The sequence below is a fragment of the Schistocerca cancellata genome, chromosome 12 (genome assembly GCF_023864275.1).
Source record: "Schistocerca cancellata isolate TAMUIC-IGC-003103 chromosome 12, iqSchCanc2.1, whole genome shotgun sequence".
Taxonomy (NCBI): domain Eukaryota; kingdom Metazoa; phylum Arthropoda; class Insecta; order Orthoptera; family Acrididae; genus Schistocerca; species Schistocerca cancellata.
In genome coordinates this window covers 16,452,308-16,524,396 of record NC_064637.1, presented here as the reverse complement: position 1 = coordinate 16,524,396, position 72,089 = coordinate 16,452,308, and positions in this window count along the sequence as shown.

Below are 72,089 nucleotides of genomic sequence, written 5' to 3'. Positions count from 1 at the left end.
ACTGAAGACCAGAACAACAACTATCACAAAGCGAAAAAAGTGGTCCAAGAAAACATTCATATTTCTTTATGTACTACACGAATATGTAATAAAACGGGGGTTTCTATTTTAAAAAAACGCAGTTTATATCCGTTTAAGAAATGGCAGCGCCATCTAGCTGGCCAACCATAGCGCAATCTGGTTTCCCCCTCCAAGCTATACGAGTTTCGTTCTTTGTAATTTTTTCGTTTGATGCTTATTTCGTGAGATATTTGGCCCAGTCACGATCAATGGACCACCCTGTAGAGCCATGAAGAGGCGCTGCCATACATAATCGTGTTGTAAGCGCCCGAAGCAGCTATGCCTATACATTCGTACACTATGCATATTTCTTTGTACCACTGTTTCATTGTTACATATATATTCACGAATACATGGAAATGAAATTTTTTCGGTATTAACTAGAAACGCACATCAATATTTCTATTCGTTTCTAATAAACAAATTGGTAAAATGCCTGATTTGTCAGCTAGTAGATGATATAGGGCTGCGTAAGACGGCGATAAATTATCATTTGATAAATTCAATGCAGCTGTATGAAAGGAATATGAGAATTTGCAGAAACCAGCTGATAAAAATGGGAAGGGACGGGTTATGAAAGGAACTTAAATACCGTTACAAGGTGTGTAAATGTTTGTGCCTACAAGATACCTGGTTGTATCTGACTAATTATCGGAACAGAGCTCGTACTGAAAAGAAGCATTGACCGACGAAGATTTCATCGTTAATACACACATCAAAAAAAGTTTTGCATCACCTCGGTTCCGAGAGTTCCGGAACCTGTACAGAAAATTAGAACAGACATAAACATAAACTTCGTTTCCGCCCTTTTCATTGGTCATGAAAACCACACACTGCATGTTCTACCACCATACAGCGAGACCTTCAGAGGTGCTGGTCCAGATTGCTGTACACCTATAATACCGAGTACACGTCCTCCTGCATTGATGCATGCCTGTATTCGTCGTGGCATACTATCCACAATTTCATTATGGGACGGTTGGGCCAGATTGTCCCACTCCTCAACGGAGATTCGGCGTAAATCCTTCAGAGTGGTTGGTGGGTCACGCCGTCCACAAACAGCACTTTTCCACCTATCCCAGGCATGAGCAATAGGGTTCACGTCTGAAGAACAAGCTGGACACTCTAGTTGAGCGATGTCGTCGTGAAGGAAGTTATTCACAAGATGTGCACGATGGGGGTGCGAAATGTCATCCATGAAGACGAATGGCTCGCCAATATGCTGCCGATATGGTTGCGCTATCGGTCGGAGGATGGCATTCACGTATCGCCCAGCCGCTACGGCGCCTTGCGTGACCACCAGCGGCGTACGTCGGCCTCACATAATGCCACCCCAAAACAGCAGGGAACCTCCACCTTGCTGCACTCGCTGGGCATTGTGTCTGTTGCGTTCAGCCTGACCGGGTTGCCAGTCCTGAGCGGTCCATTCGACATGTTGTTGGGCCGATCTGTACTGCGCTGCACGGTGTCGTGGTTGCAAAGATGGACCTCGCCAATGACGTTGGGAGTGAAGTTGCGCATCATGCAGCCTATTGTGCACAATTGGAGCCGTAACACGACGTCCTGTGGCTGCACGAAAAGCAGGGTTCCTCCGAGCCATAATCCGCAGGTAGCGGTCATCCACTGCAGTAGTAGCCCTTGGGCGGCCTGAGCGACGCATGTCATCGACAGTTCTAGCATCTCTGTATCTCCTCCATGTCCGAACAACATCGCTTTGGTTCACTCCGAGACGCCTGGACACTTCCCTTGTTGAGAGCCCTTCCTGGCACAAAGTAACAATAGGGACTCGATTGAACCGCGGTATTGATCGTGTAGGCATGGTTGAACTACAGACAACACGAGCCGTGCAGCTCCTTCGTGGTGGAATGACTGGAACTGATCGGCTGTCGCATCCCTCCGTGCAATAGGTGCTGCTCACGCACAGCTGTTTACAAGTTTGGGTGGATTTAGTGACATCCGAACAGTCAAAGGGGGCTGTGTCTGTGATACAATATCCACAGTCGACGTCTCTTTTCAGGAGTTCTGCTAATCGGGGTGATGCAAAACTTTTTTCAATGTTTGTAGTTTGCGTTGTAAGAAACAATTTCGTAGTGAGTTACATATTACATAGTTCCTTTGCAACTTTTCTATTGAAGCGCCAGCTTACAGTCTGTGTATACGTCGTACTTTTGTGTGTATCGTTGCATACTGGTCATTTAGAGATTAATAAATGACAGTGGCTGAAACTGAATAAAAAACCATTCAAGTGCCAATAGAACTCACGCACTGAGAGTCTGTACAAACTTATGTATGTGTACAGATAACTCATGCGCGGTTTTTGATAAGTGTGTTTTCCAGTCTCAAAATATGTGGCATAAATTGCCGTATCTTTTGACTACATTGATTTAGAAGCCAAATATTTTCACACCGCCAAGAGACGTAGAACTTACCAGTAGACATAAAGTCCAGCTTTATACGTCCGCCCATTTCTGACAAAAAGAGGTCTTAACAAAGCGATAGACGGACGACAAAGTGACCGTATGACGGTTCCCTCTTTACCGGTTAATGTGCGTTACCCGAAAAATGAACGAATTACAAGTAAACATATTTGTCTATACATGTTACCAATGTATAGTAAATATTCGTGTGTGGATTAGAAGTTGTCCACAAAAAAACGATTGCAAATTAGATTAAAATTTGTTCTCCTTTTTACCGCATATTTTTTTTGTTTTTAAGCAGTTGATTTAAGAGTTATAGTATTGTCATTACTCGCTTGTGTGCAATCAATTTTACTCTCCTAAGTTTTGAGCAGCGCCAAAAAAATTGCAATATATGAAATTGATGAAAGAAAAAAGGCACAATGTATGTTGATTCGTTACGCAGTTACACGAGATGTAGGCCTATTTAATGGAAAAGTAAATATTTTTTGTTAAACATAATACGCGGTGAACATTAATAAAACCGACAAGCTGCAGGGGCAGATTCCTGACTGGAAAAGTAGGGAAAATGAAAAAGGTCCTATGAACAAGTGTCGGGAAATGCATTGTTGCCACGGCAGATGGCGCTGACAAATGACTGTTCTTCTGACAAAGCGCAGTGTATTCTCTGTGCGCTGCAAATGTGCTGTTGGCAAGCAGGTCACACATAATCTTACTCTGGCACAGACCATGCTGGGCCGGCCGGAATGGCCGTGCTGTACTAGGCGCTACAGTCTGGAACCGCGCGACTGCTACGGTCGTAGGTTCGAAGCCTGCCTCGGGCATGGATGTGTGTGATGTCCTTAGGTTAGTTCGGTTTAATTAGTTCTAAGTGCTAGGCGACTGATGACCTCAGAAGTTAAGTCGCATAGTGCTCAGAGCCAGCCAGACCATGCTGCTGGGCCACTTGCCTGGAGCTCGTGCAAGGATTGGTCTCAGGATCCTCTCGAAGCCGGTCCTCGAGGTCTGGCGTACACAGTCCGCCGGCTCCCTGCACGTTCGTCCGTCTGGAAGCAGCCATGGCCACACAAACGCCCAAAAATGGCGTTGAAATGTTGAGTGACGTGGCTGGTGTCTGCGAGCGTACTTGTTTTGGTAAAGCCGTGCTGCCTCTCGACCGTTTGCATCTGCTTGCCGTAGACAAACACCGACTCGGTTTGTTCCAGACATGAATACCGGACCATTCAGCTGCTTACATTACAATACGCTGTGTCAATCACACAGCCTGCAGCACACAAGGAACACAAAGCACGTGGTCAGAGGAACTGTCATTCGTCAGCTGTGTCTGCCGTGGCGATGATGCATTTCCGGACACGTGTTCGTGGGGCCTTTCTTCCTCCAGTTCCGGTCAGTAATCCGCCCCTGCTGTTTGTCTGTTTCTTTCTTTCTATTTTTATCTGCGAATAGGCTATCTGAAGACCACGTTACACTTTCATTTCTTCATTCTTTGTTGTTTGCCTTTCTTCCAGTATGCTTTCATCTGTTTACTTTTTCACTTTGTTGGCTGAGCTTCTGTCTTCAGACCATTTTGAACCAGTCTTTTTAGCTGCCCTGCCTTGGAATCCTCCATTTTCAGTACGTTTTCCCGAAAGGCTTCTCTGTCGTTTATACCTTGTGTTTTTATATTGTTTCTTTCCAAATTGTTTTTCACTCCGTTGACCCAGCTTCTTGCGGGCTATATATTTGAATATCTTATTTGTTGAACTATTGTCTTGCGCTCGAAAAAAATGTCTAAAAGACATGACTTCTTTTTCTTATTAAATTAGAAATATTTTCCATGTTTTGGTATATTTCAGCATTACCTCGTAATTTCCAACCTTCCGCTGTGTTTTGTGGTCGTAATATTTTCCTTATAATTCGCCTTTCTAGTACTTCGTATTTATCTCAAATATAGTTTAATGCCAGGCATTTGGTTGCCCTATTTTTGCAGTTCTGGATAGGCACTTTTTATTGTTGAGGTCATTGGTGGTAGCATATGTTCTCCCCAGTTTATGCAACCTATCCTCTTTTATAGGCTTTTCAAAAGCATTTTCTTGGATTAAATCACCCGCAGAGATCTGAATTTCTTTACCCTCTCTATTCGGCCAGTATTTATTTTCAGGAATTTTGAAGCATCCTTATCTTTCGTTAAAAATTATGTTTCTCTGCAGAAATTGTAAATCCAGTTCTGCTCGCTGTTTCTTCCACAAGAGATTTATTTGTGTCATAGCACATACCGCATTTTCGGAAAGTGTAGCAAAGTCATTTGCAAATGCAAGACAGTTGATTTCCCCTTTCTAGCCTTATCGGTGAAATGTTGAGTTCAACAAATTTTTAGTTCAAAATTTTCCTTGTTTTCTCTAACACACTATGTAAAAGAATTAGAGATAGGCCATCAGCTTGTCATACACCTTTTTTATTTGGAAGTCTGTGAAATTTCTCCCATATATCTTACTTTACGGACTGTGTCTGTAAGTATTTCACGGTTTAGGTTTGACAGTTTAGATTTTACGCCAAATTCTCGAATTACTTTATCCATAGTTTCTCTGTCAACAGAATGAAAAACTTTTTTGAAATCGACAAACATAGCTACAAAGTCCTTTGAATTAAGTAATCTGTGGAGGTCGGTTTTTTTATGCATAGCCCTGGGATCTAGTTAGCTCTAATATAACAATGCAGAATGCACTAAGCAGATGAATCGTTTCAGAGTGAAACAAAGTGGGCAGAATGCTACATTACGAAGCCTGTGATACTAGCTTTAGTGATCACAGAATGTTTAAACAGAATGTCCGTGATAGTTCTTCTTGCGAGTTTGTCGAGAACAACGGCAAAATACGAGATTTACTGTTGTGCTCAGGTCGAAGCACTCTCGCAATTGGCTGCAAAAAGCGATTCGACTATAATCTGGCAGGGCCGTTACGCGGAAGCGCCGCGCTAGCAGAATAGTCGGGCGATACACGCGGCGTAGTTAGTTAGTGATAGTGCGTGAATATGGTTATTAGGGAAATAAAATTAAATTTTACGGCCGCGTCGTCGATGCCGGCCGTTGTTCTGGGAATTACCGGAGATGGACCGGCACAAAAAGTGGGCACTGGGGGTGGCTATCGGAGCGCATAGGGCGCTAACTTACCGCGGATTTTCATTTTGAATGACGCAGCTTCTACCGTGTCCTGCGCGCTGCATAAAGGGACGAGGGAGCTAATTAAAGCGTGGACATTGATTAAGCAGATAAGCTGGTCGGGCTGAAAATAAAAAAAGAAAAGCAGCCGTGGAGCGAGCCACTCACAGGTCTAGTTAGGTTTGATCTACAGTGAACAGCTATTATTTGCTGGCTGCGTGTCAGATATAGAACGGCCCAACTGTACATCCGCACTGTGCAGACCAGCTCGTGGCGCGTGGCAGCGGGTTTTTCTGCCGCCAGCACCAGCCCTGCCCCATTTTCCGTTTTATCAGCAAATTTTGCGACGGAAGCACGAAGAACATGCGTCGGTAGCTTCCGTGGCGAGATCCGCCAGCTCTGACCCCACACTCAGGGTGCATTTATTGCGAATCTCTCGGCAATTGCAAAGCGGCAGGCGACTAAGAAAAATCGCAGGCGACTCCTCTACATAGGAATGGGGTTCAGATACGTAACATTACAAATCAACATCCGCAAGGATACGTTGATGAAAAACACGCACTGTTTAAAATATGTAACAAATCCACAATTTAAAAAACACGACAATGAAATTTTGTACCAAGTTTTACTTGAAATTAACATATTTACTGTTAAGTTCCTTGAATTATATACAATTTTAAAAAAAATTGTTTTCAGAAAATAACATATGTGTCTTTCTCTTTAACCTCTTTGCACATATCTTCTCTCATGCAGTTTTTATGAATATATTGAATAGGAGAATTTTAATAATTTTAATTCTGCAACTTCAATATAAAATTCGAGAAAAATTCACAGCACTTTCCGCCATATCTCAGCTTACACAGAATATTTCAAAATTTACACTTTATACAACATTTATTGAGTTTATAGAAATAAGTGCACAAAAGTTCATCATTCTAACCTTCATAAAATCGGAGAAAAGAGTACATTAACTTTAAAAACGTAATATTCATGAAATGCAATTTAAAGTTCTGCCCAACGTGTTTTTTTTCTCATGTCACCACTTCAGAAGACTCCAGAGTTTTACTATTTCCCTTCAAGGCATCTCTTCTACTTTCTTGTGTTCTGCCATCTTTCCTTCATGAAGTCTTCAACTGAATTTTTAGCTGCAGATAGGAGCTGTAAAACTATTTAACTCAACCTCTCTTAAGTGAAATTACCTCTCTTAAATCTCAGTCTCTCTAATAACTTTGTCCCCATCCCCTCCCCCGCCTCCCGCTAAATTATCATTAAATACAAGAATTGCATCAAAGTTGCCGTTCTGAAAACTTCAGTAATGCAAATGTGGCAAAACACGTATTGCTTCTTCATAATGTAAGCAGATGGTTTGTATTTGTTTCTAAGACATGGAACAGAGAGTCACAGATGATCTATAAAACCGAACAGTGTATGTCACAGTCTTCGATATGTCCCATCTGCAAGTTTGACTGATAGTAATCCACGGAATAGTTGTTCACCGAGCTAGTATTGCAGCGTTACTTCAAAAAGTGGGCGTGGCAGGAAGGTCGCTTCAGACATGTGATTATTTTCACGCACTTCGGATGCGATTTCATCGTTGAAACGTGCTAACGTATTGTTCATGAGTTGCACTAACAAATAAACAATGAACTGAAAATTGGTATTTTCAGTCAGTTTCATGAAAGCCCCCGTTAGCACTGGTTTGACACACAATTCACGAGTGTATTCTAATATAAGAAACTAGATGACAGACCCGGCGTGACACGTGTATTCGTTCTGCCAACTACCTGTCACAAAGAGAAACAGAAAATGAATTGTGTTTGTCACTTAATATGAAAGAAATTCATTTCCGTGTATTCGTGAAAACACCTTTGACATTGTGAAAAATACTAAACGTATAAACGTATAAGTAGAGTATCAAAGTTAAGCAGCACGATCCCTCGCAATTTCTGTACGCGAGGCACAACTGCTATGCGTGTCTACAACGCGATTTTGTAAACGTCTCCATGGTAACACCTCTGCACAGCTCTGTAGACGGCTATCGTTTTTGCCAACAGCTATTTGCGTTTCGCAGTTGAAAGCTGTCAAAAGCACTGCCAGGTGTCCGCGGATTTCCTTAAGTTGACTCGACTGTAGGAGTGTCTTACCAGCGAGGAATAAATGTCTTAAAACTTTACACGTGATACGGTATCTTTTCACACACGTCAGAGTTTGTGACGTCTTATCTGTTGAAATATGTGCCGTACAATGACACATTTGTGTAGGTACATTCAGCGGCATATGTGAATGCTGTCAGCGAAATATGCTGCGATAGAGTTAGTAGGAAAGAAGCAATAAATTTAAAAGTCAAGCTTGATGCGGTGTTTTCTTGCGTATCTCATTGTTTATGGGATCGTATGCACTCCACTTGACGAGTTGGTGGTTTCCAATCCCACAGCTATTGTTGCCTGATATGGAAGTATATGTGTACCAAGTTTGGTTGGAATCGGCTCATTGCTTTAGGAGGAGATGGGGAGCATACACGCGTACACACACATATACAGGGTGTTTCAAAAATGACCGGTATATTTGAAACGGCAATAAAAACTAAACGAGCAGCGATAGAAATACACCGTTTGTTGCAATATGCTTGGGACAACAGTACATTTTCAGGCGGACAAACTTTCGAAATTACAGTAGTTACAATTTTCAACAACAGATGGCGCTGCAAGTGATGTGAAAGATATAGAAGACAACGCAGTCTGTGGGTGCGCCATTCTGTACGTCATCTTTCTGCTGTAAGCTTGTGCTGTTCACAACGTGCAAGTGTGCTGTAGACAACATGGTTTATTCCTTAGAACAGAGGATTTTTCTGGTGTTGGAATTCCACCGCCTAGAACACAGTGTTGTTGCAACAAGACGAAGTTTTCAACGGAGGTTTAATGTAACCAAAGGACCGAAAAGCGATACAATAAAGGATCTGTTTGAAAAATTTCAACGGACTGGGAACGTGACGGATGAACGTGCCGGAAAGGTAGGGCGACCGCGTACGGCAAACACAGAGGGCAACGCGCAGCTTGTGCAGCAGGTGATCCGACAGCGGCCTCGGGTTTCCGTTCGCCGTGTTGCAGCTGCGGTCCAAATGACGCCAACGTCCACGTATCGTCTCATGCACCAGAGTTTACACCTCTATCCGTACAAAATTCAAATGCGGCAACCCCTCAGCGCCGCTACCATTGCTGCACGAGAGACATTCGCTAACGATATAGTGCACAGGATTGATGACGGCGATATGCATGTGGGCAGCATTTGGTTTACTGACGAAGCTTATTTTTACCTGGACGGCTTCGTCAATAAACAGAACTGGCGCATATGGGGAACCGAAAAACCCCATGTTGCAGTCCCATCGTCCCTGCATCCTCAAAAAGTACTGGTCTGGGCCGCCATTTCTTCCAAAGGAATCATTGGCCCATTTTTCAGATCCGAAACGATTACTGCATCACGCTATCTGGACATTCTTCGTGAATTTGTGGCGGTACAAACTGCCTTAGACGACACTGCGAACACCTCGTGGTTTATGCAAGATGGTGCCCGGCCACATCGCACAGCCGACGTCTTTAATTTCCTGAATGAATGTTTCGATGATCGTGTAATTGCTTTGGGCTATCCGGAACATACAGGAGGCGGCGTGGATTGGCCTCCCTATTCGCCAGACATGAACCCCTGTGACTGACTTCTTTCTGTGGGGACACTTGAAAGACCAGGTGTACCGCCAGAATCCAGAAACAATTGAACAGCTGAAGCAGTACATCTCATCTGCATGTGAAGCCATTCCGCCAGACACGTTGTCAAAGGTTTCGGGTAATTTCATTCAGAGACTACGCCATATTATTGCTACGCATGGTGGATATGTGGAAAATATCGTACTATAGAGTTTCCCAGACCGCAGCGCCATCTGTTGTTGAACATTGTAACTACTGTAATTTCGAAAGTTTGTCTGCCTGAAAATGTACTGTTGTCCCAAGCATATTGCAACAAACGGTGTATTTCTATCGCTGCTCGTTTAGTTTTTATTGCCGTTTCAAATATACCGGTCATTTTTGAAACACCCTGTACATTCATCCATATTTTCACTGAAGAGCCAAAGAAACTGCCACACCTGCCTAATATCGTGTAAGGCCCACGTGAGCACGCAGGAGTGCCACGCCACAGCACGACGTGGCGTGGACTCCACAGAATGTCTGAAGCAGCACTGGAGGGAGTTCTCACCAGGAATCGTGCAGGGCTGTCCATAAATCCGTAAGATTATCAGGGGCTCGAGATCTCTTCTGAAAAGCACATTAAAGGCATCCTAGATATGCCCAGTAATCTTAATGTCTGTGGAGTTTGATGGCCAGCGTAAGTGTTCCTGGAGCCAGTCTGTAGCAATTCTGGAGGTGTGAGGTGTCGCATTGTCCTGCTGGAATTGCCCAAGAGCGTCGGAATGCGCAATGGACACGAATGGATGCAGGTGATCAAACAGGATACTTATGTACGTGTCACCTGTCAGACTGGTATCTAAAGGTCTCAGGGGTCCCATATCACTCCAACTGCATTCGCCCCGCACCATTACAGAGCCTCCACCAGACTGAAAAGTCCCATGCTGACGTGTAGGCTCCATACCCGTACTCTTCCATCCGCTCAATTTGAACCGAGACTCGTCCGACCAGGAAACATGTTTCCACTCCACAACAGTCCAATGTCAGTGTTGAACCGGGCTCAGGCGAGGCGTACAGCTTTGTGTCGTGCAGTCATCAACAGCACACAAGCGGGCCTTCGGCTCCGAAAGCCCACATCGATGATGTTTGTTGAATGGTTCGCATGCTGATGCTTACTGATGGCCCAGCATTGAAAGCTGCAGCAATTTTCGGCAGGGTTGCACTATTAGGCTCCAGGAAGCTATTCCCAGGGCAGTGGAGATGCAAGAAGCATGATGACGCAATGTGGGACGAGGTACCGGTGACAGATGTTATATTCGGTACCATTCCCGTGAGAAAGACCGCGTGCATGATGCTGCTGCTCTGTGATTGGCTGCTGTGTTCGGCTGTAGGGCGCCAAAACGTTCAACTTCAGTTGCTATTATTAATTAAACCTGTCATCCAAATTACTTCATTTTTTTAAGTAAACATCTCTCAACAGCCAGCTATCAATCAGTCATTTCAAAATTATTAAAATCAAAGTATTACTAAAACAAAAGACTGACGAATTACTGACGATGCACTTCGGTGGCGTTCGGGTCACGCCTTCCTGGCTTGCCGCGCGAAGTGTCTCGGGCAGTCCGGCTGTCCAGTTCTGACCGTTCCAGTAGACAGACATGTGGTCTGTTATAGCAGCATTTGTTTCATGCAATTCTATTTACTACAGTTCCGACCGTCGCTAGGTACAGACATGTTGTCTGTAATAGTAGTATTTGATTCGTGTAATTTTATTCTCCAGTTCTAACCGTTCCAGTAGACAGTTGTCTGTGGCAGGATGTATTTCATGTTATTGTAGCCAGATAAATTTGACTCTGGAAAGATATGTTCAATACGCTGCGATCAAGAATATTTTTTCGTGTCTATATCAATAAAAACGCGAGTGGCATTCCAAATGAGTTATAGTTTATTCGTAGTAGCAGTTCCTTGCGACGTTAATTTCCGCATCAAGAAAAAGAATCCACGACCCGCGTGCTGTTTTCTGCGCTGGGGACATCATCATCATGAAGACAGAAGGTTAGTGAAGTATTCAACACAGGGCAGTGGAGACAACCAGGCACCTCACGTATACTGCATGCACAGTACAAATGTGCTCAGTGACACAGTCATCTGCAGTAATGCAGAGGAGGTAAAGAAGGATGAAAGTATTAACACTACCTCACTTTTATTCCTTTTTTTCTTGCCGTAACTTCTGTCACGTTGAATAGTTCTCTTCAGTCGTCGTTGGTTCTGTTCTTGCAGTATCTTGCGTTGTCGGAGATCTGATGTTTACTGGATTCCTGATATTCACGGTACACTCGTGAAATGGTCGTATGGGAACATCTCCACTTCATCGCTACCTCGGAGATGCTGTGTCCCATCGCTCGTGCAGTGAGTACAACAGCACGTTCAAACTCACTTAAATCTTGATAGCCTGGCATTCTAGCAGCAGACACAATTGCGCCAGACACTTGTTGTCTTACGAAGGCGTTGCCGACCGAGGTGCCGTATTTTGCCTGTTTACATATCTCTGTATTTGAATACGGATGCCTATACCAGTTTATTTGCCGCTTCAGTGCATAATATTTGTGGATTGCGGCGAAACTGAAAAGTTTGTGTCCACAAACCAGCACGTAATTAGAAAGCATCGGTCGTGGAAACACAGGTTGACCTTTTCCCCCACGACATTTTGCTAACCAAGGATGAAGGGCAACAGGCTGATTGCATGTTCCTAGATTTCCGAAAAGCGTCCCACATAGTGGCTCAATGGAGACAGTTAACGAAGGTACGAGCATACGGAATGGGTTGCCAGACAGTCTGCGTGAGTAACTCGTGGACTACTTAAATGACTGCATGGCGGGTGTTCTTCGGAGCATCGCCAGGAGTGCCCTAGGTGTATGTGATGGAACTGGTATTGCTCTCTGTATGCAGGATGGTCAGACATAGTCTGGAAAGCTTGTAAGCCTGTAGGTTGTGCTGAGTAATAATTGTTAAGAAAAATATTCGACAGGTTGCGCCATTTCCGAGTTCATTAGCATTGAAGTTAGCCTGTCAGGCTTTTGCGCATACAGATTCAAGTGTACCACCAGGGACGTCGCCGCCAAACGTGTCTTCGTTTGGTTTCCTGAAACTGAACAAGGGAGCGAAACAAAATTTGGACATAGGACACAAAGGCTGATCAGTCTTATGTGCTATCATCTACGCTATGAGAACAACTAAAACTAATTGTACCTGGCACGCTGCTTGAATTTGCGTGCACAACGGCCAAATTCGCCAACTTCAATCCTAATTCACTCCGAAATGGCGCTACCTATAGAATTTTTTTCTTAACAGTTATTTCTCAGCACACTGCACCCTGGAATGCCCCTGCAAGCTTTTCTGAATATTTCTGGCCCACCTGCATATAACCGACATCATACATAGGGTGAGCAGCAATCTGTGACTGTTTGCTGATGATCTCATAATGTAGGGGTAAGTGTCGTCGGTCAGTGACTGAAGAGTTATACAATATTACTGACATGTGTACTCGGAGTCTTTTGCGGTGGCGTGTCGCAATAAAATACTCTCGGTTTTCAAGCTGCATCAATTCGAATTGCTATTGCGTTGTCAGGAGTGAAAATACTGATATGCCGGGACAGTTTTTTTTAAATTGTGATTTCATTGCCCTGCCCCATATGGGTAAGGGGGGGGGGGGGGACTGCCAGCGGCACAATCCACTGCTCTTCATCCGAGTGGCACGAGAATTAATAAAAGGATAAAACTATACATTTAAAGACGATAAAAGGGGGACATAAAACTACAATATGTGGAGATAATTGGGGTTAAAATGTTCACTGACACGGCGACATTAATTGTGCGACTGGTCCCTGTGCCAGAATGAGATTTTCACTCTGCAGTGGAGTGTGTGCTGATATGAAACTTCCCGGCACATTAAAACTGTGTGCCGTCCGAGACTCGAACTCTGGACCTTTGCCTTTTGCGGGCAAGTGCTCTACCCGAGTTCGAGTCCAGCACACAGTTTTAATCTGCCGGGAAGTTTCATATCAGCGCACACTCTGCTGTAGAGTGAAAATCTCATTCTAAGGTATGGATTGTTGCCACACCCGCCTTATTCACCTGATACGGGTCCGTCAGACTTCCATCTCTTAGCAAAACTGAAATTTTTTTTTTGTGGTCGAATATTTAAACGAAAAATTGATAGCTGGAGTTGACAACTATTTTCGAGGCTTGGAGGAAACTCATTTTCGAGATGGGACCAAGGGACTAGAACATCGTTGGACCAAGTGCATTAATCTGCAAGGAGACTACATTGAAAAAATAAACGTTTTAGTGATGTAAGTAGCCTACTATTTTTGTATTCCGTTCTGAGAACTTTACAAACCATCCTCGTATATGGCACCGATGGTTGGATATCGCCATTCAGTTTCCATAGTGGCTACTTACAATTTGTACAGAAAGCAGATGGCAGTTATAAGAGTCGAGGGACATGAAAGGGAAGCAGCGGTTGGGATGGGAGTGAGAAAGGGTTGTAGCTCCTCCCGATTGTTATTCAATCTGTATATTGAGGAAGCAGTAAAGGAAACAAAATAAAAATTCGGAGTAGGTATTAAAATCTGTGGAGAAGAAATAAAAACTTTGAAGTTCTCCGATGACATAGTAATTCTCTCAGAGACAGCAAAGGACTTGGAAGAGCAGTTGAACGGAATGGACAGTGTCATGAAAGAAGGGTATAAGATGAACATCAACAAAAGCAAAACGAGGATAATGGAATGAAGTCGAATTAAGTCGGGTGATGCTGAGGGAATTAGATTAGGAAATGAGACACTTAAAGTAGTAAATGAGTTTTGCTATTTGGGGAGCAAAATATCTGATGATGGTCGAAGTAGAGAGGATATAAAATGTAGACTGGCAATGGCAAGGAAAGCATTTCTGATGAAGAGAAATTTGTTAACATCGAGTATAGATTTAAGTGTCAGGAAGTCGTTTCTGAAAGTATTTGTATGGAGTGTAGCCATGTATGGAAGTGAAACATGGACAATAAATAGTTTGGACAAGAAGAGAATAGAAGCTTTCGAAATGTGGTGCTACAGAAGAATGTTGAAGATTAGCTGGGTAGATCACGTAACTAATGAGGAGGTATTGAATAGGATTGGGGGGAAGAGAAGTTTGTGGCACAACTTGACTAGAAGAAGGGATCGGTTGGTGGGACATGACCTGAGGCATCAAGGGATCACAAATTTAGCATTGGAGGGCAGCGTGGAGGGTAAAAATCGTAGAGGGAGACCAAGAGATGAATACACTAAGCAGATTCTGAAGGATGTAGGTTGCAGTAAGTACTGGGAGATGAAGGAGCTTGCACAGGATAGATTAGCATGGAGAGCTGGATCAAACCAGTCTCAGGACTGAAGACCACAACAACAACAGTGGCCTGGAGGTAACACTAATGTCGCGTCGAAACTGGTCGTGTAAGTGACATATTTTACAAAAACTACCTCTGTTGCTATCCTTTATTTCTACAATTCAGGACTGCATCTATAGTGCCCTTACCTTTCCGGAAGGCAAGTCTACAGGAGTTCCCAATCAACTAGTGTGTCCTTTTATGGGGGTGACTAATACGTTGTCCTGTAAGCTTCTGTAGACACAGAAGTTGACGCAGACTGGTGTTGGTTGTCTCGTGAGTCTGCAGAGTCGTCTCCGCTGGACTGTGGTCGAACCCCGCCAGGGGGCCGTACTGTGGTGAGAGGCAGCTGCGCGTCACTCACGGCGGTCCCGCTACCAGCCGGGCCACGCGCCGCTCCAGCTGCCAGCCGCTTCCAAACACCGGTGTTGCGCAACCGCTCCCGGATACGCGTGGGGCGTCGCCTCCCGCGTACGGTAGAGTGCGCCGGCCACACCGGCGATCGTGTCTGGTGAAAGGCGCGGGTGGGGGGACGCCGGGGAGCGCCGGCGGCGGCGGCGGCGGCGGCGGCCGGTCCGCACTTCACACGTCTCACGGCCGCACAAACAATTCCAGCCGCCGCTGGGGCCCCCGTCTCAAGGCCTATCAACAGCACGTGCCTCCCCTCCACCGCCGCATCGTCTAGGAGGTTTCGCAGAAAAGTGCTAAAACACGCTGTTGTCCAATTAAAATTTAAGCACCACCTCGAATAAATAACTATACGTACTTGAGTCTTACGAGGGTACCCGTGCTCTAGGGGTAGCGTCTTTGATTCATAATCAAAACGTCTTGGGTCGCGGGTTCGATCCCCGCCACTGCCTAAATTTTGATAAATAATCAGCATTGGCGGCCGAAGACTTCCGGCCTCATTCTGCCAACGGCCTTGTCAAAGAGGGCGGAGGAGCGGATAGAGGTTCAGGGCACTCTCATGTCCTAGGGATGGGAAAATTGCCCCTAAAGACGGAAGAATCAGCAATGATCAACGACATGAGGATGCAGAAGGCAATGGAAACTATTGCATTCAAGACACGTAACGTGTATCCACAGGACATGTGGCCTGTAATTGAAGAAGTGTCATGATGATCTCTCCATTGGCAAAAGATTCCGGAATAGTCCCCCATTCGGATCTCCGGAAGGGGACTGCCAAAGGGGAGGTTACCATGAGAAAAAGATTAAATAATCTACGAAAGGATAACGTTCTACGAGTCGGGGCGTGGAATGTCAGAAGCTTGAACGTGGTAGGGAAACTAGGAAATCTGAAAAGGGAAATGCAAAGGCTCAATCTAGATATAGTAGGGGCCAGTGAAGTGCAGTGGAAGGAAGACAAGGATTTCTGGTCAGATGTGTATCGGGTAATATCAACAGGAGCAGAAAATGGTATAACAGGTGCAGGATTCGTTATGAATAGGAAGGTAGGGCAGAGGGGGTGTTACTGTGAACAGTTCAGTGACCGGGTTGTTCTAATCAGAATCGACAGCAGACCAACACCGACAACGATAGTTCAGGTATACATGCCGACGTCGCAAGCTGAAGATGAACAGATAGACAAAGTCTATGAGGATATTGAAAGGGTAATGCAGTATGTAAAGGGGGACGAAAATCTAATAGTCATGGGCGACTGGAATGCAGTTCTAGGGGAAGGAGTAGAAGAAAAGGTTACAGGAGAATATGGGCTTGGGACAAGGAATGAAAGAGGAGAAAGACTAATTGAGTACTGTAACAAGTTCAGCTAGTAATAGCGAATACCCTGTTCAAGAATCACAAGAGGAGGACGTATACTTGGAAAAGGCCGGGAGATACGGGAAGATTTCAATTAGATTACATCATGGTCAGACAGAGATTCCGAAATCAGATACTGGACTGTAAGGCGTACCCAGGAGCAGATATAGACTCAGATCACAATATAGTAGTGATGAACAGTAGGATGAAGTCCAAGACATTAGTCAGGAAGTATCAATACACAAAGAAGTGGGATACGGAAGTACTAAGGAATGACGAGATACGTTTGAAGTTCTCTAACGCTATAGATACAGCAATAAGGAATAGCGCAGTAGGCAGTACAGTTGAAGAGGAATGGACATCTCTAAAAAAGGGCCGTCACAGAACTTGGGAAGGAAAACATAGGTACAAGGAAGGTAGCTGCGAAGAAACCATGGGTAACAGAAGAAATACTTCAGTTGATTGATGAAAGGAGGAAGTACAGACATGTTCCGGGAAAATCAGGAATACAGAAATACAAGTCGCTGAGGAATGAAATAAATAGGAAGTGCAGGGAAGCGAAAACGAAATGGCTGCAGGAAAAATGTGAAGACATCGAAAAAGATATGATTGTCGGAAGGACAGACTCAGCATACAGGAAAGTCAAAACAACCTTTGGTGACATTAAAAGCAACGGTGGTAACATTAAGAGTTCAACGGGAATTCCACTGTTAAATGCAGAGGAGAGAGCAGATAGGTGGAAAGAATACATTGAAAGCCTCTATGAGGGTGAAGATTTGTCTGATGTGATAGAAGAAGAAACAGGAGTCGATTTAGAAGAGATAGGGGATCCAGTATTAGAATCGGAATTTAAAAGAGCGTTGAAGGACTTACGGTCAAATAAGGCAGAAGGGATAGATAACATTCCATCAGAATTTCTAAAATCATTGGGGGAAGTGGCAACAAAACGACTATTCACGTTGGTGTGTAGAATATATGAGTCTGGCGATATACCATCTGACTTTCGGAAAAGCATCATCCACACAATTCCGAAGACGGCAAGAGCTGACAAGTGCGAGAATTATCGCACAATCAGCTTAACAGCTCATGCATCGAAGCTGCTTAGAAGAATAATATACAGAAGAATGGAAAAGAAAATTGAGAATGCACTAGGTGACGATCAGTTTGGCGTTATAAAAAGTAAAGGGACGAGAGAGGCAATTCTGACGTTACGGCTAATAATGGAAGCAAGGTTAAAGAAAAATCAAGACACTTTCATAGGATTTGTCGACCTGGAGAAAACGTTCGACAATATAAAATGGTGCAAGCTGTTCGAGATTCTGAAAAAAGTAGGGGTAAGCTATAGGGAGAGACGGGTCATATACAATATGTACAACAACCAAGAGGGAATAATAAGAGTGGACGATCAAGAACGAAGTGCTCGTATTAAGAAGGGTGTAAGACAAGGCTGTAGCCTTTCGCCCCTACTCTTCAGTCTGTACATCGAGGAAGCAATGATGGAAATAAAAGAAAGGTTCAGGAGTGGAATTAAAATACAAGGTGAAAGGATATCAGTGATACGATTCGCTGATGACATTGCTATCCTGAGTGAAAGTGAAGAAGAATTAAATGATCTGCTGAACGGAATGAACAGTCTAATGAGTACACAGTATGGTTTGAGAGTAAATCGGAGAAAGACGAAGGTAATGAGAAGTAGTAGAAATGAGAACAGCGAGAAACTTATCATCAGGATTGATGGTCACAAAGTCAATGGATTTAAGGAATTCAGCTACCTAGGCAGTAAAATAACCAATGACGGACGGAGCAAGAAGGACATCAAAAGCAGACTCGCTATGGCAAAAAAGGCATTTCTGGTCAAGAGAAGTCTACTAGTATCAAATACCGGCCTTAATTTGAGGAAGAAATTTTTGAAGATGTACGTCTGGAGTACAGCATTGTATGGTAGTGAAACATGGACTGTGGGAAAACCGGAACAGAAGAGAATCGAAGCATTTGAGATGTGGTGCTATAGACGAATGTTGAAAATTAGGTGGACTGATAAGGTAAGGAATGAGGAGGTTCTACGCAGAATCGGAGAGGAAAGGAATATGTGGAAAACACTGATAAGGAGAAGGGACAGGATGATAGGACATCTGCTAAGACATGAGGGAACGGCTTCCATGGTACTAGAGGGAGCTGTAGAGGGCAAAAACTGTAGAGGAAGACAGCGATTGGAATACGTCAAGCAAATAATTGAGGACGTAGGTTGCAAGTGCTACTCTGAGATGAAGAGGTTAGCACAGGAAAGGAATTCGTGGTGGGCCGCATCAAACCAGTCAGTAGACTGATGACCAAAAAAAAAGTTGAGTCTTTGTTTGTAGCTGCAGTGGCGGAAGTAAATTTAAAAATAGTTCAAATGGCTCTAAGCACTATGGGACTTAACATCTGAGGTCGTCAGCCCCCTAGAACTTAGAAGTACTTAAATCTAACCAACCTAAGGACATCACACACATCCATGCCCGAGGCAGGATAATAACCTGCGACCGTAGGAGTCGCGTGGTTCCGAACCGAAGCGCCTAGAACCGCTCGGCCACAGCAGCCGACCGAAGTCAGTATTTAGGCAGGGTTCCTACGAAAGTAATAATACAATTTCTGAAGCATGTATCGAATTTAATATGAAAGTAGTAGATATATACCGTCAGTTCCACAAGAGAGTCCGCAGTTCGTGGTCCTGCGGTAGCGTTCTCGCTTCCCACGCCCGGGTTCCCGGGTTCGATTCCCGGCGGGGTCAGGGGATTTTCTCTGCCTCGTCATGACTAGGTGTTGTGTGCTGTCCTTAGGTTAGTTAGGTTTAAGTAGTTCTAAGTTCCAGCGGACTTATGACCTCAGATGTTAAGTCCCATAGTGCTCAGAGCCCCATTCCACAAGAGAGTGACTACGCCACGATGTTAAACGTAACGTCAGCAGCTACATCTCTGGTAGTGGTCTCGAATCTGTACTCAGTGCGCTTCTGCACAGTGCATACACTCGAGCACCAAAGGCAATGGTATAGGCGTGTGTATTCAAATACGGAGATATCCACAGCCAGAATAATGCGCTGCGGTCGTGCAAACAGTCAGAATATTGCGCTGCGGTCGGCAACGCCTACATAAGACAACAAGAGTGTGCCGCAGTTGTTAGATCGGTTACTGCTGCTACAATGGCAGCTTATTAAGATTTAAGTGAGTCGGAAGGTGATGTTGTACTCGGCGTCCGAGCGATGCGACACAGTATCTCCGAGGTAGCGATGAAGTGGGGATTTTCCCCTACCAGCATTTCAAACGAGAGTACAGTAAATATCAGCAATCCGGCAAAACATCAAATCTCCAACATCGCTGCGGCCGGAAAAAGATCTTGCAATAACGGGACCAACGACGACTGAAGACAATCGTTCAACGTGATAGAAGTGCAAACCTTAAATAAATTGCTGCAGATCAATAAATGTCAGCGTACGAACCATTCAACGAAACATCATCGATATGCGCTTTCGGAGCCGAAGCCCCACTTGTGTACCCTTGCTGGTGGAGGCTCTGTGCAAAAATGGTTCAAATGGCTTTAAGCACTATCGGACTATCCCCTAGACTTAGAACTACTCAAAGCTAACTGAGCTAAGGACATCACGCACATCCATGCCCGAGGCAGGATTCGAATCTGCGACAGTAGCAGCAGCGCGGTTCCGGACTGAAGCGCCTAGAATCGCTCGGCCAGGGCGGCCGGCGCGGCGGGTGCAGTTGGAGTGATATGGGACCCCTGATACGTCTAGATACGATTCTGATAGGTGACACGTACGTAAGCATCCTGCCTGATCACCTGCATCCATTCATGTGCATTCTGCATTCCGACGCACTTGGGCAATTCCAGCAGGATAATGCGACACCTCACGCATCGAAAATTGCTACAGAGTGACTCCAGGAACACTCTTCTGAGTTCAAACACTTCCGCTGGTCACCAAAGTCCCCAGACATTAACATTACTGAGCCTATCTAATACGCGTGGAACGTGCTGTTGAGAAGAGATCTCCACCCCCTCGTACTCTTACGGATTTATGGACAGACCTGCAGGGTTCATGGTTTCAGTTCCCTGCAGCACTCCTTCAGATATTAGTCGATTCCACAGCACGTCTTGTTGCGCCACTTCTGCGTGCTGGCGGGGGACCTGCACGATATTAGACTGGCTGGCGTAAGATTTTTTCGTCTTCACTGTAGATAAAGAGTGTATAGGTTGAATGTTTTGTTTTGTCAGTTCCAGTTTTGGCTATTTGAACTTATTTACAACCAATTTTAAGGCTGAAAAATGAGCAGTATTTATTAAAAATGACTTCTGAGGTCTTTTAAGAAGCTATTTGGTCCGAACGAGCCGCCGTTTCGTATGGAAACAAGACAGTGGGGTGTCCACGAAGGGTTGGCCTGTAATGTTTCCGGAAGCAAATCCGATCGGAAATGTTTCGTAGTGTATTGAGATGAAGCTTAAAGGACAGCCAATATTTGCTTTGTAGCAGCTGTCATATAAAATCACGACGATATGGAGATCGTTACCTAGGGAATAACCAGTAAATCTCGTGAAATGCATGCCAAAAAGGTGCCAAGCTATAATCGATGTTGTTGTTGTTGTGGTCTTCAGTCCTGAGACTGGTTTGATGCAGCTCTCCATGCTACTCTATCCTGTGCAAGCTCCTTCATCTCCCAGTACCTACTGCAACCTACATCCTTCTGTATCTATTTAGTGTATTCATCTCTTGGTCTCCCTCTACGATTTTTACCCTCCACGCTGCCCTCCAATACTAAATTGGTGATCCCTTGATGCCTCAGAACATGTCCTATCAACCGACCCCTTCTTCTGGTCAAGTTGTGCCACAACATTCTCTTCTCCCCAATCCTATTCAATACTTCCTCATTAGTTATGTGATTTACCCACCTAATCTTCAGCATTCTTCTATAGCACCACATTTCGAAAGCTTCTATTCTCTTCTTGTCCAAACTATTTATCGTCCATGTCTCACTTCCATACATGGCTACACTCCATACAAAAACTCTCAGAAACGACTTTCTGACAAATCAATACTCGATGTTAACAAATTTCTCTTCTTCAGAAACGCTTTTCTTAATGGCGTCGATTGAATTAACTATTAGGTAATTGCGGAATTAGTAAAAACATGTTTTTTCATATAAACATGTAATTATAGTAGTGTCTTGTATTTCATAGAGATAAAAGCGTAGACTTTCTTGTGGAACTGACCGTATAAGACATAAACAATCATGACGGAATTACATATACTTTCTGTTCAAGTGGTTCAAATTGTGGTGTCACCGCCAGACACCACACTTGCTAGGTGGTAGCCTTTAAATCGGCCGCGGTCCGTTAGTATACGTCGGACCCGCGTGTCGCCACTATCAGTGATTGCAGACCGAGCGCCGCCACGCGGCAGGTCTAGAGAGACTTCCTAGCACTCGCCCCAGTAGTACAACCGACTTTGCTAGCGATGGTTCACTGACTAAATACGCTCTCAGTTGCCGAGACGATAGTTAGCATAGCCTTCAGCTACGTCATTTGCTACGACCTAGCAAGGCGCCATTACCAGTTACTATTGCTACTGAATCATGTACAGTCAAGAGCGACGCTCATCATTAATGGATTAAAGTTAAGTATTCCACCAGCTACGTCCGTTTTTCTAAAGTCTAATTTCCTTGTCCTGTTCCAGACCTCACGCCAGCCTGCGTGAGCTAAAACGCGTGCCTTTCGGCTTCCTCTAGTACCCGGTGTTGGCTCTCCTGCCAACCCACAACAGACACATTCAATAAGTTGGCTGTCTTGGTTACTGATGCTCCAAGTAATCGGGCCCACACAATCTGCCCTCTCTGGAACTCTGTTAGCTCTTTCATTGCACGTCGACCTCGGCCTCTGAATGCAAATGCGAAGTGCGCACTGCTCGCAAAGAACCCGCACTGGCGCCTGGTCCCTACTGAACACGTACAGTCCAGCGCGACACGTGCCTTAGCTATACCGTTGACCGTCAAATACAACCGACCCATTACTACCACTGTTCACATTATTTTGCCTATCGCCTGTATGTAAAACAACTCAGAATGTTGTAAGTAGTCCATTACTTGTTCGTCGACAGCAAACTTGAATATAACCTGTTCGTACTTTGATAAAGTAGTTTCCAAAAAAAAAAAAAAAACAAAAAAAAATGGTTCAAATGGCTCTGAGCACTATGGGACTTAGTATCTGAGGTCATAATATCTGAGGTAATTATGACTTAGAACTGCTTGAACCTAACCAACGTAAGGACAACACACATATCCATGCCCGAGGCAGGATTCGAACCGCGACCGTAGCAGCAGCGCGGTTGCGGACTGAAGCGCGTATAATCGCTCGGCCACAGCGGCCGGCATAGTTTCTGTCATAACACAAGTAACAAAATACGGCGTTTGCATTTCCTTGATGGAAACTGGTGTAAATGCTCCCACAGTCCTGTTGTGTTATTGCGTTGTTAGTACAACGTTCAACCTCTGTTCTTCCTATTTGCGTAAAAATTCTCGTCGGTATTGATTTTGTTAGAGTTTCTGTAGCTCTCACAGCGAAATTGTTGTCCATTCTTTTCGTAATGCTCTTTTCAGAGTATATTCGGCTCCAAATTGCCTTCCATTGCAATAAACATGTCTTGCCAGTATTCCCCAAAGGTTTTTCCATGGGGTACGTTTAGACCAGGACACGATATTGATACATTTATTTTCGGACCAGATTTTGGTTGTAGCAGAACCGTGCGCAAATGCATTATCTTGTTGAAAATCTAGATTTTCGTACCCTAGGTCCTCATACAGTCTAATGAATTCTGTCTCTAGCATCTTAGTGTGCATGTTACAGTTCATTCTAGTATTTAGCCAGGTGATGCGTGATTTACCTTTAGAGCAGAAGGCTGCCCAAATCATAGCTTGTTTTATAGTGTGCTATTGAGATCAAATACGATACCATTTGACTGCATTTGTAGGTATACGGGATCCCATACTATTGCATACGCACTGTGTACAACTATTCCAACTGAGAATGTTAATTTCCCTAAAAATATCTGTAACTTTATACTGATTTACGTTACTTTATATGTACAAAATGAAATTTCCGCACAGCAGAACCGTAGCAGTAAGCTAGGGTAACCAAAACAAATCTGTCAATGGGCTGCTCCTAATAGAATAACTAATGCTGCCCGCGACAGGTGGTATGAATGTACCTTGTGTTCTCTGAAGTGTTGTTTCCATTATCAATCGCGACGTCGGAACTCCCTGTCTGGTGCCCTCACCTTCTCGAAAGACAAACTGATCCCCATCCAACACATGCTCAGTTTCCTTTATCTCTCTTCTTAATATCATTTTTACGATTCCGTACAACAATCGTAAAAACTGAATCCTTGTAGGAACATTTTGTTATTCGTCTGTCTGTTTGTTGCTTTGTCCGTCTGTGGTGTATCAAGTTGAAAGTTATGTCACATAGTAAGATCTAAGGTCCCTTGGCGGTGTAAAAAACTAAAGTTTCGAAGTGAATGTAGACAAAAGATACCGCCATTTATGTCACATATTTTGATACTCGTAAACTTATCTATCAAAACCTGTACGGTGCTTCATCATATATAATTATGACATTCTCCAGGAGGAAACGTTTCACGCTACAAGTAAATGAAAAAAAACAGGAAATTGTTAATTTGTTATAACATCAAGACGTTTAATCTCGCGTTTTTTTAGTGTAAATTGATTCAGTCACAGACGGGGAGAATCGTACAAACGTACCCTCACTTCATCATCAGACAGACTCCCGTATGGACGACATACAGCAGTAATAAGCATCCCTAGCATACAGAAACAGCTGAAAGATTTGAGAGCGAATAATCAACCAGGTCAGGACGGAATCCCAATACGGTTTCGCAAACAGTGCTCTACGGCGTCCGCCCCTTACCTCGCCTGCATTTGTCGCGAATCTCTCGCCCAGCACAAACTACTACATGACTGGAAAAAAACCGCAGCCTGTATATATAAGAAGCGCAAAATACGAACCCGCAGAATTACAGACCAGTATGCCTAACTTCGGTTTGCTGCAGAATCCTTGGACATATTCTGTTGGAATATGATACATTTTCTTGAACTGAGAAGCTTATGTCCACGAATCAGCATGTTTGAGAAAGCATCGCTCGTGCGAAACTCAGCTTGCCCTTTCCTCAGGTGATACCTTGCGAATTATGGATATAGAGCAACAGACAGACGCCATATTTCTAGATTTCCGGAAATCATTTGACTCAGTGCTCCATTCCAGGCTGTTGACGAAGATACGAGCATACGGAATAGGTTCACAGATATGAAACTGGCCTGAAGACTTTTTAAGTAATACAGCCCAGTATGTTGTCCTCGACGGCGAGTGTTCAGAGACAAGGGAATCGCCAGGAGTGCCCCAGGGAAGTGTGGTAGCATCGCCGTTGCTCTCTCTGTATATTTTGGTTGACAGGGTGGGCAGCAATCTGCGGCTGTTTTGCTGATGATGTCATGGTGTACGGTAAGGCGTCAGAGTTGAGTGACTGTAGGAACATACAGGGCGGCTTGGACATAATTTGATGTGATGTGATGAATGGCAGATAGCCCTAAATGTGGAAAAGTGTAAGTTAACGCGGATGGTGTCCTGCTCGACGAAGTGAAGTCGTTTAAATATCTGGGCGTAACATTGCAAAGCCATATGAGATGGGACGAGTATGTGAGAACTGTGATAGGGAACGCGAATGGTTGAATTCGGTGTACGAGATGCATTCAAGTTCTAAGGCCTCCGATTTTTTTTTCTCCTGACTGGAAAGAGATAGAAACAAGCGCATTGTAGTAAAATGAGGCCGCGTTCATTGTCAATACGTCCCAGAGATGGCAGCACCGTACAGCAGATGGAATTTCAACGCCAGCGGTGAGAATGAGAACTGTTTTAAATACTTAAAATGGCGACGTTTTGCTTAATTGGACAGAGTACAATCATTCGTTTTCTGAATTTGCGTGGTGTGAAACCAATTGAAATTCATCGACAGTTGAAGGAGACATGTGGTGATGGAGTTATGGATGTGTCGAAAGTGCGTTCGTGGGTGCGACAGTTTAATGAAGGCAGAACATCGTGTGACAACAAACCGAAACAACCTCAGGCTCGCACAAGCCGGTCTGACGACACGATCGCTAAAGTGGAGAGAATTGTTTTGGGGGATCGCCGAATGACTGTTGAACAGATCGCCTCCAGAGTTGGCATTTCTGTGGTTTCTGTGCACACAATCCTGCATGACGACCTGAAAATGCGAAAAGTGTCATCCAGGTGGGTGCCACGAATGCTGACGGACGACCACACGGCTGCCCGTGTGGCATGTTGCCGAGCAATGTTGACGTGCAACGACAGCACGAATGGGACTTTCTTTTCGTCGGTTGTGACAATGGATGAGACGTGGATGCCATTTTTCAATCCAGAAACAAAGCGCCAGTCAGCTCAATAGAAGCACACAGTTTCACCGCCACCAAAAAAATTTCGGTTAACCACCAGTGCTGAAAAAATGACGGTGTCCATGTTCTGGGACAGCGAGGGCGTAATCCTTACCCATTGCGTTCCAAAGGGCACTACGGTAACAGGTGTATCCTACGAAAATGTTTTGAAGAACAAATTCCTTCCTGCACTGCAACAAAAACGTCCGGGAAGGGCTGCGCGTGTGCTGTTTCACCAAGACAACGCACCCGCACATCGAGCTAACGTTACGCAACAGTTTCTTCGTGATAACAACTTTGAAGCGATTCCTCATGCTCCCTACTCACCTGACCTGGCTCCTAGTGACTTTTGGCTTTTTCCAACAATGAAAGACACTCTCCGTGGCCGCACATTCACCAGCCGTGCTGCTATTGCCTCAGCGATTTTCCAGTGGTCAAAACAGACTCCTAAAGAAGCCTTCGCCGCTGTCATGAAATCACGGCGTCAGCGTTGTGAAAAATGTGTACGTCTGCAGGGCGATTACGTCGAGAAGTAACGCCAGTTTCATAATTAGAAAAATAATCGGAGGCCTTAGAACTTGAATGCACCTCGTATTGGGAGAATTTTAGCACAGTGCGTTTCACATGTAAATGAGACGCTGGTGCGACTTATTCTAGTGTCATGTTCGAGTGTTTGGGATCGGTACCAGATCGGATTACAGGAAGACATAGAAGGAGTTCAGAAGTGGGCTGCTAGATTTGTTACTGGAGGGCTCGAAGAACACCTAAGTGTTAGGGAGATGCTTCAGGAACTCAAATGGGAATGCCTGGAGGAAAGGTTACATTCTCTTCGAGGAACGTTATTGACGAAATTTAGAGACCCGACATTCGGAGCGGACTGCCGAACGATTCTACTACCGCCAACAGAAGTCGCGTGTAGGGACCACGAAGGTAAGGTACGAGCAATTAGGGGTTATATGGAGGCATATGGAGAGTCGTTTTTCCTTCACTCTATCGGCGAGTACAACTCGAAGGGAAATGACTGGTATTGGAATGGGGTACCCTCCGCCTCGCGGCGTACGGTGACTTGCGGAGTATCTGTTACTATGTAGATCCAGAATAATATTTCTTTTATCATTTGCTGTGCGACTTGATTCATACACCCTATAGGATCACTGAGTTTTCTGTTGTTCCGTCTGTTAAGACCCACGCTTCTTAGTACTGGGCAGACCTATCAAGTTGAAATTTATGTCACATACTTAAGTCTATGGTCACTTGGTGATATAATAAATGTAAGCTTTAGATCAGTGAAATCAAAAACTACGCTCAATTTGTGACACGTATTTCTAAACACGCAAACTCACTCATCAAAACTTCCCGTTTACCTAGAATCATGAAATTTGGTAAGAAGCAAGGTTTAACAGCACCAAGTCATGGTAAAAATATAAAAATCTTAATTTGTAATTATATCAGACAAAAATTTTTTTTGTCATTCTCGAAAATCTTGGAATTTCTGGGAACGTATCTCGGAAGGATCGATGTCGACAACAGGCGAAAATAATGAAGTGCCAAAGAAGATTGTATAGGCGTGCGTATTCAAATACGTAGATGTGTGAACAAGCAGAATACAGCGCTGCGGTCGTTAACGCCTATATAAGACAACAAGCGTTTGGCGCAATTGTTAGATCGGTTACTGCTGCAATGGAGGTTATTAAGACTTGTTTTATAGTCGCCGCACAAGCGTTGGGACACAGCATCTCGGAGGTAGCGATGAAATGCGTATTTTCCCGTACGACCATTTCACGAGTGTACCGTAAATATCAGGAATCCGGTAAAATATCAAATCTCCGACATCGCTGCAGCCGGAAAAAGATCCTGCAAAGGGACCAACGACGACAGAAGAGAATCGTTGAACGTGACAGAAGTGCAACCCTTCCACAATTGCAGATTTCAATGCTGGGCCATTCAACGAGACACCATCGATATGGGCTTTCGGACCCAAGGCCCACTCGCGTACCCTTGATGACTGCACGGCGCAAAACTTTACGCCTCGCCTGGACCCGTCAATACTCACACTGGACTGTTGATGACTGGAACATGTTTCCTGGTCGGACGAGCCTCGTTTCAAATTGTATCGACGCGATGGACGTGTACGGGTATGGAGAGGATCCATGTACGCTGGATATCAGCAGCGGACTGTTGAAGCTGATAGAGACCCTGTAACGGTGAGGGGCGTGTGCAGTTGGAGTGATATGGGACCCCTGATACGTCTAGATACGATTCTGACAGGTGACACGTACCTAAGTACCCTGTCCGATCACCTGCGTGCATTCATGTCGATTGTGTATTCCGACGAACTTGGCAAATTCCAGCAGGACAATACGACACGCCACACGTCCAGAATTGCTACAGAGTGGCTCCAGGAACACTCTTCTGAGTTTGAACACTTCCGTTGGCACCAAACTCCCCAGACACGAACATTATTGAGCGCATCTGGAATGCCTTGCAAGGTGCTGCTCAGAAGAGATCTCTACTCCCTCGTTGTCTTACGGATTTACGGACAGCGCTGAATCCCAGGATTCGTGGGGTCAGTTCCCTGCGGCGCTGCTTCAGACACTAGTTGTGTTGCGGCAGTCCTGCGTGCTCGCGGGGGTCCTGCGCGACATCAGGCACCTGTAGCCTGTATATAAAGTCCCGGGAACACCTTCAATTACTTATTGCTCAAGAAATAAACATTGTACAGATGTCGTACGTATCACATTTTGAAGAGAAACTCTGATTCTTTTTACAAACATTCTGTATGCGAACCGTCAGTGACCCGGCAGACGTCAATACGGCAAGCGAATTCTTGCCATTCCCATTCCAGTACGGGATCGTCTGCTGTGGCAGTCCCTTCCGCTATTCTCTGCCGGAGCTCTGGTGCATCACGTGGTAGAGGCGGTACACACACCAGGCCTTCAATGTGTACCCACAGAAAAAAGTCACACGGAGTGAGATCTGGTGATCGGGGAGGCCATTTCATGAAACAGCTTGCCATGTTTGCGACTAGCGCTCACTTTCCACAAATTACCGAACTAGGCTGTGGCTGTATATATGAAAATAAATAAATGAATAAATAAACTCTTCAAAATGACAAAAAATGGTTCAAATGGCTCTGAGCACTATGGGACTCAACATCTTAGGTCATAAGTCCCTTAGAACTTAGAACTACTTAAACCTAACTAACCTAAGGACATCACACACACCCATGCCCGAGGCAGGATTCGAACCTGCGACCGTAGCAGTCCCGCCTTCAAAATGACATATGAATGATATCTGTACAGTTTTTGGTTCTTGTGCAATAAATAACTGAAAGTGTTCCCGGACTTTATGTACACCCTGAGTATGGTGGGCTACTTAAAGATTTTAGCTCACGTATCTGTGGAACTACAACAGATATTGACTAACGACTTTCGAAGCAATGAATGTGAGGTAAACACTAAGAGACACTGTAAAACGTAAGCAAGTATTATTTGCAAAACCTATTTTTTTTTAATAAACGCAATCAGTAACATGAAATATCAGAAAACCATAGCGGTGGTTGCATCACAGTATGTCAATCACATACCTATAAATTGCAAAGCGAAGTTGACCCTTGAAATAAACGAAACGCGCCGCTGTTGCACATCCAGAGATTCATGTGTGAACCGCACGTTGCTCGTAATCGCGATGTGATTGACGTAGTACGATTCGACAGAAGCTATACTTACTTCTTCTGTAAACATCCAGTGACACAGAATCAAAAATAAGTTAAGGGTTTACTCTTTCGTGCTTATTTGATCATTACTACAAGACTAGAATATATATAAATGTAACGAAATACCGAATATCACTTGCCAGAGTAAACGAAAAATGGCTGACCAAGGATCTAACAGGAGTAAATGCTGGTTGTACGTAGTTTTACATCAATTACACAATGGCAGATGATAGGTACAGCACGTGTCGCTGAACATCTCTGTCGATTACGTTAGAATTGAACTTTTACGCATGGAGCAACGATTGCGCGAATGTACTGTAGTACCTACAAAACAAATCTACGTCTTTTCAGAAACACACAAAATGTGCACCGGTATGCCATCTCATTTCTCCTATTTCTCCTATCCATCGAATTGAGAGTTGTTGGTTTAGTGCGCTGACCGATACTGTTCCGTAGTGCGTACCTACATAAATAGCACGCGCAAGATGGTAACCGTCATGTACATATCAGTGTTTCTTACGGGAAACCTTATTATTACTTTCGGCCCTCGAGATAACAGTGGAAGTAAGGTTACGTACGTCAATCACATCGCTATTACGAGCAACGTGCTGTTCACGCTTCCATTACGGGACGTGGAACAGAGCGCGTTTCGTTTATTTCAGGCGTCAGCTTCACCTCGCAATGTCTTTGGATGTAATTGACGTATTGCGATGAAACCAATGCCATTATTCTTGCGATTCTTCACGTTACTGATTGCGTAAGAAATAATTTTTTTGTAATGCAAAAAAATAAGTTTCCTTTCATAATAATACGAAGGTTTAAACTTTAATAAGTCAAACAACTCAGTAACAGAATGAGATTTTCACTCTGCAGCGGAGTGTGCGCTGATATGAAACTTCCTGGCAGATTAAAACTGTGTGCCTAGAAGGTAGACCGAGCGAGGTGGCGCAGTGGTTAGACACTGGACTCGCATTCGGGAGGACGACGGTTCAATCCCGCGTCCGGCCATCCTGATTTAGGTTTTCCGTGATTTCCCTAAATCACTCCAGGCCAATGTCGGGATGGTTCCCCTGAAAGGGCACGGCCGACTTCCTTCCCTAATCCGATGAGACCGATGACCACGCTGTCTGGTCTCCTTCCCCAAACCAACCAACCTAGAAGGTAGGAGACGAGATACTGGCAGAAGTAAAGCTGTGAGGACCGGGCGTGAGTCGTGCTTCGGTAGCTCTGTTGGTAGAGCACTTGCCCGCGAAAGGCAAAGGTCCCGAGTTCGAGTCTCGGTCGGGCACACAGTTTTAATCTGCCAGGAAGTTTCAACTCAGTAACAACTTGCACTGTATGTACTTGAGCATTGTCCTGCAAAATAATGGCCAGGTCCTGCAGAAAGTGTCATCACTTCTGTCTCTATACTGTTCCCTTTTGGAACACAACCTACGACTAGCTGATTTCTTTGACTGATGGGGTTGCTAAGTCCTATACCACCTACTGCACTCCCCTGACTTAAGCCCTCGTGAGTTCAACTCGATTTCTAAACTGAAGGAAACACTTCACGGCATTCGCTTCAGAACTGCTTACGTTTTACAATGTCACATAGTATTTCCTTTCATAAGTTCTTGCCTTCCACTCATAGCCGTGAAACTCGGTTTTCAATACCGGTAGCCGCGCGGGATTAGCCGAGCAGTCTGAGGTGCTGCAGTCACGGACTGTGCGGCTGGTCCCGGTGGAGGTTCCGAGTCCTCCCTCGGGCATGGCTGTGTGTGTTTGTCCTTAGGATAATTTAGGTTAAGTAGTGTGTAAGCTTAGGGCCTGATGACCTTAGCAGTTAAGTCCCATAAGATTTCACACACATTTGAACAATACCGGTACCTACTGTTGTTCTCGAGATATTAGCGCTGAAAGGTGTAAGTGGGCCACCCTGTATAATTTCGTTTTGGATGCGCACGTCCTGCTGGTACTTATCAAGATTTATTTAACACGTTCTGACTTCACGAATTTATTGTCTTGCACCCCTTCCTTTCTTCACGTGTTCCAAGACGAGTCCGGAAGCCCTGCATGTGCACACTTAACATTTGCTCCATTCACCCAAATGTACAAATGTGTGTGAATTCCTAAGGGACCAAACTGCTGAGGTCATCGGTCCCTAGACTTACACACTACTTATACTAACTTAAACTATCAACAACACACACGGCCATGCCGATGGAGGACTCGAGCGCAATCCGTGACATGGCGCCTCAAACCGCGTGTCCACTCCGCCCGGCGTCCCATTCACTTCCACTGCAGTTAATTCACGAGTAATGCAGCATAAATACGCATTAGTTGCAATTTACGCACGTCAGACTTTTGCAGTACCGCAGGTAAGACTGCTTAATTGCAGTACTTCGATACACGCGGTGACATCTTCCACCGCACCAGCCCACTCTTTTGATGGTCGCAAATGACGAACATATTTGTCCGGCCCAAGCTGAGCGTAGAAAGCACGTTACACTTTACAGTAGTGTCGTAGTTTGTTAGCAATCAATGTTATAATTTAAATTTCTTCTGTCAGTTCCGAGTGTCACTACCTTCTCCTTTTCGTTGCACTTTACGAAAGTTTTTGCATCTCCTGAAATAAGTATCGTAGACTAATTGTGTTATTAATGGATCATGTTCAGTGGCTGAGGGTATATTTCATAGCAGAAACTGGTTTCATAATCTTAGATGAACTCATACGTCCAATTTGAAAAGGAGTGCCGGGCCCTCATCCATACGACCAAGCACAAAATTGTGCATTTGACCTCCGCCTTTCAAAATGATACGGTTCCATCCATCTGAAGCAAATTACGCTGATCAATTTCAAATATTAAAATTCAGGCAGAAAGGGAAGTTTCGACGCTGGTGGAGTCTACGAACTTCAGAACAGGCTTACAGGAAGATTCCGTTGCGTAGATCATAATTAAATAATCGGGTTCATTGACTAAAGGAATAATTTCGGTGAGGTGAATTCCTAAATTACGGTATTTAAATACTATTTCCAGTAATTATGATGAGGACTGGATCCACAGCCTGCGTAAAGTTTCGTAATGATTGTTTTAGTTTTCTGCTGTTACAATAATATTTGTTGCATTCCAATTCGCATAGTGCTTCTAGAATATCTTATAATCTAGCGTTCTTTCATATTACTGGCTTCAACTATGTTAATTCTGGTAAATATTCCAGAACATGCAATAGTTCTAACTAATTAACATGTGCGAGTTTCTTTCCTACATCTCGTATTACTTGCATTTTATGGCACTCTCCTTGCTCTTGTTTTGCGTGTGTGAACCGCTGCTTTCGTCTGTACCTGAGACTTTAGACTTTCTCCCATTCTTATCTTTTATAGGTTTCATTGTGACTTAATAGGCATCTCACCTTTTTACCTACATTTAATTTACATTCTTATCACCATTCATTGATTCGCTTTCTATTTCACTCATATTTCTGTTACTTTTCCCCTTCCTGCGCACACATTTTACAAAATATATCGTCTGCATGTATGCACTTTAAGACTCATGCTCTTTCTATGTTTATATCTTTACACTTATTGAGATTCATCCACCACGCATGTTACACGAAAATTTTAGGTGTTGGTGATATCCGCAGTCATTTCACCATCCTGCTTCCATTGTGTATAGAATTGCGGACAAATTTACAATACCACAAGTATTTGCGTTTACACTGCTGGGAATTATGTTGCAGCATGTCACAGCTTTATGTTATTGAGTGGGTTACAGCATCCCACGTAAGTATGGGCGGAACATTAATTTTTCAACATTTGTCGGTTTTGTAATTGCGTTTTATTTTTTGCTGACCATGTGTCGAAAGTACAGTACATTAAATTTAACAGTCCAGAGAGGAATGACTTCATTTAAAAATATTTTTAGTAAGACGAAGGCATGACATTCACGGTTATGTAGCTTCTGTCAGTGCATTTAAGTTGAAGAGCACATTGGTTACAACCTCTCTCCTTAAGAAGTCTCATAGACTCACTTTCTCAGCAGATCATGTTTCAAAATCTGTTATGCAGTGACAAGGGAGGACTCTTTGACCCGTCCATTTTTCTACGACCTCAGTGCTCGTCGCCATATTGATTGCGTGAAGGTTTTAATGAGTTTCAGGGATCAGTTTATTAATTTCGCGATCCACCATCACATTTACGTGTTTAACTATACCGGGTGGTTGCAATTAAAATTCCACTATTCAGAGGGGTCCAGTGTGGGCTCTAATCATCGCATGGAAGCAAAACTTTGTAGATGTGGTAATGGGTTAATGCGGAACCGATTTACGCTGAAAAAAAGAAAAAAAAAACATTTGTTCAGGCTGTGGTCACCAGGTGCTGTCAATGCAAAATAGACGTATAGAAATGTTTCCATACATAATGGACATGGGCAGGAAAGGTCAAACAACTGAGAAAGGTACAGGGCGGCACACGAAATGTGTTACCTATTGTCTCTTTCACAAATTACGACGCACATTAGATACCCCGCTGGGATCTCTACAGCAGTACCAGCAGAGCTTGGAAAAACAAATGAGTTACGAAATGACGTGTAATTCACGATACTGCCGCTAGGAGACTAGTAAGCAGCAATGGCTGACAATGGAAGACTGATGACACAGCAACGATCGGCAATTGTGTTACTTTTTCATGAAACGAAAAGCCTTGTTGTGACTCAGAGGCGTTTTCTACAACAGTTTAACACACGATGGGTCCCTTGCAAGAAGACCATCCACAGGTTGTACGATAAATTTGTACAGAAAGGAACAGTATTGGAAGCGAAGCGACCTCGGCATAAGCCTGTTTGTTCGCCAGAGATTATTGAAGTGTACGAGTTGCTGTACAGAGAAGTGCCGGAAAATCGTGTAGAAAGGCAGCAGTGCAACTGGGAACATCCAGACGCTCCGTTCAACGCATTCTTAAAAGTGACCTCCATATGTACCCATACAAGATGACCTGTGCACAGAAGCTCACTCAAGAACACAAGGAGCAGAGACTACTGTTTGCTCAGTGGGCGGAGGATAGGGAAGAAACTCAATAACGTTTGGTTCTCAGCCGAGGCACATTTTCATTTAGACGGTGTGCTTAACAAACAAAATGAACAGTTTTGGGCCACTGAAAACCCGCAAGTGCTTCACGAACGACAACATTATGCTCCGAGGATCACAACGTGGGCAGCAATTTCCAGTCACGGACTTATCGGACCCTTTTTCTTTGAAGAAACTGTGAACAGCGAGCGTTATTTGAGCATGCTTCGCAATAGCTTCATTCCACAGCTTCTTGCTACTGCCTTGCCCTTCAACACGCAGTGGTTCATGCAAGATTCCCGGCGGGGTCAGGGATTTTCTCTGTCTCGTGATGACTGGGTGTTGTGCGATGTCCTTAGGTTAGTTAGGTTTAAGTTGTTCTAGGGGACTGATGACCATAGATGTTAACTCCCACAGTGCTCAGAGCCAGTTCATGCAAGATGGAGCAAGGCCACATTCTGCAAACACCGTGTAAGAGTTTTTACACCAGGATTTCGACATGCGGATCATTTCACTCAGGTTTCCAGGTCGCTTCAGTGACGGACAAAATTGGGCCCCCAATAGTCCAGACCTCAATCCGTGTGACTTTTTTCTTTGGGGGTACCTAAAGGAACAAATTTTCCCGAAACGTCCACGTGATTCAATGGAGCTCATAAGACTTATTCTTCAAGCCTGCAGTGAAATTACGGAAGACATGTACCGTAGGGTAATCACTAACTTCAGTCTTCGTTTGAAGGAAGTTAGGAAACGAAATGGTGGACATATTGAGCATGTGCTGAGTTAGAACAAATCTCCATGGACGGCTCTTCATTGTAGTATATGTTGCTTTCAGATTGTATTGACAAAAAGTTTGTATTCAAAAACAAAATGGTAACACATTTCGTGCGCCGCCCTGTATAATGTTGACTGCACTATTTACTGCCAATTACAATATGAGCAACGAAGACGTCGAAGAGATGCTGCATTCGTAAAATGACGTGATCAACAGTTGACTCGCTGTGGCTTCATTGGAATCTGTTCCTGTGTACTGGCCTTCAGATCAGCTGCAGGCCGAACGTGTTCCTAGCAGACGCGTTCCTTTAGGTGTCCGTACAACCAAAAGTCGCATGCGTTCTTGCAGGCTATTCATCTGGAGAACCTCTCGCGATAACACATTCCTGGAAGATTGCATTAGCAGTCTTCTACTGGAAGAGGGACATGAGGTGTTGCCACATCTCGCATGAAAACAGTGGTTTCCACACATCTGCGCTCTTCCGATGCACGAGCCACGTCTCCATAACGTGCAGACGTCACGGTAAACCTGACAGGCGCTGTGGGTATACGAGGTGCATTCAAGTTCTAAGGCCTCCGATTTTTTTTCTAATTAACTACTCACCCGAAATCGATGAAACTGGCGTTACTTCTCGACGTAATCGCACTGCAGACGTACACATTTTTCACAACGCTGATGCCATGATTCCATGGCAGCGGCGAAGGCTTCTTTAGGAGTCTGTTTTGACCACTGGAAAATCGCTGAGGCAATAGCAGCACGGCTGGTGAATGTGCGGCCACGGAGAGTTTCATTGTTGGAAAAAGCCAAAAGTGACTAGGAGCCAGGTCAGGTGAGTAGGGAACATGAGGAATCACTTCAAAGTTGTTATCACGAAGAAACTGTTGCGTAACGTTAGCTCGATGTACGGGTGCGTTGTCTTGGTGAAACAGCACACGCGCAGCCCTTCCCGGACGTTTTTGTTGCAGTGCAGGAAGGAATTTGTTCTTCAAAACATTTTCGTAGGATGCACCTTTTACCGTAGTGCCCTTTGGAACGCAATGGGTAAGGATTACGCCCTCGCTGTCCCAGAACATGGACACCATCATTTTTTCAGCACTGGCGGTTACCCGAAATTTTTTTGGTGGCGGTGAATCTGTGTGCTTCCATTGAGCTGACTGGCGCTTTGTTTCTGGATTGAAAAATGATATCCACGTCTCATCCATTGTCACAACCGACGAACAGAAAGTCCCATTCGTGCTGTCGTTGCGCATCAACATTGCTCGGCAACATGCCACACGGGGAGCCGAGTGGTCGTCCGTCAGCATTCGTGGCACCCACCTGGATGACACTTTTCGCATTTTCAGGTCGTCATGCAGGATTGTGTCCACAGAACCCACAGAAATGCCAACTCTGGAGGCGATCTGTTCAACAGTCATTCGGCGATCCCCCAAAACAATTCTCTCCACTTTCTCGATCGTGTCGTCAGACCGGCTTGTGCGAGCCCGAGGTGGTTTCGGTTTGTTGTCACACGATGTTCTGCCTTCATTAAACTGTCGCACCCACGAACGCACTTTCGACACATCGGTAACTCCATCACCACATCTCCTTCAACTGTCGATGAATTTCAGTTGGTTTCACAGCATGCAAATTTAGAAAACGAATGATTGCATGCTGTTCAAGTAAGGAAAACGTCGCCATTTTAAGTATTTAAAACAGTTCTCATTCTCGCCGCTGGCGGTAAAATTCCATCTGCCGTATGGTGCTGCCATCTCTGGGACGAGTTGACAATGAACCCGGTCTCATTTTAAAACAATGTGCATGTTTCTATCTATTTCCAGTCAGGAGAAAAAAAATCGGATGCCTTAGAACTTGAATGCACCTCGTATTATGTTCAGAAAATAACGGACCCATAATAAAGGTGATCGTGAATCCACAGCACACACTCACATACGGGGAGTGCAGTGGCTCTTCGTGCACAACACGTCGATTAACAGCACCCCAAATTTGGCAACTCTGGGTATTCACAGCACCCTGTAACTGTAAAATATGTCTCGTCACTCCATGGAATATCGCCGTGCAACACGTCATCAACGACGACCCGCGCCAGTAACCGAAGAGCAAACTCAGGATGTTGTTGCAGATCATGAGGCTTCAGTTGCTGCACCATTTAGATCTTGTACGGGTGTATTCCGTCTGTAAACTTAAGAGCGAGCAGCGCTTTTGGTGGGGGAAGTGTCCTTTCCCGGAAGAACGGTGCTACCGGCCTACAGGGGCACCCAAAATTGTTACCGGCTACCTGTCTAGCGGTGTAGATCGGCGTGCAGTGATACACGTCGTTTCTGTTCGTGCGTGAACCGTGATTTTACTTTCAAAACTTTTTCTTAAGAATTTACTTTATTTACTAGCGATTCATCAAGAATATTAACACACTTTATCACACTATGTGAGCGTGGAAGTAGTTGCCAGAGAGTAACTGATGAAATCAAAATGAAATTGCTTTTAACAAATGGGAATTTGATTCCTATAAGTTTTTTTTAAGAAACAGATTTAAAATTATAAGCAGAAAGCACCCTCTAAATATCAAGTTCCAATTTATTCAGAGGCAGAAAGAAACAAATTTTGGAGTGTATGAGCTTTCGGGCTGAGAACCTTGCCGCTCCCTTTTGACATGGCCGTAGTCACGACCGCTGACAAAAACCTCTGAAAGACTACACAGGTGCAAATGTGCAACACACCAGATTACCTTAAAGTAAAAGTTTTAACAATTCACAGAAGCACACAAACTGTGCACCCCGTAGAAGGGATGGAAATGGTACAAAACACTAAAATTAAAAGATTAACTTGCCACCGAAGGTGCAACTTGGTTTTAACTTCTAAGAAAAGTCTTCTGGTGGAAGGGCGGCAACTTTATATACTAAAATGACGATTTAAATAAAAGCCCATGAAATGCAGTCTTACATAAAATGATACAAGGTTGGCCAAACATGCTCTACAGGACACATATACTGCTTCTCAAGATGATAGGTAAGATAAAAACGTATTTCAGGAATTAGTCCGTTACACTTCAAGCAATAAATTCGTTAACACACCGAATCCGACAAACATGACAGAGGCAGCTACTAACGTACGGCAGATTGATAGGGAGATTACCGAACAACCCGAACTGCAAGTTGCTCTAACCCGTCCCTACTCTACAAGGGAAAAACGGACCACCTAACTCATAAATAACCACCTTCCCGTGGGTGGGCAAACGGAGAAGAGTGGTGGGACGACCCCAAAACAAAGCGGCTGGTCACCTTGCCAAAAAAACAACTAGAATTTAACAAGTAAATGAAACAAGATATCAGCAGTCACTTAACTTCTAATAAACTCCGATTTCTGGGGAAGACCTGGCGCAGCACCCCCAAATCGCCCTCCCGAACAGTCCGCTGCCAGCCGCTTCAACGGACGCAGGAAGGCGCGCCGATCTCCCGTCTCACGGCGTCTCAGCTCGCACCGGCCAGACCGATGTCGTGGTTTGACTCCTGTTGCTCTCGTGTCGGCCGCGAAGCCACCACCCCTCGCTATACGGCGCTGCCCACTGGACTCACGTGGCGACCTCACATGCGCCGACGCTCAAGACAGACAAGTCATCTCGTGTCTCGGTGCGCGACCGACCAAGCGACCGATCCAACCGCCAACGACCGTTGCCTGAGCAACTCGAGCAGACTGGCGGCCGAACGCGCAGACTCAGATGCAGGAACTGAGCCCCGACCGGGCGACCACTCGCTGAGTTCTCTCACTGCGCCACAAATTCGGACGAGAGTCAGACCCCAGACTGACTCCAAACTCACCCAGACTGACCGAGTGGCGAGCTCACAGCGCGTCTTAAGGCTAGGCGCAAATTGAGACGCGTATTGCGCTTGTGGCGCGACGCAGCGCAGCGCGCGTTTTTGTAACATCTCAGGTTCAAGTGCGACCGCGCAAATTGCGACGCGACGCGACTGGGACGCGACACGCGCCTGCGCCAGGTCGCGCGGCGTTGTGTTTGAGGCACAGTTTCTCGCGCCGCGCGTCGCGCTTGCCTCGCTAGCAGCGTGGGAAGTTTGTGGCGGGGTGCGGAAAAGTAGCCCGGCCATATGCTCACATCGGAACGGCGCATATCAGCAGTCGTAGTATTGCCAATATGATAAATTTTGCCTTACTGTGTACTGAATTTTATTGCCTTTGGGTAGTGTTTCGTTTTTCGCCATTTAAACGCTCCAGCTTTCTTCGTTAGCACGTTATACTTTTCTGTTATTTATATCTGCATAGTTTTGTTTTGTTTTTCTTCTGTCAAGAAAAATGCATACTTCAGTAACTGATGAGCCATTGGCCGCTGAAATTGTATCATATGCCTCTGCGATGTTTCCAGATCGCAAGAAGGGGACAGAGGGTAGTGAATAAGGAAGCAAGGAATATTATAAAATCATGTGATCAAGAATCAAGGCAGGAAAGTAAAGCAAGGTTATATTCTCGCTGCCTAGTAAGCTAGCGTATCTGTACGATCTGTTGCAAAAATTTAGAAAGGGATAATCTCCACAGGTGTGATCCCTTTGTGCTTGTGGTAAAAAGCGTCCAAGATCTGAGGTATAGAAGTTTCACTGTGATTACTCTGATGTAATAATGTAATACGACACACACTACTACATGCATGTGAACAACATATTTCCACTGCAAGCTAGAAACAGACGATAAGCAGTCACAAATAAGAATGTTTTAATTGGTTCGCCTTGATGAGAAAAAGCATTTCAATTGTTCCATGGACATTATCAGCATTAATAAACTATTTCCACAAGAACAGGCTACACAAATGAAGAAAATGGTCGGTATTATTACGAAAGTAGGAATATCCTAAAAGAGTGTTACGATTAGATATATTTAATTTGTTGAAATGTGCTGCTGACAAAGGCAGATCTACTTTCATGACTGTTTTTCGAACTCCATCTCACAAGGCACACATGGCTAGCTTGTGCATTCCTGTCGCACGCATTATCCTTCGCTGCTGACAATACACTGACCATTGTGTTGTGCGACAGATCAATTGTTTATTTTTCTCAATAACAACTATTTTATTCGCGATCACGCATTGTCAGTTTGGCAAGCCGTAGGTGAGTAACCAGTATCTGGCACGTGCCTATCATTCCGCCTGAAGGAACGCTCGCCATTATTTTAATACTGCTCAGGTCAAGAGAAGGAATAAAATCGTTTGGTGAGTTTCCATTCCAGTCGCTCAGTGTTAAAAATACGATGGGTTACGGGGATTCCACTAAAATTCTAACAGAATTGCCAACCTGTTTTTGTGTTGGTGGTTAACCTTTTCTCATTCGAAGAAGCATCACCACTTATGAGTAAAGGCCACATTTCTCTTGGTGACTGGTTTAATTGTACTTCCTTTGTCACAGTATAATTTGCCAAACTCATCTCACAGCAGCTATTGAGACAGAATTCCGAAACGGAGGGCCTCATTAAACAAGTAATTGGCAATCACAGAGCTCAATAGCTTACGAAAAACCTGATAGTGTCGGTTAGCATAAATATAAAACAAGAAATTTCATGTTTATTTTCATACTAGGAAGCTCTTGTTTCGCTAGCTGTCGATAACTCTTAGAAAATTAGTCACTGGAGTGAAATAAATAAAAAAAAGAAGTGTAAGTACTGATGTATCGTCTTAGATAAGAAAGTTCCGTGTGTTTAATAATTGGCAAAACACTCTCCTCCTTGTGTGCTATCATTCGCCAAACTTTCGTTTCGATGTCTCGAGCTGTTCAGGAGATACGAGAGACGTTGCGAGTATTTCATTCTCGCGGGCGTGAGATCGGAAGTGAGCGCGCTACATGGGATCCATTTTCTCGAGATCGGAGGCAGATAGAGATCTCCTCCCAAGTCTAAACAAAAATTCAGCATGTTAGCTAAATTTCATACGCAGCAACATATGGTGTAATACGCACCAAACGCAAAATCATAGCGACCCCTAATTTTCGTTGCAAACTTTTTGAGTTTTGCGTAGTGTCTTACTAAAATGTGTACATCACAGTAAGAATGGTCATTAGCGAGGTGATCGGCACTTCGTCACAAAGCTGACATATAACGCTACAAGTAAGGCAAAAATTATATTTTCAGATAACAGTTTCTGCAAAATCGTTTGAGAAAGATAACAGGTTGCGCGCGCTTCGGTTCAGTCAGCGCAGAGCGTAGCCAGTCGGCGCGTGCGAAATATGGAGTACGCGTCGCAACATGCGCAGCACCCGCGCGACCCGTGCGGCACGTGCGTGTCGCGCTGTAGTGTCGTGTCACGGCACACGTGCTGTACGCGTCTCAATTTGCGCCTAGCCTAAATGCACGTGAACAGGCTACCTTTCCCCTTTCACTCCAGAGGGAGACACCAAAACTGCGATTGCCACAGCGGCGCCACCGCCAGAAACGGAGGGCGAATGCTTCACACTACGCTCTGCGGCGCGCTCCTCAAAACAGCAGTTTTTTAACCACGGCTCAGTGGGATCTTAGTTGCCAGTGTCAGTGAGTTAACTCTGTACACTTACTGATGTACTTCGATATCCAGAGGAGATGGATAATCGTCCACCATTGCAAGACACTGTGCAGAATACGAAGAAGGGGAGGTATATGGGGAGTAACAAGCGTTTGATCGTCTCTAATGTTATTACAGCGTCTATTAAAGAGGCGACCCAAAAAGAACTGTTGGCTAATATTACCAGTCCCAATCAAAGGGCTGCAATTTATGCAAACGTCAGCCTCACCTAATAGGACGCATAAGTAAGGAACGGGAAATAAGTCGCATGGTTTACTGGAATCACCACGAAGGAAAACTAACAGTTTTCGGAGGAAACCCATCCTTACAGACAGTTTCAAAATCACGTAAAACCTTTGATGCTTATGGAACACTAAATCTCTATCTCGGTCACTATTCACCTAAGACATATTGCTTAAAACATGTGCGCAATAGCTATTCTAAACACTGCTGAAATTTCTTTCGAAACACATACCCCGATTCTGGACTTCTAAGCAGAAAGCTTGACATACGAGGTGCGTTCACATATTAATTTTTATTTTGTGGTAAGAACTTTATTTGTTAATCTACAGCAATGTTATCCTCTTCAAAATATTCCCCATTACATACTATACACTTATGCTAGTGCTTTTTCCAATTCCAGAAACACTTTAGGAACTGTTTCTTCGGGATAGTTTCTAGTCTCTTAACTGTGCATTTTTAATCTCTTCCATGCTTGTAAAACCGCTGTCCTTTAAGGCCTGCTTTGAAATGTTTATACCACTTGTCTGCCATTGGTTTTCTCATAACAGGCTCACCAAAAGCAATATTTACCATTTCTAAAAGTTTCATACATTTTATTCCATTCTTATAACAAAATTTAATACAGATACTCAAATTTATTTCTATACAAAACAAATAATCGTTGATGCTACCAAAACACTTGTAACCTTTCTGACAGCTGACAACAGAGTAAATACACAACATGCATAACATTGAACACAAACTTTTGAGGCGTGTTTATGAAGACAGTGACATAAAGGTAGTGCAAATCGGACTAATACAAAACACAAAATTATAAACTACTGCTTACTTTTAAACACTCTTTGTGTTGCAAGAATTGTTAAGTTCCAATGCAGTCCTTCAAAGGAAACTTCTACCTTTTAGTAGAAACACAAAGTAGGGACAAATCTTAAATCCTACAGACTGGTTGCATTATATGGGGTTCGTTTTACGAATAGCAATAGAGGAACATACATTCACATGAACAGGCATTTGGTTCTATGTTTCTAGTAGAATACTGACTTCCGTTCTTATGTTAATATTATTTACTCTATAATGTTGTGTTTCGGAAGAAGCTATCTTCTTTGTATTCCTTATGGTCTTTGTGGTGTACCCGCCAGACACCACACTCGCTAGGTGGTAGCCTTTAAATCGGCCGCGGTCCGTTAGTATACGTCGGACCCGCGTGTCGCCACTATCAGTGATTGCAGACCGAGCGCCGCCACAGGGCAGGTCTAGTCTAGAGAGACTCCCTAGCACTCGCCCCAGTTGTACAGCCGACTTTGCTAGCGATGGTTCCCTGTCTACATACGCTCTCATTTGCAGAGACGACAGTTTAGCATAGCCTTCAGCTTCGTCATTTGCTACGACCTAGCAAGGCGCCATATCCAGTTACAATGTCTTCTGAACAGATAATATTGTGAATCATGTACCGTCAAGAGCGACGTTCATCATTAATGGATTAAAGTTAATTATCAAACTAATTACGTCCGCTTCCTAAATTCTAATTCCGTGGCATGTTCCAAACCTCACGTCAGTATAGTTCTTCCCTCCTCACTCCAGCCTGCGTGAGCTAAAACGCGTGCATTTCGGCCTCCACTCGTAACACGGTGTTGGCTCTTCTGCCAACACAACAGAGATAATTATTAATTAATTGTACTGTGAAACTTTGCTTTTTGTCAAATTTCATGATTGTAGGTCAAGGGAAAGTACGCTATAGTTTTTGATGAGTGGGTTTAGGTGTGTGAAAATTCGTGCCATAAATGGCCGTTTGTCTTGACTGCACAGACCTAGAAACTTGAAGTTTTTACACCGCCTAGAGACCGCAGGCTTCAGTACGTGACATAAATTTCAAGTTATAAGTCTATGAGTTCCTGAGGAAAAGGGGTCTTAACGCAGGCAGACAGACTGATGGACACAACAACAAAACCCTAAGAAGAGGAAGTGTAAGTAGGCTGTTTAGGTTTTTATGTTGGTAACATCAGATAGCGCTCTGTATGAAAATCACTGACTGTGCTGTGTGCCGTCTGTGGCTGGTTGGCATTGTTGTAATTTGCTACTGTAGTGTTGGGCAGCTGGCTGTTAACAGCGCGTAGCGTTGCACAGTTGGAGGTGAGCCGCCAGCAGTGGTGGATGTGGGGGGAGAGATGGCAGAATTTTGAGAGCGGACGATCTGGACGTGTGTCCATCAGAAAGAGTAAATTTGTAATATTGGATATCATGGACTGCTATATATATATATGACTTTTGAACACTATTAAGGTAAATACATAGTTTGTTCTCTATCAAAATCTTTCTTTTGCTAATTATGCTGGCAGTAGTGGCGCTCGCTGTATTGAGTAGTTCGAGTAACGAAGATTTTTGTGAGGTAAGTGATAAGTGATTTGTGAAACGTATAGGTTAATTTAGTCAGGGCCATTCTCTTGTAGGGATTATTGAAAGTCAGATTGCGTTGCGCTAAAAAAATATTGTGTGTCAGTTTAAGCACAGTAATGTATAATTTTTCTAAGGGGACGTTTCAGAAGTAAAGTTGTGATCCTTGTTGGCCAGAGGTAGTAGGGCTCCCTTGCAGCAGTGACTAGTTAACCACGTTTTTCCTCCCTTGGAGTCGCCGTGTAACATACAGGCGTTAACAACAAGACTGCCGCCACCGCGTTATCTGGCTCGCAGCGTTTCCGCCAGACAAACAGCGCCATCCCACAGGGACAATAGCGGCCCGTGTTTATTCGGGGCTCTGCTTGCTCCGATCTGCAGCGGTGTTTGTGTTGGAGCTTATCACAGCAGGTGCCGAGGCTATTAGTCTGCTACTGGTTTCCGATGAACGTGTGCACACAGGGGCGCTGCAACAATTTTCGCCACTGCTGTACTATGTCGCGATGTGCTACAAGAAAGGTGTGGGCTATTCTTTTGGTGCCAGTCCCAATAACGGATTGTTTTAACTGACTCGACTTTAGGTCGTCAAGAAACATTGTACTTGTTCGTCAATAAGGCACACTTTATTTCCATTGTTCGCAACTCATTAACATGTTTTTAATAGGCCACTTTAGGTACAAATTTTGCAATTGAATTTAAACTAACTTCCGATCTTTTAGTGACTTCAAACTTTCAAAATAGCTCAGAACTGGTTGAAGATGCAACATTAACACGCTTTCGTGTCTGGTGTATGACAGAGGACATTTTATTTACCACTATCGTTTCCCGTTCTTCCTCACACGTTTGTGAATGTTCCGTGGTAAGAACGGTTGTTAAGAGGCCCCGTGTGAGCTCGATTCTCTCTAATTATTACCTTAGAGGTAATCCTAGGAGGAGGCAACGTATTGGCTGAACTGAAATAATCCTGAAATTTTCTCCATCTCTCCGTTGTAGTCTCATCGAGATCTTGGAAATCCATTGAAAAATTTGACACTCATAAGACTAAAACCCAGAAAACGATTATGTAAATAAAAGCTTTTTGTTGTAACACGTTTCTCAGACAGATTTTTTTTTTCCCAAGTCATCACTCTTCTGACTGGTTTGATGCGGCCTACCACGAATTCCTCTCCTGTGCCAACCTCTTCACCTCAGAGTAGCACTTGCAACCTACGTCCTCAATTATTTGCTGGATGTATTCCAATCTCTGCCATCCTTTACAGATTTTGCCCTCTACAGCTCCCTCTAGTACCATGGAAGTCGTTCCCTGATGTCTCAACAGATTGCCTATCATCGCGTCCCTTCTCCTTATCATTCCTTTCCGCATATTCCTTTCCTCTCCAATTCTGCGCAGAACATCCTAAGACTTACCTTATCAGTCCACCTAATTTTCAATATTCTTCTGTAACAGCACATCTCAAACTCTTCGAGTGTCTTTCTTTCCGGTTTTCCCACAATCTGTGTTTCACTACCATACAATGCTGTACTCCATACGTACATTCTCAGACATTTCTTCCTCAAATTAGGGCTGATATTTGATATTAGCCAGGAATTCCCTTTTTCGCTTTTTGCCAGTGCTACTCTGCTTTTGGTGTCCTCCTTTGTACGTCCGTCGTTGGTTATTTTGTTGCTTAGGTAGCAGAATTTCTTAACCTCATCTACTTCGTCTCTATCAATCCTGATGTTAAGTTACTCGCTGTTTCTATTTCTACTACTTCTCATTACCTTCGTATTTCTTCCATTTACTCTCATTCTGTATTCTATACGCATTACAGTGTTAATTCCATTCAGAAGATCGTGTAATTCTTCTTCACTTTCACATAGCATATCAATGTCATCAGGAAATCGTATCATTGTTATCCTTTCACCCTGAATTTTAATTCCACTCCTAAAAGTGTCTATTATTTCTATCATTGCTTCTTCGAAGTACAGATTGAACAGTAGGGGCGAAAGACTACATCCCTGCCTTACACACTTTTTAAATCGAGCACTTCATTCTTCGTCGTCCACTCTTATTATTCCCTATTGGTTCTTGTACATATTGTTTGTTACCCGTCTCTCCCTTAGCTTACCCCTATTTTTCTCAGAATTCCATATATTTTGCATCATTTTACATTGTCGAATGCTTTTTCCTCATCGACAAATCTTATGAACGTGTCTTGATTTTTCTTTAGTCTTGCTTCCATTATCAACCGCAAAGTCAAACTGATACGTATCCAACACATCCTTAATTTTCTTTTCCATTCTTTTCCATTTTGATGCATGAGTTGTCAACCTGATTGTGCGGTAATTCTTGCACTTGCAGCACTTGCAGACTTCGGAACTGTGTGCATGGCAGTTTCCCGAAAGTCAGATGGTACGTCGCCAGACTCGTACATTCTGCACACCGACGTAAATAGTAGTTTTGTTGCCATTTCTCCCAATGATTTAAGAAATTCTGATGCATTGCTATCTATCCTTTCTGCCTCATTTGAACTTAAGTCCTCCAAAGCTCCCATAAATTTTAATTCTAATGCTGGATCTCCTATCTGTTCTAAATCGACTCCAGTTTCTTCTTCTACCGCATCAAACAAGACTTCCCCCTCATAGAGGCTTCCAGTGTACTCTTTCCCTTATCCGCTCTCCTACGCATCTAAGAGTGGAATTCTCGTTGCATTCTTAATGTTACCACCTATGCTTTTAATTTCACCGAAGGTTGTTCCGGCTTTCCTATATGCCGAGCCAGTCCTTGCGACAATAATTTCTTTTTTCGATTTCTTCACGTTTTTCATGCACCCATTTCGTCTCAGCTTCCCTGCACTTCCCATTTATTTGATTCCTCACCAATTTGTTTTTCTGTATTCCTGAATTTCCCAGAACATTTTTCCACTTTCCTCTTTCATCGATTAATGAAGTATTTCTTCTGTTATCCATGGTTTCTTCGCTCTTATCTTCTTTGTGCCTGTGTTTTTATTTCCAACTTTCGTGATTGCCCTTTTTAGATATGTCCATTCCTCTTCAATTGTACTGCGTACAGACCTATTCCTTATTGCTGTTTCTGTAGCCTTAGAGAATTTCAAGCGTATCTCGTCATTCCTTAGTACTTCCGTATCACACTTCTTAGAACATTGATTCTTCCTGACCAGTCTACTCTTCATCACTACTACATAGTGATCTGAGTCTATATCTGTTCCTGGGTACGCCTTACAATCCGTTATCCGATTTCGAAACCGCTATGTGATGATGTTATCTAACTGAAATGGTTCAAATGGTTCTGAGCACTATGGGACTTAACATCTGAGGTCATCAGTTCCCTAGACTTAGAATTACTTAAACCTAACTAACCTATGGACATCACACACATCCATGCCCGAGGCAGGATTCGAACCTGCGACCGTAGCGGTCGCGCGGTTCCGGGCTGAAGCGCCTAGGACCGCTCGGTCACAAAGGGCCGGCTAGCTGAAATCCTCCCTTATCGATCGGCCTTTTCCTAGTATACCTCTTCCTCTTGTGATTCCTGAACAGAGTATTGGCTGTTACTAGCTGAAATTTATTACAGAACTCAATTAGTCTTTCTCTATTCTCATTCCTTGACCCAAGCCCAAACATTCTCGTGTAACCTTTTCTTCCACTCCTCCCCCTACAACTGCGTTCCAGTCCTCGATGACTATTAGATTTTCATCTTCCTTTACGTACTGTATTACCCTTACAATATCCTCATATACTTTCTCTACATCTTCATCCTGCGACGTCGGCTTGTATACCTGAACTATCGTTGTCGGTGTTGGTTTGCTGTCCATTCTGATAAGAACAACCCTATCACTGAACTGTTCACCGTAATAAACTCTCTGCCTACCCTCTTCTTCATAACGAATCCTATTACCGTTATACCATTTTCTGCTGATGTTGATATTACCCTATACTTATCTGCCCAGAAATCCTTGTATTCTTTCCATTTCATTTCACTGACCTACACTATATCTAGATTGAACCTTTGGGTTTCCTTTTCATTTTTTCTAGCTTCCCTACTATGTTCAAGCTTCTGACATTCCACGTCCCGACTCGTAGTAAGTTATCCATTTGTTGGTTATTCATTGTTTTTCCTTCTTGGAAGTATCTCCCAATTGAGAGATCATGATGACCCTTTTTCAATTAGAGATCACATGTCCTGTGGATACACGTTACGTGTTTTTAATGCAGTGGTTTCCATTGCCTTATCCATCCTCCTGTCGTTGATCATTGCTGATTCTTTCGCGGTTAGGGGCAGTTTCCCACGCCATGGACAAGAGACTGCCTTGAACACTCCGTTCGCTCCTCCGTCCTCTTTGAGAAGGCCGTTGGCAGAATGAGGGTGATTTCTTACGCCGGAAGTCTTCGGCCTCCAATGGTGATTATTAAGCAAAATTTAAGCGGTGGCGTGTTTTGAACACGGGACTATAAAGTACGAGGGCTATCCACAAATTACATTACGTTTTCGTTTGTGTCCGTTAGGGGCGGGGCTAGCGCGGCCATCTTGGTGTCATGGCATTCAGCCACTCAGTCGGCATCCTGCCGTGCTAGTGAGAGGTTCATGCTGTACTCCGCTGAGTTACTGTGACAGTTTGAAATGTCAGCGGTAATTGAAAATGCCGCCAAGTGTGATGTGCGTGCTGTAATAAGGTTTCTGACTGCAAAAAACTGTACACCGATAGGAATCTATCGGCAGCTTTGTGAAGTGTATGGGGACAACATAATCACTGAATGTGGAGTGCCTCAATGGGTCATAAAATTTAAAAATGGCTGAACTAACGTTCACGAAGAAGAGCGAAGTGGAAGACCCAGCATAGTGACTGCCGAACTTGTCGAAAAAGTCGATACCGCGGTCCGTGAAAACCGTAATTTCACAATAACGGAACTCTCTATGAGTTTTCCACAAATTTCACGAAGTTTGTTGCACGAAATCATTACCGAAAAGCTCGGTTACCACAAGTTTTGTGCAAGATGGATACCAAAAATCTTGACAGAGATTCACAAAAATCAGCGAATGGCTGCAGCGTTAACGTTTTTGGACGCTTACGAGAAAGATGGCGACTCATTACTCGATCGCATCGTTGCTGGTGGCAAAACGTGGGTGAACTGCGAGACAAAATTGCAGTCAATGCAGTGGGCGCACACAAATTCCCCCCCAAAACCCAAGAAATGCATGCAGACAATGTCGGCAGGGAAGTTGATGGCGACTGTCTTTTGGGACAGAAAAGGTGTGATTTTTGTGGATTTCCTGGAAAGAGGCATTACAATAAACTCTCAAAGGTATTGCCAAACTCTGCACAACCTCAGAAGAGCAATACAAAACAAGCGCAGGGGAAAGTTGGGCTCAAAGATCTTGCCGATTCACGACAACGCCCGGGCCCACACGGCAAATGCCACTCGTGAAGTTCTCGAATCTTTCAAGTGGGAGTTGTTTCCTCATCCGCCGTACAGTCCCGACCTGGCACCGAGCGACTTCCACTTATTCCCAGCAATGAAGAAGTCGTTGGCTATGCAGCGTTTTGATGACGACGCACAGCTTCAAGAAGAGGTAACCACTTGGTTGAAGGCGCAGGCGGCCGAATTTTACGACGAAGGAATTTTCAAGCTCGTCCATCGCTACGATAAGTGCCTTAATTTAAATGGCAACTATGTAGAAAAGTAGTATTTAAGTGTGGCTTTCATCTGTATATAATTAAAAAAAATTCCAATACTGTATTTATTTTTAATTCCAAAACGTAATGTACTTTGTGGATAGCCGTCGTATAAAATAATGTCGTAGAACCATTCAAATTCCTAACTCCATACAGAACGCCCTGAAAAACTGAGCTCGTGAATTTTAAATAGCTGTGAAAGTACTTGTAGAATTTAAAACGAAAAATCTAGGACGCAGTCAATAAATAATTGGCACATGAGTAGGTCACCTCCTAATTATTATCTATTGTATCGCCCCACGATTTTCAGTGAAACTCTACAAGTACTTTCATAGCTGTCAAAAATATACAAGCACAAATTTTCAGGACTATCTGTTTAGAATTTATAATCCGTACGGGGCTAGGAGAAATTATTTTATACTTTTTAGTACGTTTCAAAAAGGTGTTACTTTAAAACCTTTTTATTTAAATAATTATTTACATAACCTAAGATTCTTTTTACAATCCAATTTTATATCGTAACTGTTTCAATAGTGTTGTTAATAGCAAAGGACACGCTTTGAAATATCGTATCTACACCCCCAAATTAGTTGATAGGGCATGATGCTATGAAATATCGTATCCTTACCATCAGTCATAGCAGGAAATGCACTGCTTTAAAAAAAGTCAAGTACTCAGTAGATATTTTCGGGTATCGGTGTAACTTCGTACATGTAAACACCATCGGCAGGTATGCAAATGATTTAGAGTTGCGATTCTCTGTGACAGGTAGAAAATCGAGCAGAGTCCATTTTTCATGACTACTGATGTTACCAGGGCTGTTAGAATACATAAGGGGCGTGAGCAGCGTCAGACGTTGGGTGATCGCTGTGAGGTACATGGAGACGCTGCTTACTCGTGCGAGACAGCCTTATCAGCACGTGCCGGTGTTTGAAAGGGGCCGAATTGTAAGCCTCCATTTCGCCAGCTGGGCGAATCTTGAGCTCAGCAGAATGGCGGGGCGTTCGGATGTGACAGTCAACCCATGTTGGACTGCATGGGTAGGTGAGGGACAGGCGTAGCCATCCTCGAGATGCGGTCTGGCACGTCTCACCACCGCAGGGAATAACCGCCCTATTGTTCACTGAGACCATTCACATAAGGCGCCTTGTAACGCTATTTTTCAGTTTTTTTAGTAAAACCCCGAAATAGAATAACACGAGATTGTTTTATTTTGTCACCGTGCTATAACAAAAAGTAAAAGAAGAGACAATAAAATGTCCAGAGAGGTCTAAGAACAATGATTTTGTAATTTGTAATGAAGAAAGAATATGTCTTTTTGTGTAGATAAAGGGATTAATGCCTGTTTCATACTATCTTGTTATTCGTTTAGATGTTGCCCAAATTAAACATGAGTCATATGTAATGTTCTGATAAATCTCGGCTTTGATCGTGTCGTGATAATAATTCCAAAATTACCATTCAGAAAATATTAACGATAGAATTAACTGAATAATGTTAAATGTGGCCATCTGTGAAACGGAATCGATTCCTTACTTGTAAAAATTTTGAGCACAATTTGGCTGGAGTATATTCGTTACCATCTTTGAAAGCGAACCCGTAGAATTAAGAAACGAAGCCCGACTATTGCTCTAAATGAGATTTTCATATAAAGAATGCCGTTTACGAATCACGGGCTCGCTCGTGTATTAAATGGATCGATCCCATAAAGTTATGATACCAGCTGAAATATTCTAATTCGATAAAAGTAGAATGAGAACATCACTGATATTTTAAAGGAGCAATATCCACTGCAGTCATTGCACTTGGACATGTAGTGAAGAATTTTTTTTTTTACATAGTCGAACCATTCTGTGGCAATTTTTGATTAAGGATGGAAACTACTTATTCATCAAAGTACAAACAGGTTATATTCAAGTTTACTGTCGACCGACAAGTAATGGACTCCTTACAACATTCTGAGTTGTTTTACATACAGGCGATAGGCAAAATAATGTGAACAGTGGTAGTAATGGGTCGGTTGTATTTGACGGTCAACGGTATAGCTAAGGCACGTGTCGCGCTGGACTGTACGTGTTCAGTAGGGACCAGGCGCCAGTGCGGGTTCTTCACGAGCAGCGCGCACTTCGCATTTGCATTCAGAGGCCGAGGTCGACGTGCAATGAAAGAGCTAACAGAGTTCCAAAGAGGGCAGATTGTGGGCGCCCGATTACTTGGAGCATCACTAACCAAGACAGCCAACTTATTGAATATTTCAACATCAACTGTCTCAACACTCATGACAGCCTACACAAAACATGGAAAGACATCATCATATAAACATAACAATGAGCGCAAATTGAAATTAAATGAGAGAGATCGTCGTACGCTAACACGAATTGCTTCAAAAAAACACAAAACTATGTCATATAGTTCGACGAGTCAACGTTTTCATTATTTCTAACATCGGGCCGGGTTTACGTCTGGAGGACGCTAAAAGAAGCCTATAATTCTGATTGCTCGATTCCAACGGTTAAGCATGGAGATGGAAGTGTGATAGTGCGGGCAGGCATATGATGGAATTCTGCTGATCCCATCGTTACTCTCAAAGGCCGTGTTAGAGCGAACGATTACGTCAACATTTAAGGTGATCCGCTGCACCCCATGATTCAAATGTTGTTCCCCAACAATGATGCCATATTTCAGGATGATAATGCACCCATTCACACAGACAGGACAGTACAGTCGTGGTATGGGGAGCATCTAACTGAACTGCAGCGTCTTCCCTGGCCAGCACAGTCCCTGGACTTGAACACTGTGGAACCCTTGTGGGCGATATTGGAGTGCAGACTTCGGAGCAGATTTGCACATCCCTCGTCACTTCAGGAGTCCTGATTGAAGAGTTGCGTAACATTCCACTGGAGACTCTACAATCATTATAGGCCAGTATTCCAAGAAGAATCGCAGCTGTATTGCGGGCAAATGGGGTCCCACCCCTTATTAATAAACCATTCCCAAGTAAGTACAGGTGTTCACACTATTTTGCTTATCACCTGTAACTTGTCGGAGACTAGCAGCAAAGAGACTGGGGACTTTCCGTTCCATGCGTAGTGTGGCGTAAACACCATAGCACAAATGGCTGTGATGTGCTACTGCGAGCGGGAAGTACGGTCTGGTGATGCATCTTGTCGCAGTGTGTTTATTGATCAATCTTGGTTCTGCACTACCATATATATAACTATCGCCGGCGAATATGATGGTGAGTTGGAAACATGTCCCGTTCTTCCAACTTTTTGCACGGGCACAGCGGTGTTACTTCTGACATCGCAGTGTGGGAAGCCACGGCGTGTGACTTCAGCGCCGGCCGTTGTGGCCGAGCGATTCTAGGCGCTTCAGTCCGGAACAGCGCGACCCCTACGGTCGGGGGGTCGAATCCTGCCTTGGGCATGGATGTGTGTGATGTTCAAATGGTTCAAATGGCTGTGCACTATGGGACTTAACGTCTGAGGTCATCAGTCCCCTAGAACTACTTAAACCTAACTGACCTAAGGACGTCACCCACAACCGGCCGGCGTGGCCGTGAGGTTCTAGGCGCTTCAGTCTGGATCGTAGCGATCGCGCGGTTCCAGACTGAAGCGCCTAGAACCTCACGACCACACCGGCCGGCTGTGTGTGATGTCTTTTGCTTAGTTAGGTTTAAGCAGTTAGTTCTAGGGGACTGATGACCTCAGACGTTAAATCCCATAGTGCTCAGAGCCGTTTGAACCATTGTTTGTGACTTCAGGCCACGGCTGGTAGCGACTGAGGAAACTCTGACGCCCTGCTTCGTCATTCTGTGTGTTACCTCCCATGTGAATATATTTTGGTGCAATTTTTTAACAGGAAAACGCTCTTCCAGACATGGCATGTGTGTTTGTGAACTGTCTGCGTGTTGAAACTTCGTGGCAGATTAAAACTGTGTGCCGGGCCGAGACTCGAACTCGTGAGCTTTGACTTTTCCGGGCAAGTGCTCTACCAAATGAGCTTGGGTGGCTCAGTTGGTAGAGCACTTGCCCGGAAAAGTCAAAGCTCACGAGTTCGAGTTTCGGTCCGGTACACAGTTTTAATCTGCCAGGATATTTCATATCAGCACATACTCCGCTGCAGAGTGAAAATCTCATTCTGTCTGCGTGTTGTTGTGGTAATCTCGTGGCCAGGGAGACCCACATACCAGTAGCCTTGTGTGGATCCAGCTCAGAACTGAACTCCATCCCACTATCATAATCCGGGATGTCAAGGACCATTTACAGCAGTTGTGGGCCAGTGTTGCCTCATGAGAGGATACACTGGCTTTATGACACCCGTTGCAAAAGAGTCAGTGCGTCCCTTCAGTCTAGAGTGGGTGGGGGGTTGGGGTGGGAAGCAATTCCAATATTGATAAGTGCTTCATACTGCCAAGTCTGACACATCGTTTAAAATGTCAGCAAGGTGCGCTTCGCAACTTATCCCAGTGACTCAATATAACGAGTTGATTTAAGTAATACAGGGCGTAACGCATGTAAGTGCAGGTATTTTTGTACCTCGTACCTTAACATGTGAACACACACCAATGTGTTGGTTGGTTTCACCCGCGGTGAACGGTCTTCCCGCAAACATGTCACATAATTTAGTACCTGATGTTTTCTGCACGTCATAGCTGTACCTCGAAGTGGAGTAAGTCTGCCATTACAGACCTACTGTTTCGCATCCACGTGTGCACTTTGCAACAGCTGGCTTTTTTGGTACCCATTGGGAAATTAGCGTTAAAGGCTTGCTCTTGCCACGTGTACTTGGAGGTACTAACAACCTGAGAATATACTACTCCTAACAGCTACAGTTCTTACTCTGGACGTGACGTAAGTACTGATGTAATATTGCTCAGGGCATCATCCTCAGTCACCAACAGAAGTATCTGCACTTATTCCCGTTACACCCTGTATATTATTTTCTCGTGACCAATAGGTCAGCAAGTGCAAGGGACTACGAGAGTTAAAACAACTGTTTCCTACTGTTACGGTCACTCTCAGCTAATCAGAAAATGCAACACGTGTAACAAAGTGCCTATTCGCGTTTCATTTCGGTATCTTCAGGTTCAGTAGTGAGATAAAAATTCAGAGTTAACGGATATGTGTGATGAGATTCGCTGACGACACTCCTATTCTTATTGAAAGTGTGGAAGAATTACAGGGTCTGTAGAACTGAATGAGTAACCTAATGAGTACACACTATGCACTGAGCCTAACCCGAAGAACGATGAAAATAATTACGAGTAGCAGAAGTGAGAAAAGTGATAAACGTAACATCAAATGTGGGGACCGTGAAGTAAAGGAAGTGAAGGAATTCTGCTGCCGCGGAAGCAGCATCACTTATGACAGATGAAGCAAGGAGGACACAAACATCGCCTAGCTTTATTTGAGCGAGGAGTTTCCGAGAATGTACGTTTGCTACATAGCACTGGACGGGAAAGATCGTGAACTGTGAATAAACTGGAGAATAGGAGAATCAAAGGGTTTGACGTATGGTGCTACAGCGATCTTGAAAATTCAGTGGACTGATAAGATAAGGAATGAGATTCTATGTTATAAATCGTCGATGAAAGAGACACGTGGAAAACACTCACAAGAAGAAAGGATAGAAGGGATAGGATGATAGGACATGTGTTAAGACATCAGAGAATAATCAGCGCGCTACTAGCGTAAAAACGCCTGAGCGAGACAGAGATTGAAATGCGTGCAGAAGCACTGGAGGACCTTGTGTGTAAGTGCTACTGTCAGACGCAGATGTTGGCGTACTGTGTTCTGTCAGTTAGGCGACAGCGCTGTATCTACCACCGGAGTTCGAAACAAAAGTGGACTTTGTTATGACAGGCTCTTTTATTTGGTATTGCTCTACACTTCAAAGTGACAAAGACACAGGGCATTATTTTTCAAAATCGTCACCTAGCCTCCGTACATAACGATCGCAACTTTCTACAAATCGTTCAATTCCTCGACAGCAGAAATCCGTTTCTTGGTCACTCAGGAGTCAGTTAAACCTTCATGTTTCGCTAAGTTAGTGATAGATCTATTATGCTCAAAGCAAAGTTTACATTTAAGCATAGAAATAATGTTCTTCAGTTTCTGATTGTAATTTGTTCTTAAAAAAATCTGAAGAACGATTCTTTTTACTTCTCTGCCCGGAGTAATTGAACGATCAGATCATGTGATTATTGTACAACTGACAAGGGAACCTCCCCATCGCACCCCCCTCAGATTTGGTTATAATTTGGCACAGTGGATAGGCCTTGAAAAACTGAACACAGATCAGTCGAGAAAACAGGAAGAAGTTGTGTGGAACTATGAAAAAAATAAGCAAAATATACAAACTGAGTAGTCCATCGCCAACATAGGCAACATCAAGGATGATTTCGGCGCAGGAGCGCCGTGGTCCCGTGGTTAGCGTGAGCAGCTGCGGAGCCAGAGGTCCTCGGTTCAAGTCCACCCTCGAGCGAAAAGTTTACTTACTTTATTTTTGCAAAGTTATGATCTGTCCGTTCGCTCATTGACGTCTCTGTTCACTGTAATAAGTTTAGTGTCTACGTTTTGCGACCGTGCGATTAGTAGACGAAAGCACGTGCTACTCCAATGGGAACCGAAAACATTTGATCCAGGAAAACACGTCTGATTTATTCTATACGACACTGGTGACGGCATGTGCGTCACATGACAGGAATATGTTGTCCACCCACCTAACTTGCACACGTGGCGAATGGGTAAAAAGATTCTTCTACCTTGCCCTATTTAGGTTTTCTTGTGGATGTGATAATCACTCCCAAAAAAGTGATGAAAACATAAGAGTGTGTCACATAAACTGCAACAAATGAATGCAACAGTTTCACAGTCGCACAGTTTTCTCTGTGCTCTGTCAAAACATATGTTTTTAACGTTTTCAAATTTTTCCGTGTGTAGACCGTCAAATCCTACATATGTCCAAGCAAATCTGAACATTTCCTGGAATTTTGGAGAGCGAAATTGATTATGGGTGAGTGCCTGAACTCTGATAATTATCTGAAAATAAAAATTTAAACTTTTTACTGGAGGGAAGACTTGAACCAAGGACCTCTTGTTCCGCAGCTGCTCACGCTAACCTCGGGACCACGGCGCTCCTGTGCCCACATCATCCTTGATATTGCCTATGTTGCCCATGGACTACTCATTTTGTATATTTTGCTTATTTTTTCATAGTTCCACATAACTTCTTCCTGTTTTCTCGATTGATCTGTGTTCAGTTTTTCAAGGCCTATCCACTGTGCCAAATTATAACTAAATCTGAGGGGGGTGCGATGGGGAGGTTCCCTTGTGAGAATCGTTTTGGAATAATACGCAACTGCAATTTGTGTTTAATTTTAAAATACTGTATCTGATCCCTAGATCCTATAAACGATGAAATCTTTCTTGTGGTTTTCAGCCCATTACATTGGCTGGAAGTGGGCGGTTTGGTGACGCACCGATCGCTCACAACAGGCGCATCATCGATTACAAATTACAACGTACTCCATTCTAACCTGCAGTCTATAATTCTAACGAAATCCGATCATTATTACTTTTATCGGGCAAATCGTCCTTTGCATACAGACCGTACACAAAAGAAGATTTTTTGTCACCAAGCTTCCTCATTCTCCGCAACGACTTCTGAACCTGATGATTTAGTTTCTAAAAGACAGCAGGTATTTAATGTACCTCAATGCCATACAAACCAGGAAAATTTTATTTCGAGTGATTAATTCTAAAGCACACGCTTCCATGATTTCATTATTTGCTCGCTGTTCTTGATATGGTGCGACATTACTTCATGAACGTTTCATTCTCCGATTTTTAAACCATTTAAAAAATGTACACTGGTACGAAAATCTTGCCATTATATTAGACAAAATAAGTCTCTTTCCCAAGATCGTTAATAATAACCTTGATTTTGTATAACAAGTTTCGGTAATCGATGTTAGCATCTCGACAGACAGGTTATTGCATATTACCGTAAAAGTAGTGTTTTAAGTACTATGCAATTACCAGTCCTTCGAGATCTGAAGATGATAACATTGGTTACAGAAATCGGTTATCTTTATCTCTGTCCTGATTGACTGATTCACTGACACATCATAGGGAAAGAAATTTGGAGGAGGTGTGGATCTTATATTGTAGACATCACGTTTAAGAATCGATGGTCCGAAATTCAAATCCTAAGGGTGTGCAATACGGGATTAAAGGCTTCTTGTAAGTATGTCGCTACTGAGCGAATTATGAAGCTAGAACTACGAAAACTGATATTTGGTTTCTCAGTTAGAAAGTAAGAAAATGAGTTTTTCAGAAGTTTTGGAAATTCAAGTCTTTTTTAGAATAAATAATTACTGAAGGACTGCTAAAGGATTTTAAGGCTACATCTATGAAAAGTGGTTTTTGACTTCTCGGTTAGAAATAATATAAATACGTGTTTTAGTGTTTCTGGAAATTCAACACCTGATGCGGGTGTCCAATACAGGAAAATTTTTGAGAAAACATTTCGTTGCATTAAAAAAAAAAAAAAAAAAAGGCTGAAGAAAAGCTAAATTTATGAAAGTTGGTGTTTCACTTCTTGGTTAGATAAAGAAATATTTGTAATGGGATGAAATTTGTATGAAAATATCTCAACAAGAATGCAAAAAGGCATGCTTAACAAAAATTTTGGACTCCAGCTACCAGAATCGCGTTTTGGTCAGAAGTACATTCGGAAAAGACCATGCATATATTGACTTAATTAGCGTGACAGGCTTAGAAGATATTGCAATTTGTGAACGACATAAAAATTCGCTAAGTTAGTAGAGAATAGAGGTTAATTGGCAATCTTGGCATACAAAATTTGAAACGTCCCCTTAGAAAAATTAATGAATTACTGTGCTGATAAACCTCTTACATTATTTGATTTTCAAACAGCTGAGCAGAACTGAACGTACTCAGACATGTCGCTCTTTCCCTATTCTGATCAACACTAAACTAACACACAGTATTTTTTTAGCGCAACGCAATCTGACTTGCAATAATCCCTACAAAACAATGGTCCTGACTAACAGTAACATATACCTTTCATGAATCACTTACCTCAGAAAAATCTTCATTACTCGAACTACTGCAATACAGTGAGCGCCACTACTGCCAGCTATATAAGGGAGGGAAGAACTATAGTGACGTGAGGTCTGGAACATGACAAGGAATGAGAATTCAGAAAGCGGACGTAATTAGTTTGATAATTAACTTTAATCCATTAATGATGAACGTCGCTCTTGACGGTACATGATTCACAATATTATCTGTTCAGAATACATTCGTAGTAACTGAATATGGCGCCTTGCTAGGTCGTAGCAAATGACGTAGCTGAAGGCTATGCTAAACTGTCGTCTCTGCAAATGAGAGCGTATGTAGACAGTGAACCATCGCTAGCAAAGTCGTCTGTACGACTGGGCGAGTGCTAGGGAGTCTCTCTAGACTAGACCTGCCGTGTGGCGGCGCTCGGTCTGCAATCACTGGTAGTGGCGACACGCGGGTCCGACGTATATTAACGGACCGCAGCCGATTTAAAGGCTACCACCTAGCAAGTGTGGTGTCTGGCGGTGACACCACACTGTTCTTTCCTTATTTCACTGCAATCGTCTGCAATAAATGTATTTTTAATGGTATTACGAAGTATTATCAGCTGTCAGAGGAGCTGCATGTACCCTGCTTTGATCATCAAATGTACACTTTACAGTGATACAACCACTGCCCATGGCAACGTTGGATGCCGCCCGATGACGTTGCGGGCACATGACGAGGTAGCAAAAGTATGTAAGCGGAGCAAACATGGACGGGTTATCACCGCAGGGAAGATCGTACCTGGAAATGGGAAATCCATTGAGATAAACGTCTTTCATAAAGGGCAGATTATTACTAGGCAGAGCCTGTGAACGAGTATCTCGAGGGCGAAGCTGGTCGAATGTTCGCGTGCTACTGTCGTGAGCATCTACAGGAAGAGGTAGGAGGGCAGTGAAGCTGCCGCTACGCGCTAAGTGGTTGGGCGCCCACAGTTCTTCGCAGAATATGCGGTTCGCAGGCCTGTCTGCTCTGTGAAGGCGGCCGAAGCACCACAACGCTGGTGCAAGCTGAAGTGTTTCGGAGCACACTGTTCATCGTACATTGTTGAACATGGTGATCGCAGCAGACGCCCACAGTTCTTCGCAGAATATGCGGTTCGCAGGCCTGTCTGCTCTGTGAAGGCGGCCGAAGCACCACAACGCTGGTGCAAGCTGAAGTGTTTCGGAGCACACTGTTCATCGTACATTGTTGAACATGGTGATCGCAGCAGACGCCCACAGTTCTTCGCAGAATATGCGGTTCGCAGGCCTGTCTGCTCTGTGAAGGCGGCCGAAGCACCACAACGCTGGTGCAAGCTGAAGTGTTTCGGAGCACACTGTTCATCGTACATTGTTGAACATGGTGATCGCAGCAGACGCCCACAGTTCTTCGCAGAATATGCGGTTCGCAGGCCTGTCTGCTCTGTGAAGGCGGCCGAAGCACCACAACGCTGGTGCAAGCTGAAGTGTTTCGGAGCACACTGTTCATCGTACATTGTTGAACATGGTGATCGCAGCAGACGCCCACAGTTCTTCGCAGAATATGCGGTTCGCAGGCCTGTCTGCTCTGTGAAGGCGGCCGAAGCACCACAACGCTGGTGCAAGCTGAAGTGTTTCGGAGCACACTGTTCATCGTACATTGTTGAACATGGTGATCGCAGCAGACGCCCACAGTTCTTCGCAGAATATGCGGTTCGCAGGCCTGTCTGCTCTGTGAAGGCGGCCGAAGCACCACAACGCTGGTGCAAGCTGAAGTGTTTCGGAGCACACTGTTCATCGTACATTGTTGAACATGGTGATCGCAGCAGACGCCCACAGTTCTTCGCAGAATATGCGGTTCGCAGGCCTGTCTGCTCTGTGAAGGCGGCCGAAGCACCACAACGCTGGTGCAAGCTGAAGTGTTTCGGAGCACACTGTTCATCGTACATTGTTGAACATGGTGATCGCAGCAGACGCCCACAGTTCTTCGCAGAATATGCGGTTCGCAGGCCTGTCTGCTCTGTGAAGGCGGCCGAAGCACCACAACGCTGGTGCAAGCTGAAGTGTTTCGGAGCACACTGTTCATCGTACATTGTTGAACATGGTGATCGCAGCAGACGCCCACAGTTCTTCGCAGAATATGCGGTTCGCAGGCCTGTCTGCTCTGTGAAGGCGGCCGAAGCACCACAACGCTGGTGCAAGCTGAAGTGTTTCGGAGCACACTGTTCATCGTACATTGTTGAACATGGTGATCGCAGCAGACGCCCACAGTTCTTCGCAGAATATGCGGTTCGCAGGCCTGTCTGCTCTGTGAAGGCGGCCGAAGCACCACAACGCTGGTGCAAGCTGAAGTGTTTCGGAGCACACTGTTCATCGTACATTGTTGAACATGGTGATCGCAGCAGACGCCCACAGTTCTTCGCAGAATATGCGGTTCGCAGGCCTGTCTGCTCTGTGAAGGCGGCCGAAGCACCACAACGCTGGTGCAAGCTGAAGTGTTTCGGAGCACACTGTTCATCGTACATTGTTGAACATGGTGATCGCAGCAGACGCCCACAGTTCTTCGCAGAATATGCGGTTCGCAGGCCTGTCTGCTCTGTGAAGGCGGCCGAAGCACCACAACGCTGGTGCAAGCTGAAGTGTTTCGGAGCACACTGTTCATCGTACATTGTTGAACATGGTGATCGCAGCAGACGCCCACAGTTCTTCGCAGAATATGCGGTTCGCAGGCCTGTCTGCTCTGTGAAGGCGGCCGAAGCACCACAACGCTGGTGCAAGCTGAAGTGTTTCGGAGCACACTGTTCATCGTACATTGTTGAACATGGTGATCGCAGCAGACGCCCACAGTTCTTCGCAGAATATGCGGTTCGCAGGCCTGTCTGCTCTGTGAAGGCGGCCGAAGCACCACAACGCTGGTGCAAGCTGAAGTGTTTCGGAGCACACTGTTCATCGTACATTGTTGAACATGGTGATCGCAGCAGACGCCCACAGTTCTTCGCAGAATATGCGGTTCGCAGGCCTGTCTGCTCTGTGAAGGCGGCCGAAGCACCACAACGCTGGTGCAAGCTGAAGTGTTTCGGAGCACACTGTTCATCGTACATTGTTGAACATGGTGATCGCAGCAGACGCCCACAGTTCTTCGCAGAATATGCGGTTCGCAGGCCTGTCTGCTCTGTGAAGGCGGCCGAAGCACCACAACGCTGGTGCAAGCTGAAGTGTTTCGGAGCACACTGTTCATCGTACATTGTTGAACATGGTGATCGCAGCAGACGCCCACAGTTCTTCGCAGAATATGCGGTTCGCAGGCCTGTCTGCTCTGTGAAGGCGGCCGAAGCACCACAACGCTGGTGCAAGCTGAAGTGTTTCGGAGCACACTGTTCATCGTACATTGTTGAACATGGTGATCGCAGCAGACGCCCACAGTTCTTCGCAGAATATGCGGTTCGCAGGCCTGTCTGCTCTGTGAAGGCGGCCGAAGCACCACAACGCTGGTGCAAGCTGAAGTGTTTCGGAGCACACTGTTCATCGTACATTGTTGAACATGGTGATCGCAGCAGACGCCCACAGTTCTTCGCAGAATATGCGGTTCGCAGGCCTGTCTGCTCTGTGAAGGCGGCCGAAGCACCACAACGCTGGTGCAAGCTGAAGTGTTTCGGAGCACACTGTTCATCGTACATTGTTGAACATGGTGATCGCAGCAGACGCCCACAGTTCTTCGCAGAATATGCGGTTCGCAGGCCTGTCTGCTCTGTGAAGGCGGCCGAAGCACCACAACGCTGGTGCAAGCTGAAGTGTTTCGGAGCACACTGTTCATCGTACATTGTTGAACATGGTGATCGCAGCAGACGCCCACAGTTCTTCGCAGAATATGCGGTTCGCAGGCCTGTCTGCTCTGTGAAGGCGGCCGAAGCACCACAACGCTGGTGCAAGCTGAAGTGTTTCGGAGCACACTGTTCATCGTACATTGTTGAACATGGTGATCGCAGCAGACGCCCACAGTTCTTCGCAGAATATGCGGTTCGCAGGCCTGTCTGCTCTGTGAAGGCGGCCGAAGCACCACAACGCTGGTGCAAGCTGAAGTGTTTCGGAGCACACTGTTCATCGTACATTGTTGAACATGGTGATCGCAGCAGACGCCCACAGTTCTTCGCAGAATATGCGGTTCGCAGGCCTGTCTGCTCTGTGAAGGCGGCCGAAGCACCACAACGCTGGTGCAAGCTGAAGTGTTTCGGAGCACACTGTTCATCGTACATTGTTGAACATGGTGATCGCAGCAGACGCCCACAGTTCTTCGCAGAATATGCGGTTCGCAGGCCTGTCTGCTCTGTGAAGGCGGCCGAAGCACCACAACGCTGGTGCAAGCTGAAGTGTTTCGGAGCACACTGTTCATCGTACATTGTTGAACATGGTGATCGCAGCAGACGCCCACAGTTCTTCGCAGAATATGCGGTTCGCAGGCCTGTCTGCTCTGTGAAGGCGGCCGAAGCACCACAACGCTGGTGCAAGCTGAAGTGTTTCGGAGCACACTGTTCATCGTACATTGTTGAACATGGTGATCGCAGCAGACGCCCACAGTTCTTCGCAGAATATGCGGTTCGCAGGCCTGTCTGCTCTGTGAAGGCGGCCGAAGCACCACAACGCTGGTGCAAGCTGAAGTGTTTCGGAGCACACTGTTCATCGTACATTGTTGAACATGGTGATCGCAGCAGACGCCCACAGTTCTTCGCAGAATATGCGGTTCGCAGGCCTGTCTGCTCTGTGAAGGCGGCCGAAGCACCACAACGCTGGTGCAAGCTGAAGTGTTTCGGAGCACACTGTTCATCGTACATTGTTGAACATGGTGATCGCAGCAGACGCCCACAGTTCTTCGCAGAATATGCGGTTCGCAGGCCTGTCTGCTCTGTGAAGGCGGCCGAAGCACCACAACGCTGGTGCAAGCTGAAGTGTTTCGGAGCACACTGTTCATCGTACATTGTTGAACATGGTGATCGCAGCAGACGCCCACAGTTCTTCGCAGAATATGCGGTTCGCAGGCCTGTCTGCTCTGTGAAGGCGGCCGAAGCACCACAACGCTGGTGCAAGCTGAAGTGTTTCGGAGCACACTGTTCATCGTACATTGTTGAACATGGTGATCGCAGCAGACGCCCACAGTTCTTCGCAGAATATGCGGTTCGCAGGCCTGTCTGCTCTGTGAAGGCGGCCGAAGCACCACAACGCTGGTGCAAGCTGAAGTGTTTCGGAGCACACTGTTCATCGTACATTGTTGAACATGGTGATCGCAGCAGACCGCCCCTACTTGTTCAGATGTTGGCCCAGTGACGTCATCAATTACAACTGCAGTGGGCACGGGACTATCGGGATTCAACCGTCGATCAACGGAAACGTGTTGGCTCTTCGGGTAAGTCAAATTTTCGCTACACTAGGTCGCCATCCAGGTGAATGGCGGGTCGAAAAGCGCAGCGCGCCACGGTCCCTGGTCAGTGGGAGCAGTATTATGCTGTGGGAGACATTCTGCTGCGCTTGCACGAGACCTGCGGTAGTAATCGAAGAAACGCAGACAGCTGCGAACCGCCTGCATCCCTTCGTGCTCGATGTCTACCCCGATGGCGATGTCATCTCTCAGCAGTATAACTGTCCACGTCTCGGAGCCTCAACCGTGCTACAGTAGTTTGAGGAGCGTTAAACTGAACTAACGTTTCGGCGACGAAATTCGCCTCATGAAAATCCTATGGAACCTTCCTGCGTCACTATAGCGTGCCATCATCGCGTACGGAAATCAGCAGCCCATTATTTACGCGAATTACACGACCTGTGCGTAGACAAAAATGGTTCAAATGGCTCTCAGCACTATGGGACTTTTAACATCTGAGGCTATCAGTCCTCTAGAACTTAGGCTAGTTAGGTTTAAGTAGTTCTAAGGACATCACACACATCCATGCCTAGAACCACTCGACCACTCCGGCTGTGCGTAGACATCTAATGCCATATATCTTCACAAACCTACCAACAAACTTTCGGATCCCTGATACGCAGCCGGCCGGAGTGGGCAAGCGGTTCTAGGCGCTACAGTCTGGAAACGCGCGACCGCTACGGTCGCAGTTTCGAATCCTGCCTCGGGCATGGATGTGTGTGATGTCCTTAGGTTAGTTAGGTTTAAGTAGTTCTGAGTTCTAGGGGACTTTTGACCTCTGATGTTAAGTCCCATAGTGCTCAGAGCCATTTGAACCATTTTTCGAACACGCTCAGCTACCGCCCCAGCTATCACTAGACCACGAGCTCCGGACTCTGTTACACGTGACACGCGCAAACGCACAGGCTCGCGCGGACGACGCGTTTTATAGCACTGTATTTCAACTCACGTCCTAAGCTAACCACAACGTCGAGATGTGCCGTATTCGAAAAAGCGATCCTCAGCAGTCTTCGGCAGTACTATTATCACGATCACTTTGTTCACTGCGATTAAAGCTAAACTCTACGGGCAAACTCGTTGGTACTTGGTTGCAGTTTAAAGGCGACAATGCCACATTCCAAACGAAAAAAGAATGAGAGGAAGAAAAATAAGAGTGAAGTCAAGATAAAAATGAACATGACGTGACAAAGAATTACAAATAAAAACTTCCATCTAAACCAATTAATTGAATGAATATATTAATCATATTCTTTTGATTAGATTTGTTGTTGTTGTTGTTGTGGTCTTCAGTCCTGAGACTGGTTTGATGCAGCTCTCCGTCCTACTCTATCCTGTGCAAGCTTCTTCATCTCCCAGTACCTACTGCAGCCTACATCCTTCCGAATCTGCTTAGTGCATTCATCTCTTGGCCTCCCTCTACAATTTTTACCCTCCACGCTGCCCTCCAGTACGAAATTGGTAACCCCTTGATGCCTCATAACATGTCCTGCCAACCGATCCCTTCTTCTAGTCAAGTTGTGCCACAAGCTCCTCTTCTCCCCAATTCTATTCAATACCTCCTCATTAGTTATGTGATCTACCCATCTAATCTGATTAGATTTAGAAACTAAAAATTTCGCCACAGTTGCCAGCATCCCAACCGATGACCTTATACGCTTCACGTTAGTAAGCTAGGTCCCAAGTCTGGGTTGAATAATTGTATTTACGATTGGGGTACTCCAGTCGCGAGGACGAACTGCAGCCTTCAAAAATTCGTCTTCACGCAACGTCGTTCGCAGCTAATCTAACGCAAGCAAATGTTTGTAATTATGATGACTGTATATACGACGCTGAATCGCGTCTTGGGCGGAAGTGCCCATTAGTGTTTGGTTAGCACTGTTAAGAAACGTGTGTTTTTCATTACCATCGTTATGTGTGTGTCGTTTCTCGTGTGGTTATTCTGTGTCATGAAATGCGAAATCAAAGTGTCAGACCCACGAGTGGGATCCAAACACATTAAGATAGTATGCCGGATGAGGAATCGCAGGTGAACTGACCAATTATTGTTGCATTTTGGCAACTGCGAACGGTTCGGGCGTGACGCTGAGCACTCTGATTGGAGGAAACCACATCAGTGGGAGAAGCGTTAACTGTCAAGTAGTTTTATACATACTGTACTCGTCCGTTACTCAGTAATTCAATGTAAGAAATTATCCGTTTACGAGATACAGAAGTTGAAAGTTACCCTACTATCCGTTATTATTGCAAAGCACCACAAAAACTAGTTTCGGGTAGGCTACCAAGACCGAGCAGTGACTTCCAAATCGACAGAAAACGGCTGAGTTTCTTTCGTTATGTTCCTAAGATCCCGGTTTCGAACAACTTGGAAAATTTTCTTGATGTCTAAATCCGTTTCCGAAATAAATGGTTCAAATGGCTCTGAGCACTATGCGACTTAACATCTGACGTCAACAGTCGCCTAGAACTTAGAATTAATTAAACCTAACTAACCTAAGGACATCACACACATCCATGCCCGAGGCAGGATTCGAACCTGCGACTGTAGCGGTCACCCAGCTCCAGACTGTAGCGCCTAGGACCGCACGGCCATTCCGGCCGGCCGTTTCCGAAATACAAAGAATCAAAGGTATGCTACTAACACATGTCAAATACGCAAGTAAAATACAGTGTAAGGTGAAAAAGTAGTATATAAAGTGGCGTTTCATGGAGAAATATGCTGCAAAGTGTCTCCGTTATCATCAGAATGTTCTGGTCCCCGTGTTGCAGTACTGAAGCACATGCAAATTTTTTTTGCACACAAAATCTTGTCTGAGGTCGAAAAATTACTTTTGTGTTATATCAGATACACATTAGTAAACGATCAAAATTTTTGATACGAGTGATATGCCCTGCTGCAGAAGGGAAAATGAGTGAACCAGCGGAAAACAGCTCCTATCAGCCACACAAAAAACGCGAATATGTTCCTATTTATTTGAAAGACCGACTGAAAATAGGGTGCAAGGTGCCTCCTTCTAACTTCACCACCTTCAAAAAATTCCCCAAAATTTTTGGCATGAGAATATATTATGTTTTTTATGATGAGAGAGAAGCAGACAGTGACAGTGGCAAAGAGACAGAAAAGTTATAAATATTGGGCGATGGTGATGGTATAGAAGGAGCAAAGGAGACAGTGGCAGTGTGGGAGAAAGGAAGGAACACAGTGGCAGTGAAAGATAGTTGACAGTGACAAAACATTGCTAGGACAAGAGTGAGGGAGAGTGTGCCAGAGAGAGGGAATAAAGAGAAGGAGAAAGTGGATGTATTCCAGTGATAAAGAGATACAGAATCTATGAAAAAGACAATGAGGAAGAGACAGGTAGTGAGGTAAGAGGCAGCAGCAGTGGGCAGAAACGAAAGAGACGGAAGCAGTAAGAGAGAACAAGAGGGAGACAGAAATGCTGAGAGGAGACAATAGCAGTAGGCGAGAGTGAAAGAGAATGTGGTTTGACACACCAGACATTGAGAATTAGAGAGATGTAAAGAGATAATGACAATGATTTCAGCTGAGTGAGTGAGTGAGAATGGATATGCGGGAGTGTCGGTATATGAGCGACCTCAGTGATGGATTAATGCGATATGAGTGATTTACAGTTAGGGGAGTTTGAGGTGAGTTGCATGTTAAAAAGTGTGCAAATATATTCACATGCCAAAATATTTTGTAAAATTTGTAAAGATGCTGAGGAAGGTAGAAAGAGATGGCTGATACCCCGATTTTCAGTCGGAGCTTTTAAATAAGCAGGAACAGATTAATAACGTTTTGTGCTTCGGCAGGAGCATTTTTCCAATGGCAATATCTTAGTCAGGTCGGTATCTCTTTTCTTTCGTTATGAGGTTTTTTATGCCTTCCTTGCGAGCTTAACAACTACTTCATCTCCAGAAATATGTTATCTCCTTCACTAAACTTGCCATTACTATAAGAAAGACGAGTTCCAGTAATGTTAATGTATGTAAGAGGTTTGATATATTGCGTTTGCTTAAGACTCGGTTCTACAGAGGATTTCCATTCCAGGAGTAGTAAAATCTCACAGGGGCTCGAGTAGTGCAGAAAGCCAGGCGACAAGAGCTGTTGTCAGAGATTATCTGAGCACAAGCCGGAATACTGGCAGCCCTGGTGGAAACATGTGAACACCTCGCAGGCTAGAGGAGGGGTGGCAAGCTCTACCTGCAGCCAGTAGGGGCTTCCCCGCGTTGTTTACGACCCAGCGGGAATCCACGCTGAAGGAGCGCCAACCTCTTCCCGCCTTACTCTGAGGTTCTGCTGATGCAGGCCGTGCAGCGAGTTGCTACCGTATGCACGGCAGCGCGTCACGGTTATGGGGCCTGCTCCTACCTTTGCAAATCCTCCAACATCTCCAGGTGAGGTGGTGTACTGAATCACTACAGAGCCTGTGTCGTATCTTGCTGGGTGTGTGGCGGTTGCAGTTTAGCTGCTACGTGTTAAAAGCTAGACGCTCAACCAGAGAATGTATCACTAGATTCCTATCTCGTAGACGACAACGGATCGAGCGAATCGCTGGAATTTTTTTCTGTGACTGGTAAATTGTCCCAAACACATCTACAGAAATATTTCGCGCCGCATGACTAGTCAGTTTCTGCCATATTCATATTGGACGAGAGAAAAATTGCTGCCTATACAACAGTGGCATTAATTCTGAACACCTGATTGGAACATAGAGTAAGGTTGTGCGGAGTATCTGAGCGCATTGTCAATAAGCAGAATTAGGTTGGGTTGTTTGAGGGAAGAGACCAGACAGCGAGGTCATCGGTCTCATCGGACAATGGAAGGATGGGGAAGGAAGTCGACCGCGCCCTTTTCAAAGAAACCATCCCGGAATTTGCCTGGAGCGATTTAGGGAAATCACGGAAGTCCTAAATCAGGATGGCCGGACGCGGGATTGAACCGTCGTCCTCCGGAATGCGAATCCAGTGTAAAAGCAGAATTCTCTGACGTATCGGCCACTTCTGCAAAAGGATCTTGACTACTGATTGAGAAAAATTTATTCTTATACACTGGCTCAATAAGATGTTTTCGTAATACGCATTCTTTATTGCTGTTTGCTTTATTGCAATGACAAGCATAGTAAAATTTCAGTTTTTCTCATTCAGTACTCAACACAATACCCTCAGGATGGCTGTCTGCAATAATGGACGAAATGTTGGAAAATTTCACATACAGGTAATGTTGTCACATGCCCTGAAGAGTTTTATTGACAGTGACGATGGGTACAGAAGCCTACAGCTACACTTTATTGAAATGTTTATTCATTGTACATCCTGAGATACATGCAATTTGTATACTGCCGGCCGTGGTGGCCGAGCGGTTCTAGGTGCTACAGTCTGGAACCGCGCGACCGCTACGGTCGCAGGTTCGAATCCTGCCTCGGGCATGGATGTGTGTGATGTCCTTAGGTTAGTTAGTCTTAAGTAGTTCTAAGTTCTAGAGTACTGATGTCCTCACAAGTTAAGTCCTATAGTGCTCAGAGCCATTTGAACCATTTTGTATACTGAATCAGTGAATTTTGCTTCTATTTTTTGTTTAGAGTATAGACACTAAATACTTATAATTTTCGGACATGGGATATATTACATTTTCACTAAAGAGAAATAATTGTAGAATATAAATCCACTTCAGTTGTCAATAATTTTCTTAATTTATTCCACGACTGGTTTCAAAGCTTAAAGCTTCATCCTCAGGAACCACCAAATAACTATGGGAACATACACTGATCAGGCAGGATATTATGACCACGACGCACTATCGATATAAACCCGCCAAGGCGATAGCAGCGTCATCTGGTGAGTAATGTCTGCTAGTCAGACACACGCGTGGTAAATGTACTACCAGTGAGCGTGTTGCTCTGTACAGAAAGGGGAAGGCGCGCGATGTATCTGGATGACTGTGAGCAGACTGTGGTGGGCCACAGCCTCAGCAAGAATATTTCGGCAATTGCAAACTGTGACGGAACTGTCACCAGACTTTAATGCTGCGCAAAGTACAAGTGTATCCGAACACATAGTGCACTGAACACGCCTAATGATCGCCTTACACAGCCGACGACGCGTTAATACCACGACATCGGCAACTACGACTGAAATGGACATGTAACCATCGGCTGTGGACGTTGGCACAGTGGCAGAGCGTTGCACGATATGACGAATACGGTACCTTCTTCATCATGCCCATGGGAGGTCGCGAATCCGTCGTCTTCTCGAGGAACAGCTGCCCGATACCTGCACTGTGGGGAGAAGACAAGCTGGCGGCGGCTACGTTATGGGGGCCGTGGAGGTCATGCAAGAGACCATGACGGCCAAAGAGTATGGTACAATGGTTGCAGACCACATACACCCCTTCATGGTGTTCATGTTCCCCGATGGCAGTGGCATTTTTCAACAAGACAATGTATCATGTCACAAGTCCAGGAGAATGATGGAGAAGTTAAGAGGAAGACAGTGGCGAGTTGCAATTGATGTGATAGCTCCCCAACTCGCCAGATCTGAACCCAGTGGGATGTGACCAAACATGGTGTGAGAGCTCATCACCCCCTCCCCATAATTTACGGGAATTACGGGACCTGTGTGCAGATGTGGGGCCAACTCCCTCGAGTGACCTAGAAAGTCCTCATTGCTTCCATGCCACGACGCTCTGTCGCTGTTATTAGTGCCAAAGTTGGACATACGGGCTGTAAGGTAGGTGGTCATAATGAGTTCTGGCTGATCAGTGTATATGTGTCGTAGTCAGGTCACTCAGTCACGAGGCATCGTTTTCACTATTCTTAATCAATTCATAGAACAGTGAGAGCAGAATTTTTGGCAGTCTTCCTAAAAGTTCGTTGTCTAAATGTTTCCTGCCAGGTTTTGCAAGAAGACATTTTTCACCTTCTCTGCAGTTTCGAATGGACAATACCTGACTGTAATGGTCCAACCAGAATATCTCTTTCAGAATTGGTCACTATACTTGTTGGTTAAGGACTTGGAATGTTGGAACAATACTCTATATCGTGCGCCTGATCCCGGCGGAGGTTCGAGTCCTCCCTCGGGCATGGGTGTGTGTGTGTTTGTCCTTAGGATAATTTAGGCTAAGTAGTGTGTAAGCTTAGGGACTGATGACCTTAGCAGTTACGTTCCATAAGGTTTTACACACATTTGAACATTTTGAACAATATAACTGGATACGATTATGAGTTGTATGCAATTTCCTTGACAGAGGCGTTGCACCTTCTCACCTT